This window comes from Pyrgilauda ruficollis, unplaced genomic scaffold (assembly GCF_017590135.1).
Source record: "Pyrgilauda ruficollis isolate IOZ18807 unplaced genomic scaffold, ASM1759013v1 scaffold12, whole genome shotgun sequence".
In the NCBI taxonomy this organism is placed as follows: Eukaryota; Metazoa; Chordata; class Aves; order Passeriformes; family Passeridae; genus Pyrgilauda; species Pyrgilauda ruficollis.
In genome coordinates this window covers 12,233,125-12,294,072 of record NW_024510321.1, presented here as the reverse complement: position 1 = coordinate 12,294,072, position 60,948 = coordinate 12,233,125, and the positions used below count along the sequence as shown (strand labels likewise).

Genomic DNA, 60,948 nt, shown 5'->3' with positions numbered 1-60,948 from the left:
GAGATGCAGTAGCATTTTTTTGCTCACTTTCGAAAGTGATTTTGGACCATTCCATTGCTCATAACAAACTTCAGAGTGAAAGACTTCCCTTCCTTTCTGAGCATCCCTTAGTGGTTGTCTGCAACTAAAGAGGTCTGAGTTGATCGTTCCCTAGCAGACACAGAGATCTATTCAAAAGGGAGGGCTGTGACTGAGCCACCTTTTGTTAACAGGGCACACTAGGAAATATTTTACAGTATAGATCCTGCTGAACAGTTTTACAGATGCAATTTCTCCCTCCTGAGATCTTTGCTTTTACAGTAACTACTGCAGACTTAAATCATGACCTCCTTTCTGCTTTTTATATATGTATATATTTATATATCAAAGCTATACATCTAGAGAAATCTTTTTCTGTGGAAATTATCCAGAAGTTGATTGCAGCCTTGCATAACCACACTGCTCCATAAAAAACATCAGTTCAATAGCACTAAGAAAAAGCAGAATCAGCTGTTACAGATACTGGTAAAGGAAAATGAGTCCCTGGAAAGGAAAAGAAGCCTACAAAAGTCTAGGTGGCACAGAAATACTGGAAATGGATTCATCTGTCTCAGTCAGAATGAGGGGTCACCAAATCAGCAGACACAAAGTTTAAAAAAAGAGACGTTCACAAAGCAAGTGAATAACTCACGGTAATTCCTTTCCAACCAAGTTTACATGGATTCTGGAAACAGCTGTCCAAGCACGTGGATAAAAAGAGAGCTTTGACCATCACCATACAGACAACTGACACCACACTCAGGAGAGCCCCAAGCACAGCACAACACACCTGGACAAGATTGTTGCATAACCACATTTGACCACATGCAGAGATAAGAAACGGAATAAATGCACACAGAAGTTCAAAGATTTTTCTCCTCTTTATTTAAACACAAATACATTTACAGCATGCAGGTAAGTTAAAACTATATGGCGTCTTCCCCAAACCAATTGTTTTAATGCATCTTAAGTGTACTGAAGTTAAATCAGATTCCACAGGTAGACTTGTCCTCATGTCAAATTTAGAGTTACACACAGTAGTGAGTCAGCATTTAAGTTATGCAAATAATTTAGTTGTTCACCAGAAATAAATATTATTTCACCAAGTTCCTATCCTAAACCATCTTTTAAAAATATGATCTAGAGGAACATAAAAATAAGAACCACTCAAAGACTGCAAGTTGAAACAGCAGTGTTGAACATTCCCTGTATAGACTGAATACTTTCATTTACAAAATACAGTAATTGTCCTGTCTGGCTGACCTATGACAGCCAAACCAGAAAGCAAAGAAAGTTGTGTGTTTTTCTTTTTTTACATTTTAAGAGGCAGTTCTTGGTAAACTTCAAAAAAGGTTTTTAAAAAAAAAAAGTTTAAATATAAAAAGGTGATGTACACTGAGCTACACACTAGATACTATTTAATCTAATTTTTTTAACACAGCAATTTTCAGCACCAAAACCCATGACAATTGCCTACAGGAATGAAACCCCCATTCACAGGCATGAGAAAAAAATCCTGCTTCATTTGAGTGTGTTGTTTTGTTTTTATGATTGCACATTGACAAATGAAGGCCTGAAAACCTGTAGTTAACATTGAGAAAGATAATGGACAGTGCTGATTCCATGATGAGAAATTTAATTAAAAATACTTTGTTGTTTCTTTATTTTTTTCCCTCAATATGCTGCCTTCAACTGTGCTCTAAAACAACTGCAAGTTTGGAGTGTTTGGTGGTCTTAGTGAAGAAAACTGTCTTAAAAGCTGAAAACTCCAAAACAGTGGGATTTCCAACTGATACACTCAACCTTCAAAAATCAAATTACTAAAAATTCAGACTACTGTAGCTATAGAAAAAAAGTGGTTCAAGGTCTAAAATTTGACTATACTCCATCATAATATAAATATTTTGCCTATTTTAAAATATAAAAATTGAAAGTGATTGGCTGTCTGAACAGTCACAGAGTTTCTACTGTTTCCACAATACTGAATACCCAGCAAAAAACTCAAGCCAGAACAAAAAGTTCTATCAACCAGGTCTGAAAAACTCATTGAATTCTTCCAGCAATACTAAGTTTCTTCTTTCTTAAAGACCTGGTAACTAACTAGTTTCTATACAGAAGAAGGCTGTCCTAAAAATTATAGTGGCTAAACCCTAAGAATAAGTTAAGTAAATTATACTACAAAACTTTAATCCCCGGATTCAGCTCAGTGAGAGTACCGGAGCTCAAAACAAACAAACAAAAAATCAAAACCCCACGTTTCATTTTGTTAGCCACTTTACAGGACTTTATTGCAAAGAGAAGAAAAATATTCAACAACTACTACTTTGGACATTTCATATACCTACTTACAAATGAATTACAAATACAATTCAGGGTAGCACTTTATTTTATTGTTATTTTAAACACGTGCCTCTGGCATTTTTGGATACATCAGTTTTAAAAAGTTGTGTCCTTTATTTATGTATCTGAATTAATTGGCCTGTTGCTGAAAAAGGCTTTTTAAATTGAAAATTAAAATTTTAGTCAAAAATTCCAGTACTGTATGTAGTGGAATATAAAGTTACAGTTTAGGTTGGCCTCATTTCACTATTACAAAATAGTGAAAGTGAACTGTCACAGACACAGACAAATGGACAGACAGGCTCATCAGAATGAAGCAGAATGTTTTCACTCCACCAGACTGTACTGTGTGCAGAACCAGGAACAGGACAGATGGGATAATCCATTGCCCAAGTCTTTTTTGTAAACTCAGGTTTACTCTTATGACTGTACAGTATTTAACTGTAGGTCAGCCGGTGGCCGGGCTCTGGCTGAGATAAGTTACAGAGCCTTGTTCTCACCGCACTCTGGCGGTCGGTGGCGCGCGGCGCCTCGAGGCAGCCGTGCCAGCACTTCAGGATCCTCGCCCTGTACAAACACAGTTAGTTCAATGCTCTGTGCAGCATTCCAAAAGAGAACCGTAATGCAGAGTGCCGCCCTCATTCAGTGGGACATGTAGTGTTATGTGAAGTGATAAAAATGAAAGTATACTTAAACACTGTTGCACATTCCCTAAGACAATAAGATGTACACAAATTAAGCTAGAAAATTTGAACTAAGATGTTTCTCAACGTACATTCAGCTTGGCACAGTGCAGACTAAATTTAAGACATGAAAGACAAACTGTGTAATAAGCAGAGCTACACTTTAAGTAACATGTCATTTTTCAAGACGCCAAAATTGCACTCTAGTTGGTTTTTTTTGGGAATCAGTTAGCAGAATTTGTAGAAGGGGGAAGAGCTGTACAGGCCAGGTATAATTTATACAATTTTCAAAAAATAATCCTACAGTCCCCAAAAGGAGAGATTATTGTCATGGAATGACTCCCTCTACACAATATCCAATCCTCCTCCTGCTGCATTTACTTTTCAGCAACTGTAAATGAAAAAAAAAATAATCACAGAGTTAAGACAAAAGGCAAAGTTATTTACATTTACAGTAGACCACATCACTATTTACATGGCCTTTAAGAGCCCAGTTCTTAAACCACTCAGATAAGTGCTAATAAAAATCCCACTTTAAAATAAGAAATCACACAACACACAAAGCATTTAAGCAATGCTGTCTGCTACCAGCGATTTTACAGCACCACAAACTGCAAGCAATTTTGACTGCAATAATGGAGTAAACATTACAGCCAGAAACCACCCAGAGCCCAGCTCCATTTCCCATGACTGCTGCTACTATTCCTGGCTAGTGGCAACTCCTTGGTCATTCAAGGCAAATGTTATTCAAGGCTGAAGTACCCATCAGTTCAACCTCTTATTTACTAAGAGACATTTCTGAACAAAACCAGGTACCTTGACTAGTACTACAGCCCTGTTTTCTCTGAATTGGAGAGAAAGCTTGGAAAAGTCAGTCAGCTAATGAAAATAAACAAATAGAAACAAGATTGACATAAGCTGTTCTGGAGCCCTTCAGAAGAGGAGCACCCAGATTTTGAGCACCCAGATTTCGAGCACCCCACTCCATTTCAGATGTATTTCAAACTGAAGATGCACATAATTAACTAAGGGAATGTCTACAAGATATTTATACACACATTCAAAAGTGAAGATGACAACAGAGAATATAAAGTACAGCATTACTGTTAGGTGAACAACAGATCAACCAACTATAAAGCAGATATTAATTAAAAAGAGAGATGATTCTGTAAAGCAACTTAAACATATTTAATACCATGCAACATGTATTTACTTTGGAGATTAGAGATGTTTTAAAGTAAGTGCACATTTAATTTCAATTACTGTAACTGCATTTTAGCTAGGCTAACATTTTAAGTTTACTGGACAAGGACATGAATTCCTCTGTTAAATTAATTCCAAATCACTGACACATGAAGCAGTGAGCAAACACAGTAAGAAAAGCAAATAAATAACAGGTAAAAATCTGGTAAATTTTATTTCATCACTGAATGTTTTCCTGAAGAAAGATACTAGCAAACTGATACTAGCAAACCAAAAGAATTTAAAATGTCTACTCCTTTCCCAAACACTGGCTACTGTCTTTGACTGGTAACCATCTCCAATTGATTGCTTCCACATTTTGTTCTACTCCTGCAGAACACCATCAGAATTACCATTTTACAGCAAACACGTTTTAGAAGAAAAGCGGCAGCATCTTTAGTCAGGCATACATGATACCATTCCACTGGCTACAAAATTCTGTAAAAAGGAGGAGTTAATCTGACTACTCAAGTGACTTTATGCCACAGAATGAACTGTAATAAACCTATCACAAAGTAGTTTGATCACATATTTTAAAAAATGCTACGAGACGAGCTTACACTTTGTCTTGCCGTCCACCTCCGCGCAGCACAACTGGCTGGCTGTTCTGAGTGAACGCACCTCCACCACGAATTGCACTTGGATGAGTTGGAGAAGCTGCTGGATGCTGGCCAGGGCGGATAGGCTTAGCTGCAAGACAAGAAATGTGACTTACAAATATGCACACAACAATACCTTGGATTATTCAAATTTACTGATATCATTAGCCAAATGTAATAGTCACAATTGAATGCACTTTGCATAAGAAAACAAGTTTAGAGGATGGCATTCTGAGAACATAATAGATTAATGTCAACTACAACAAACCCTGGAAAATAGAAGCTTGCAAAGCTTCTGATAAGGATTATCTTCACAAGAATTATCTGTGCCACCTAATGTATAACCTTCTATGAATCTTTTTTTTTTTTTGCAATAAGAACTCCAATAAGACACAACACTAAGACAGCTTCCTGAGAGTTATCAGTAAGGAATCATACTTGCTGTCCTTCCCACATCCACTTATTGATAAAGTCACTAGTTACTCTCTCTGCAGGTGGTTCTGTGTACCAATACTCCACAGATAACACTGCTTCATCAACCTAACAGCACATAAAAATAAAACTTGCTCTATAGCCAAAGTAAAAATCCAGCAGTTTCAACAGGTTGTTCATAAGCTGCATACACTTAATAAACTGTATTTTCAATCAGTTTTGCACTTAGCTCTTAACAGAACACATATAATGTATGCATAGGACTTCACAAAGTTCTGTAGTATTAAAGAGAAGCACTTAAAATTTCAGCAGGCAAAAAAGAATCTACAGGCAGCAGCTGCAGCAGAGAAACACTTCTCAATTACTGCCTTATAGGAACCTGATCTCCAGGAAGACATGACTAGACATTGCCATCTAGACATTTAATCACAAGAGGCTGTATACCTCAGGTGAGCTCACTAGAGAATTGCTTGCTTTCTTGGAGACCGCTTGAGAGAAAATTAAAGACACAAAAAAAAGCACCTGTCTGCAAGCTGCCACTTCATGTGATCAAAAAATTTAAACAATTTTGCAACAGCTCTTTGCAGACCTGCAGAACATGAGCAAAATTTAACTGCAACACTCATTTTAGTTCACATTAACATTTAAGAGAGCATATTGATGACTGAAGTCCTTCAGTTCTTCAGCTGTAGTGTAATGTGCACAGTGAAGTTCTCCACAGGTCACACATCTTCTCCATCCTCAGCACTCGACAGAGTAACGGCAGGTGGAGGAGCAAAGGAGTATCACTATTTTGCCTCCACCTTCCCACCCATTTTTCTGTTATTTTCCCCTAGAGAGGGCTGTGGATACTGTGTATTTTGGAATAAAGAACTGAAAAGGTAATAAGGATCTTTGGATATTGCGGGTTTCTGTCTGCTCCTCTGCACCTTAAGATCAGGTCAATTTTGTTGTTATTGCTGTTGAAGGTGATGGCTTAATCTTTCTTGTTTCCTTGAAATACCTCTTCAGTCTTAGAAATTGGAATGGAATTGGAATAATCTAAGAGATTAAGACTCACATGCAGTGAGTGTACTGCTTCTTCTAGGAAATGTAACATATTCAGGCTAGAAATCTAGGTTGGTAAGCCTTTTCCAAAGCCAAATAAAATAAATAAAAAGCCAAACAACCATAAAGTACCACCTCCACACACAATCTGTTAACCAAAATATAACTCACAGTAGAACACAGATCACATTGGAATGTGCAGTTTCAAAGAGGGCTGAAAGATGCACATGAACACAAAAACAAAACAAAACAAAGTAGGAAAGATGAAGCTTTAGGGGGCAGGGGATTCTTTACTCACCAATTTGTGCCGAATGTCCTCTTCTGGCCATATTCTTGGATCTTACAGCTTCCTTTATACGATCTACTTCTTGCTGGTAGCGCTTGCGATCACGAGAAGCGTTCTCTTTGGCTTCCTTCAGCGCAGACTCCAAAGCTTTGACTCTTTCAGCTGTAGCTCTAAGTCGCTTCTCCAGTTTAGGAAGTTCGCAGCGCAGATCAGCATTATCACGTACCAGCTACAAAACCAGAATTGAGTATTTTCTTGGTATCTCCCTTCATAGGGAGACCTAACCAAATACCCTCCTCACACCTGAAGAGGCAAAGCAGTAGGCTTACTATATTAACTTTGCTTCAGCTTTTAGTGAATCTATGGAGGTCAGTGCCATTGAGACTGTCATTTGAAAAATCAGTTACTGTGGAAGAACCTGCTACTCAAAAGAGGGACCTCCTCTATCTGAGACAGGCAAGCAGCCCTTGGACTCATATATCCAGTCTAAACATAAACTTGGATCCCTTTCTGTTTAAATGCAGCTATTTTGTTATACACCCACATGTACTTAATACAGCTAATTAATTTATGTTACAAAATAATAGACTAAAGTTTTCCTGTATCAAGAGACACACTTAAGATGTAGAAGTATTCACTTATAAAGGTTATTTTATGACCAACGGACACATTGGTTGCTTCTGTAATAATGGATCTGGAGTAATTTCATTAAAATTTGAAATGAAGTCTCACTGTACCTGCTTGTGAACCTTTGTAAGCTGTTCAAGATTATTCTCAAGGAAGGAAATCTTTTGTTTCTGTGCAGCACTGCCTCCTGTGTCATCTGAGTCGATCTCCGCACTCTGCAGTAACAAAGGCACAGGGAGGGAGACAGGAGGCTGAGTACTAATCTGAACTTGCATATTAAGTTCAAGCCATAAAAATTAAACCAAATAAACATCAGATCCTAATTTAATTCTAAACTGAAATTCATGCAGCATTCTCAGAAACAACAAGTTTAATTACAGCACCACATTACCTTTTTCACTCTAGTAGCCAGATCTTGAACAAACAGCTTCCGAAGATTGTGAAGAGTCTGAAGTTCTTTTGCCTACAGTTAAGGACAAGAAATTAACAAAACAACCCAAACAAACTCTGAAAGAAAAGGACAAATACTGACATTTGCTTTGGAATATATTCTGACTATCTTACCACAGTCTCTTCCAAACCCTTTAAATCTTGCCTCGCTTGCTCCCGTCTGTCCTGCATAACCCTAAAAGAGAATAAATTGTTCCTGAAATATCCTAAAAAATTCAGAAATTTTCTTTTAGAGAACTAGAGTAATTAACACTCTGTGCTACAAATGAAAAAACTCTTTTGGTTGAAGTCTTAAATTAAAGATGTAACCAAGAGATGACACTCAGAAATCTGTATGGCATGGGGGTGGCAGGATTGGAGGAGTTGCAAAAGGAAAAGAGGGATGTACTCTTAATATTGAATACAAACAAGTACATTCAGATGGATAAATTATAAAAGTTTCTAGAATAGTAAAAGACAAGACTCTCAGAGTCCATTTTGGAGTGAATATTTGGGGAGACCTTATTCTACAAATGTTCTTAGCTGTGACCAGCTGATACGGTAAGTATCGTGTGCCAGATTAAAAATTTTCTCTTTGTTTTCTTTAACACCTCACCCTCAACACACTGGCAAAACCAGCATTGTAGACAACAATGTCAGTGTGCAGGAATAGAACCTGATGATTATCAGTGTACAGAGCTGCTGTCTTGCCAGTTAATGTGAAAGCATCTTCTGCACAGGAAATGTTCTTGGTCAGAACTGTAAGTCAGTGCAGTTACCATGACAAAACAGAGGAAAGGAATGTGGACCTTTCTTTTTATGACCTGAGATTAGAATAGAAAGGTCAAGGACTACACAAAAATGAAGTGTTCCTGTTAAGTAGTGAAAAAAAGCTTTTTTTCCTCTTGGAATTTCTCCTCAGTCAGTTTCACTACTAGCTCACAGCTAAATGAGCAAACATTTGATCGAATAAAATATGGTCAATAATGTCACTATCCTATCCATTTTCCAGGTGTCTCTAGATAAACAGGTCCAGGCATCCTCTACAACTTCAAACTGAAAAAATTAAAGTGAATAATCTGCATTGTTCCTGGTCCGTCATTTGCCATGCACATTTATGATATTCAGTGGAAAACAACTGGATTCAAAAAGTCCAGGGGCAGACACAGAATACAATTTTTAGAACTTTGCAAATCCTTTGAAGAGGAATGTTCCTATACAGCAGGTGCTATAAAGTGGTCAGCTAGATGTAGCTGAGCCTACAAACTGAAATAGAAAACAATAATGTTGTATGCATAGCAAATCTCACAAGACAAGAAAATCTACTGTAGTTAATGTAAGTTTTGTAATCATTATGGCAGATAAATAAATCAAAATAAGATGGAATCACAAGACTAGAGTACTGTTAAAATTTTAGTCAGTTAAACAGGACAAACAAACAAAAAAGTAAAAAAAAAAAAAATAGCAAGCATTGCTTCTTGGTTACAGCACAGATAGATCAGTCTGATTACTTCAAATGCCATGATAAAAACACCTGAAAACCACTGTGTGTTTTAAACACAGCCAAAAAGAACTTTTCAAAAAGTACTTTTAAATATAACGTATTTTTAGATTCTGTAAAGATAAATTTGCATGCACCAGGAAGGGGTTACAATTGATACACTTAGATTTCCAGGAGATTAAGGTCAGATTTCTAGAAGCTGAGAACTCTTTCTGAGCTTGACTTGGATACTTACCTGCAAGCAGAATGTAATTCCATTTTTCCACTAACTTTCGAGTCTCTAATTCACTAACACATTGTATTTAGTTAATCAATGAAGCATGCAACTGTTTAATTTTAAGAATAAACCAAATAGAACCACCTAACAAGTTAAATCACATAAGAACCATAAAATGATTAAGGGAACACAAGAACCAGAAAAAGAGTAAGGGGAATTGTTAGAAGACTCTTGCAGTCTTACAGAATGCAATACTTAGCTGCAAATTGAAAAGTTAATTACTCCAATCCATAGCATAATAACAAAAAAACATTTGTGGCCTTCATACCTTTCATAATTTTGTTTCCTATTTTAAGTACTCATGCAGTGCAAAGGTTTTAAAAAAGGTTAAAGAAGGCCTCTTTACAAGCATACTATAAAGTGAGAGGCACTGCATCATGTTATGTCACTAGTTTACAGGGTAAGCCTCCCCACACACATCTGTTTTATGCACCACTTTTATTATCACTCACGTAAGCTCATGAAGTTTTCTGCTTTTCTCCTGATCAGTCGCTTTCAGCTTCTCATGCTCAACTCTCAGACGTTCCTGTTCAAGCATCATCTTCTGGTTTTGGCTGAACACAAAGTAAATATTTTATCAGCTGAAACTCTCAGCCCATTCAGTAACAAAATGGAAGACAGCTCTGGAGGAAACTCTCACCACTTCCTTCCACTGTACTGTGCTTCTGTACTTGCCCAGTCCAGAGACATTTGGCACCACTAAAATAAAGACAGGTACTTACTCTTGAAGCTCAGTGATGAGCTTCTCCTTTGCATCAACTTCATCTCTCAGGCTGCTGATTTGTTTCTGATGTGTCTCACGATGGCTCTGAATTTGTTGCTCCACAGCTTGCTGTTAGAAAAAAACAGACATATTAAATGCTCTGAGTGACCACCAGGCTTCACTCTGGGGGATTTGGGTTGTTAGGGTTTTCTTCTTTTTTAAGCAATGAAATTGCCTTACCTTGACTTCATTTGCAGTTTGAACTTTATTTAAGTGCTCTTTCTCCATCTCATGGACCTTTTCTAGAAGGGATAGTGAATAAAAAACACAATTCAGCCAGGTATCTATGCAATCACATGGATGATGGCATTGATTTCCCCTCCCTTGCCAACACCTTACAATTTGGAAAAAGTGCCCTCCCACCACAAAAATTAATTAAATCATCTCTATCCTATCAATAGATCTCTAATCCTATCAATAACAGTTCTTTCAAGCAGTAAACATGTTTTACCATGGATTAATTCTACATGTTCAGTAGCAAAAAGCCTTTCTATAGCTCTACCTTTCAACCTAAAGAGAACAATTCCCACTTTCTATTTATCACTATGTTGTTAAAATGGGGGTGGTGGGTGGGGTGTAGGGAGGCAAGTCCTACCCTGTGCTCGGAGTTGAACTAATTCTTCATTAAGGGAATCCACAGATTCTTCCAGCTGCCTCTTTTTCTGTTCCACATTCTGAAGATATTCAGTCAGTGACTTGATCTTGGCTTCATGCTTGTGGAATGAAAAGATTCATTTGCTTTGGAACTAGGTACCATGGAATTACATCTGCATAAACGGTTCATACTTATTTTTTACACAACAAGTAACCTCATCTCAAAACAAAAATGGTGCCAGCTAGACTCTTAGAAGAACATGACCACTTAAGTAGATCTGTAATGTAGCCTTTAAGACAATGTCTTTATTCTGGGTTGGAATGAAATACATTTTTGGCTGAGAGAAGAGATGTTTTGAATGTTAAATACTAACAGAGGTAAAAGAGGCCCACTGTATTTAGAAGATTGTCCTGAAATGTGCATCTCCTGATTTTAAAAGAGATGATTATCTGTATGAAAAACAATATACAGAAATATTAAACTGCATATTTAGATTACTGTTTTCAGAAGTGTTGGAAGTCACATTACTTATCTTTTCTAACAATCACATGAAAATGGCCTTTCTCACATTAGAAATAAATTTAATCTGCTATACAAACCTCCTGGAATTTTACTGTGCTATTACCTCTCCCACTTCCAGCCTGGGGCATTAGCAGGCAGAGTGCCCACTAGCCACTGCTTCTATAAGACTTGTATTTGTAAAGAATCCTGTGATGGAGAACACACGGGCTCCAGTTTTTAATACAAGTGCTACAAAAGCATTAGCAGACTATAGATAAATTGCAGGAATTCTGACATCCTGCCATGCAGAATTAGCATCCAACCTGAGGAGAGTACTAAGGAAACAGCTGAGTCTTATGGCTGTTCACTCACAGTGTGCTTTGTTAGGTGCCAAAAAAACCCTGCAACTTTTTTTTCCCCTGAAAGGTTAGTGAATTTAATTTAAAAGAACACTCTGCACTGTAGAGAAATAGTTACCTGTGAGATCCGGAGCTGGCAGGCAGCCAACTCCTTTTCATTTTCTTCCATTTTCTTATTGCTTTCAGCTTGTGTGCCTTCTAACTGTTTGCAACGTTTCACCATTGTTTTCACTTCTGATTTCATTTTGCTAATGTACAGTCTTGCGACAGTGAATTCTTCATCTATCATGCCAGTTCCCTCAGGCTGCTGAAAAGGGTGGAATAGCACATTTAGAAAGCTCACATTACAAAAGTGAAGTAACAGTGCACTGGAGCATCTTAATGCCCAGGACACATCCCCAGCCTCAACTGATAACCACAGAACTTAATGGAAAAAAAAAACACTTACATTTTGGTATTTAAGTTTTCTGATTGATTATTTAGAAGTTTGTACAAAGACAATGAATTGCTTGAAGAACGAAATACCATTCACTATTGATTTCTAATACTGTTTACATTCTTGCCCTATAGCCATCTTCTAGACTTATCTTTTATTTCATATCCTCATGATGTTTTTAATATAAGTATCACCCCGATCATCACTGTAGGTGAATATTAGATTTCCAAGACAATGCTGTCGATTATGACCACTTCATACAGCAGTTTGATAACAGGAATGAAAACACTGCTTCAGAAAAAAATCATACCTGCTCTTCCCTTGTCTATGCATAATCAAATTCTGTCTGGGACCTGATTAAGTCACAATACAAGCAATGGAGAAGATTATGTCCAATTTACTAATACAGATGAAGTTTCCTAGGCAGTAATTTTTACCATACTAAGAAAATGCCCCCAACTATCCAGAATGCATTTGTTTAATACATGGCACTGAAGACAGCAGTGATTAACTCTTACCTTGACATCATTATTTCCTACTGCAATTCCAATCTCTGCAAGATCTTTTAATAAGGAGGCCATCATTTCTGTTGCTCGTTTCTTCTGATGGTTGGTCATTTCTTTAAGTTTTTGAAGCTCTGCATCTATACTGGCTAAAGTGACCTAGAGTAAAAGAAGTTACCCTTAATTAAACAAAACACACTCTTGTTCTCAGAACTAGTGTCATACTATTTACAGAGAACCAGCATTTCTTCTGAAAGAACTAAAAAGTACTGGGGACAGAGACCTTCAAGTCACAAAATCTTAAAATTCTGCAGCAAAATTAGTGTTAACACTGTTAAACAGCCTTTAGAGTTACATACAATTAAATATTTCAGGGAATCACATTTATAGAAAAAAGACAGCAAGTCCACCACTTTCCGCCCTATTTTGGTAAATTAAAACAATTTCATCCCTATCTGCAGAGCTTTTAACTCTTCCCTAGTTGCAAATCAAAAAATGAGAATACTCTTCCAGTACTGACATTTCATAAGCACAACAGTTATTCTTGAGTACTTTTTCAGCTGGTTTGAGCTGCTGTGGTTGTAGTGGCTGCAGCTCAGCAGCTCGCATGCTCATGAGTCGGCTATTTGCTGTCCAGTTTTAAAAAAACACCAGAAGTTTTACAGCAGGAAAGTTTCAGGCAGAGATGCCAAAGGATGGTTACTGCATGGGTTAGCAGTGCCAGATTGGGATGTCTTGATTTTATGACACCTCTGAACAGTTGCTTTCTTGCAGATTGAGTTATTCATGACACTCAGGGGATGTTAGTTATAATATCTAGAATCAGTATCTATAACTAAAAACTACATCAATAAAGCAAACAAAAAAAAAAATCAAAAAACAAACCATACACTTCAGAATCACACAGACACACAGTGCAAGCCTACTCCAACAGACTTTAAATGTTGCTCATAAGACTCTGACTTTCATAATCCTCTGACTTTCGGCCAATCTTCAAGTAAGTGGCCAGTGAAGACTACAGAGTTCAGAATACTCAGAAGTTTAAAGAGAAGGTTCATGATCTTCTGAACTTCAATTACATCACTAGTGTTCTACCAAGTCAAATCTTACTAACTGAAAATTGGAAGAGACAGCCACTACCAGACTCAGACCCTCTTATCATCTCATTATCGAGAACAGAGAACAGAAAAGAGTGAGACTTGTGCCATTAATATTGTCTACAATGCTGGCAAACATGCTGATCCTTTCCAGTACTTAGAATTTTAGGACAGTAGGTAGAGTATTAACTGCTTAAAACTCATTGGCTGGCAAATAACTGGCTACCAAAACTGTCAGTTCAGAAACTTTGCAGGGATGTAAGGAGGTGCACAGTAGCTTGTGAGACTGATGCTGCATCTGTATTTTAACAAGGGTTATCTTGTGGAATACGTCCCCAACTACTCCTTTCAGAAAGTAAACCAAACTGTGTATTTTTGAAGGCATCAAGGTAAGTTCTCACATTCCAAACACACAGCAGGCAAATACACATTCCTTTCAAGAAAAACTGTAGCATGCTCACTGCAACTTCAAGGTTGGAAAGAGAAGACTCTTAAGTCAGGATTTTCCCAACTGCACCAGAAAGACAAACAAAACCAGCATGTAATGAAAGTGTTAAGTTTTGACACCTAGGACATTTCTGAACACCGTTCAGGTAGTAAATGCCACAGGCACTAAAAAGATAAACACTATCATGGTCAATAATCACCATACATTTTTTCTTAAGTTTACAGGTTTTAGATAACCATTCCCTGCAAAAACTAAGTACGTTTTAGACTTAGGATCTCATTTTCTCTTGTGAAACACTTTCAAATGACTAAGAAATATAGGTAAGGCAAGAAAGTCACACTGAAGATTGTCAGTAATTTCTTATCCTAATTTCATACCGATTTTTGATTGAGTTCATCACTAAGCAGTTCATATTCCTTTGCCTTATCTTCTACTTCCTGAGACTTCTGATCATAGTTGACAGCTAATTCTTCAAGGGCTTGTAGCACCTCTTTCACTTCCTCTTTAGAAGCATCATTTTCAGCCTGAAGGCGATTCAACTCTGCTTGCAGGTTGTCTTGGTCCCGTCTGGTTGACGCCAGAAGCTGCAACATTGACAGAGGTTTAAGAAAAATACAATAATAAATAATCATGAAGAAAATTCCACACATACCTTGATTTTTATTAATGCTTTTAGCTGCTACAGTAGCTTATATCTACATTCCTAGTGACTAGCTTCATGCATAAGGATACCAAGAACAGAATACAATGAACAACTAAATTAATAATCTATATTCACAGTTCTTTAAGTTTTTAAATATCCTAAAAATGGAAGTGATTACAAATGAAGACGTATAGGAGTAGCAACTAGAAATGCCCATGGAATACTGCAAGTCCTCAAAAAAGGCACTGAACGCTACTCATGAGTCTGAAATTATCAATAATCTAGGGACTAAACTTCCAACATTTTAACACTGTTAGCTGCTGAAGAATAACTAGACAAAGGGTACAAGTCCCAAAAAAGCAGATATATTTATTTAAATTAGATTCAACAATAGCTCCAACTTTCCTAGTCCTGGGCCCATTTCCTTCTAAATATGCACACAAATATTACTTTTTTAACATTTGTGCTATAGAGAAATAATTTCACTAGCATTTTGGCTAAACGAAATTTTCACTATTAACAGGAATTTCCCCTCATTAATTTATATCCCTGGCAACATATGCATACAAATAATTGGAATATTCTAGCAAGTATGGTGTGAATTAACACATAGATACTTCCTTTTTCATTATGGGATAATACATTTCCCTCCTCTCTCTGTGCAGCAACTGACCAGAAGTAAACCTTAAAACAGATTTCTTACATTCAATCAAGTTACCTTACGTTTTGACAATCTGCTAACTCTGCATATGGAAGACAACTGTGGCTGTCTTTGCATAAAATACTTCAGTTCTTTCAATCTTCATGGATACTTAAGATCCAAGTAAAGCTAGTTTAAGTTTGGCCATCAGCACAGTATGGGTGGGAGGAATGAACAGGCAGAACATTTAGATAAGGCATAGAAGAGAACTACTGTGCAGCAGTAAGCTGTCATTCTACTCCTTGGTCAGAAACTGTGACCTATTCCAAATCCCACCAACTTCTTTCATGGAAAGACAATGAAAATAAAATATAGATGCAAGAGCAAAACTCACCTCTTCCTGATCCAACATTTGTGTCTTCAGTTTTTCTACTAGTTGACTCTGCTGATTAATTTCTTCATCCTGCATTTGAAATAAGACTATGTTCATTAAACTGACAAATACCACTGAGAAAAAAATAATCTACAAGACAGCAGACCAGTTAGGTATCTAACTTTTCTCTACTCCAAGATAATTACACAACAAGGCAATAAAAGTAAAAAACAATTATTTTCACTGGTTGATTCATTAGGCTCTTAACCTGGCATGTATGTGTTATACACCATGCTTCAGAGACAAAAGTCTTGTGCTTTTGCAAGTCTTCTCCAAGTTGTTCTAACTTCCAAGGAACAATTAATTGTAAATTAAAATATTTTTTCTATTCAAATACAGTACTATTGCTTAAATTTGATTTTATTTATTTCAAATAAAATATCCAAAACATGAAAAGAAAAAAAAAATTGTCTTCAAGTTACTCATTTTCCCACATTCATTGTTTTCCAACTAACAAACAATACTCCCTTGCACCAGATAAGGGAACTTCAATTTCTCTTAATCAGAATTAAGAGGAAGCACTCTCAGCAAATACTTAAACAAGCTGAGCTAACAAATGAATACTGGCAAATTAAACACAGAATCACAGAATAAGTTGAGTTGGAAGGGACCCATCAGGATCATCATGCCCAACTATCATCCCTGTGCAGGACACCCTGAGAATCACACCCTGTGCCCAAGAGCATTGTCCAAAGGCTTCTGGAACTCTGCCAGGTTTGGTGCTGTGACCACTTCCCTGGACAGCCTGTTCCTGTGCTCAGCCTCCCTCTGGATGAAGGACCTTTTCTAATATCCAACCTAAATGTCCCCTGACACAACTTCAGGCCATTCCCTTGGGTCACAAGAGTGGCTTCTCCTCCTCAGAATGCTGAAGACATATTATACAATAATACAGTTCAAGAGATATTTTCGAGAGATCTTACATTAAGCAAGAATGGCATACCTTGTCATCCAGCTGTTTGTAAAGTTTGGCAATTTCTTCCTCACATTTCCTTCTCTCAGCATCAGTGAAATTGCCAGTTACTCCAATTGTGGTAGCTGGTTTATCATTAATAACAGTAATATCCTTGTCCACTGCAAAAGCTTCTAAGTTGGCCTTCTCCTTGTCAAACTGTTCATCAACTGGTACCGTCTCCCCTTAAAAGTAAACTTTATTTTAGTACAATTAGCCATGACATATTTCCCACAAAATTATCCTTGAGAATTATTACATATTTACTACTAACAGTTTTACACAGTTAATAAGCAATTGAATTCAGCTGATTACTTGGTAAAAAAAAAAAAAAAAAGACCACTAGATCATCCAAACTATTTCCTGCTTACCACAAAACACAGCAGAGTAACTGGATGAAATATGATGAGATCCAAATTATACATCAAACCTTATCTTCTAGAAAGTCACCTAACTGTCCCAGAAGACATAAAACTCTCTCACTTGGCACTGTTTTACTAGGTAGCCACATTTACTTTTACATTGCTCTGCTTCTAACTTAAATCTTTTCAGTTACAATTTTATCCTTTTATGTTCATAAAGATTTTTCTGATGAGAACACTTCACAGAGAAGAAAACAGAACTTGTCAAGGCACTTCTCTGGTAAATTAAACTAAATTCCTCAGTGCTTTATTCAAAACATTTTATGCAGTCCTTGGAAGGTATAGGCTCTTTCTGACACTCCAGTATCTCATGTTAAGTATAGCTCTTTCAGAACTGCCATTTCAGGTGTGGCCTCATACCAGCTCTACGAAACAATAAAAAAAAACCCAACAAAAACAAAAACAACAAAAAACCCCTACATCCTACCAAACGTATTTCAGCAAACCCATTTTTTTCAGATTTGTATTAGGATCTGGTGCAGTGGTCAGATTGCAAAATCATCTTGTACAGCTGCTGAACTCCAGAGTATATCTGTATGACCTGTGTTCTCCTTCTCTGAATTTATGGGTTCACTATTAACTTGCATTTTGCCAGCAACTTGAACTGATAAGAAGTTAATCATTCAGGAAGAATTAACACGCACATATTTGGTACTGTCAGCAGCTTTGGGGTTTGGGTGGGCTTTTTGCCCATTCACATGTTTGAGTTTTAAATGAGGGCAAGATCTTGTGATATTGTTTTGAATCAGAAAACCAAACCAGAGGAAACATTTTACTTAGTTTCTGCACTTACAAATAATATGCTTTTTGTCCCCCATAATAATTTTTTTACAATGTAAGTAAATCTAGTCCTGCTAGAAAACCAAGTGTTGAACAATCTAACAGGAACACACTTTCAGACATTTCTGTCATAACATGATTATTAGAAGTTATTTCAGTTGCAATAAAGTGAAAAAAAGCTGACTTACTACTACAGCTTTAACATCCTTATTACTGCCTTGCATAGTGCTCTTAGCTATTTCTGGTAGCCTGAAGATTAACTCAGTGTGTGCTGTCTTGCCTAAAGTTTGCAGAATAATAACAAAACTGCTTCTCACCGTTCCTCCATCTGTTGAGCTCATTTTCCAGCCACTGTATGGTGTTACGCAGAGTCTTGTTTTTCTCTTTTTCCTTCTCATACTTTTTCTTCCATTGTTCTGCAGTGAGCTCCACATTGACACAGACTGTGTTCTTAATAGTCTTTGCTCTACACAGAGAAAACAAAAAGCTCTGAAATTTTATTTTTAAAGAAAGGAATTAAAGGTTACTAAATAACATGTTCACATATCACTAGTGAAAACAAACATTTCCATCTCTTCCAAAACCTTACTTCTATTCCCTATCAAGTTACTATTCTTTTAATTGGATTAATAAAATTGTTGAAAGACAGAACAACACAACTTTTGGAAAGCTGAGAAATCTCAAGCTGATTGAGTTGGAAAAATTAAACTGCATATCTTCATTTGAAAGAACTGAGGTCAGGACAGTTGTACACAGTTTTGAACAAATGATAGTATTCCACATCTAGCAAACACTGTCCTGTCCAGTGGAGAGGACACTTCTAGCATGCAAACCATCTGGCTTATCTAAGAAACAGCTCATTTCAACCAAAAGCCCAGTTACTAGATCTCCACTAACCAAAAAGGTGTTACAAGCTACTTAGGTAATGGCAGGTGTGAGTCTCTACATTCAGATGAATTCCATTAAAATTAGTTTTGGAGACAAAACTACAGGCAGTGACAACATTTTCATTAAGTAATGTATGGTTTTCACCATAGTGCCATACCTCACTTATCTCAGTATCCTGTTTGGTCTTCTACTACTGAATATCCCACTCCAAAATTCAGAACAGGAAAAAAGCTTAACAGCAGTTAAACATCTCCCTAGCCCTGCATTGACTCCTATAAGTACTCTTCTGCAAAATCTTAGGGAGACATTACTACTAAAAAGATATGATTTTCTACTATATTATACGAGTATTACATAGCTTCCAGTTACTGCAGCTGGGGGCTTCAGCATAAATTTGATATCCCCAGGAAGTTGAATTATTATATTATACTGGACTAACTGTAGTGGCTGAGACAGGAGTGCACTCTGGTAACTCCTGAAAACATCAGGAGGACAAGGCAGTGAAACTACATAGCTGCAGCTGGAAGGTACCTTCCAATAGCTCATTCACTAAATAAAAGGAAAAGACTTCCTAATTTCTAAAAGGAAACCCAAAACCTCCACTGCTGCAGAATGCAGTCATTACTCCACTCTCACTGACTATCCACATTCTGCCAGATTTCTGATCTGGTCTATTTTCCATAATACAAAACTTCTCAGAGAAGACCAGTAGGAAACTATCTTGTTGGACTGAAGTGGCAGAGGTACACTAACATCAAAGACCAGATGGACTAGCAAAACACTGACTGGTTTTGTAAGGTGCTCCACTAAATGGTGTGATTCAATCTAGTGGTCAGGAACTGGAGTATAACAAAGCAGCAACAGTAATACAATGGCAAAGAAAAGGGTTTTGTAAGGTGCTCCACTAAATGGTGTGATTCAATCTAGTGGTCAGGATAACAAAGCAGCAATAGTAATACAATGGCAAAGAAAAACTACCTAACTAAAGTACTTAATTGGAAATGAGTATGTATAAATTCAGTTACAAATGACACAGGAATTTACAAGTATCATTTCAAAGTTTACTGGAGTGTTAGATACAGACCAGAGAACAGGCTCTCCTGGCAAATAAAGGATTCAACTTACCAGGGGAGAGCTCCTTCCTACCTTCTTCCTACCTACTTTAGGGAGGGCAGGGGACAGGGAAGTACTTACAGCCCTTCAAGATTATACATTAAACCACAATTTGATCCAAATGATATGCTTCTCCTGAAAATACAGTCTTCAGGATCCTGGCTGGTTTAAGGATTTATATACATTATGAGACAAGACAGATCACAACACTTAGGCACGTATACACTCAAGAATTACAGAAAGAAAGTAAACATTCTAATTAACTTGGTTCAGAAATCTTAACAACAAGAGCAACTTACTTATTTCTCATTCTGCATTTATTCCTATTAAGTCATGTACTCACCTTTGGCCGAACAGAAGAGTAGATTTAGTTTCAGATTCATTGTAAGAAGATGGAGAACAGCAAATAACAATAGTGGTTCTGCAATTACCCCCTAGTGAATCTTGAAGGATTCTGGTCATTTTGCTATCACGATATGGAACATATGTCTACCAAGGAAGAGGTTAAATGATCAGTCATGGGTTTTCAGACACATTTAATTTGCTGAAATATGAATTACACTTTTGCTAGGTATGACCTCATTAGAAAGACATTAAATTCTACTTTAATTCATTAACCCTAAGACTGAAGATGCATGGGATGACAAAATTGTATTTCTATGTTTGGTAACCTTTAGAGCACAAGGAAACTTTCAGTATGATGCTCAGGTTCCTCAGCATTAAATGTAAGTTACTAATCTTTACTGTCAATACAGTACAAGAGTAATGGCCATGCACCGGCTCATGTCACTGAGATTGGTAAGAATTTCTGCACAGTATGTTCAGAGATGCAAACTTTTAACCTTTAAGTAAAAAAAGACAGAAGAGAACACTTACACTGCTTTCAGCCAGGGCTGAGATGACATTTCCAAGAGCAGACAAAGACTTGTTGATGTTCTTGGCCTCATCCAGCACAGCACCTTCTGCTCCAGTTTTACTAACCTACACAATATTGCAGGACATTACTAACGAGACGCTGAGGGAATGCATCTTCAAAAAATATCTTCAAAATTTAAGAGAAAACTTATCTAATTTCCCCACTTATAAGTCAGTCCCCCCGACTTTATAAGGTACATGTAAGCCAACTCTTAGTCAGACTTTCCCCAATTCACTATCAATTACTCATTCAAAACTCAGTGTCTAAAGACATTTCTCATATTTTTAACTGAAGTGAATGTTCTCCCTGCAAAGTACACATTTTTGTAGCAGATAAATGTACATTTAATAACTTCTATCAAATAACTTCAAAAGTTTTTTAAAGTCTGTAAAAAAGATTAATTCCTTAAAAGTAAATAAACATTATGAACAGTCTGTCCAGAGATCACCTTAAAATCAAACTACCTCTTCCCTTTAAAAACCCTAACAAAACAAACCATAAAACCCAAACCACATTCCACTAGTAGCCATGGAAAATACAGCATAAAATCTTCACAAGCATAAATCTGTGAGAACAGATTTTAGAGGCATACATAATCTGACCTACATGAGTGCTCTAGGAACTTAAGTAGGTAGCAGAAACATGAAAAAATCTGACCTGATGCCATTCTATCTACCCTCCATCTTTTCCCTCCAGGGCTGAATTTGACTTACAGTTCCATAACCCGCCCTTTATTATTTCCACCAAGCTGTGACCATGACTACAGTGAAAGAATTCTATTTTCCTGTGTATGAACTGATACAAGGCATTAGAAAACTCCATGTATTTCAAAGGGACTGAGGAAATGCACCAAAGTAAAATTTGAAACAAACACTGAAAAGAACTACAGAGAAAGGAGACCTGCAACCCAGCCCTCTTCTTTAAAGGAAAAAGACTCTAACTAAAGAAACACATTTCAGAATAAATATAGGATCAGAGACAACAATAAGGTCATAGAACAATGATGTAAGGAAACACAACAGCAAGCAGAAACATCTGAAAAAACTGGAGGCAAAGACAGGGATAAACCCAGAAGCAAAGATGAAAAGATCAGAAATCCAGCTTTTAGAAGACTAATTACAGGATATGTTTCCTTCCCTGCTTTAAGCTACTGACACAGGAAAGCAAACATTACACATGTTAATCAGATTTTCACATTAAGAAACTTGGTATCACTACATAAGAAAATCCATATATTTCACAGCTGTAAAACTTTATTCCTGTACCTGGCTAACCCACACATCTGTAACACTTTTTTTTTTTTTCCTCAGATACTGAAACTGAACTTTACCCTCTTTCCACACCCTAGTCCAGACTTACAAACCCTCCCTCGCAGAAATGTCGATCAGCTTAAAGTGTTTAACAGCCAAGTCAGCCTAGGATTAAGAAACAATGTTTCAATATCAACACACCTCAGAGATGACAACTGAACCATCAGTATTACACTAATGTAAAATACTTGACTGTAAAGAAAAAATACAGTTTCAGAGCAGAAAGAGAAACTTATAATTACCTTCTCACTACCTGCCAAGTCCACAAGGTAAAGTTTTCCACTTAGTTTCTGTTCTGTTTGAGTATTCTCTTGTTTTACATTAATAAGAAAAATACTATGACTTCGGGAGCTGTGTTCATTCATATCTATAATTCAAAATAAAACATCAAAAAGATTTGTACAACCAGTCTCACTTAAAACAACACCTTCCCACAGTGCAGCAAGAGATCCAAATCTAAGCTGTATAGTGTAATCTCCCAATGACAGCAGACCTAGAGGCAGAACAACTAATGGTATCATCTAATTGGGTAAGAAAGATCCAGTTTTCCCTTGGGCGCCTATTAATATCACATAAGTTCACTCATTAGGTTTGCTAGCTTGTCAAACATGGATTTCACACATCAATTTACTTTATTAGAACAGAAAGTATATGTAGGTCTTGATAGGAGAGTCCTTTGTAGACTTCCAGTGTACCCCATTTTATCCTTCTCTGAAAATTTTAACCGGTCACAGCCTTTCATTCCTGTCTTGTACTACCCCCTCTGCTATAAACATTAAGAGAAAACAAGACTTGTTGAATTTAAAGTATTATTTTAATCCAGCAACAAAATTTAATCTGAATGAGAACATCTGGCCATTTCTTCTTCCTTTTAAGTATAAATCTCTCACAGTTCTAAAAGTACCAGCTTACTGATGTAAAAGAAGCACAGAACACAAAATAACATTCTACCTAATTTTCTTAGTGCAGTCCCCACTTGAACCTTTTTACTTAGGAGCAATGAAGCAAAACCACAAGATTGAAACATTCCTTAAAAGGTACATATTTTTATTTTTGATCCTTAACCTAAGAAATGAGAAGAAAACACTTATATTTTCTTAATGACTGTATAATCTCTCTTCCTGAACAAAGAACTAAACACAGGAAGATTGTGAAACATCCTCAAATTGGCTCTGAGACTTCTGACAGTCACCTCAGTTGCTAAGAGATCAAGTCTTACTTTGCATGCACCTACCTCTTCCCTTGTCTTCTCTAACCCCTCTGTCATTTCCAAATCCTGCTTTTTGTGGGAATTTGGAGACCTATGGCACAGCTTCTTGCAACTCAGTTTCATGGTACACCCAAAAATCTTGGGATGCTGTTTAAATCTGCAGCAGGTCTGAATTCTGATCAGCTGCTCTTAGAATATGCAACAGAATGATCAAACTGTGGACGAGCCACACTTAGAGATTTCTAGGTTAATTGAAACAAATTCCACAAACTGGGATTTTGCACTATTCCTAAAGCAGAACTACACCTTTTTCTCCAGTGATGCATAGCTCCTCACTGATGACTTACTTTCTCCTTTCAATCCCAGTCTAAGCAACATGATCTAACCAGAAATGAACTGAAAATACTTGTTTCTGAAAAACATACTGAAACTGTTTATGCCAGACCCCTTCAAACACCCGAATTATTTAGCTCACTATCTGTGCCTCCTCTACTTTTTTAAGGCATACCAGAAGCAAATAGATAAATCACTGAAAGGAAACAGAAGATGATACTTACTTGTAACTGCTACATGTCGGTTTGATTTTCCTTCATCTATAGTATCCATAACTTCTTCTGGACTACATACAAAACGCTCTGTGCAACCCTTTGGAAAAAAAAAAGGGGGGGGGAGTTTGTGAAAAATGACACCACATAAACAAGGCACAAGTAAATGGGGAACACTAGAAGCATGCAAGATGAAAATACATCAGACTGATGCTCACCTTTACATAGGGAACTCTATTTTTGTCCTCATGAACAGAAAGATTGGTCTTTGAAACTGGAAGAGAAAACATTCCAAAGCTAAGGCAAAAGTGAATGAAAGCACTGCGTACAATGCATGCCCGACTCATCAATGTTACCTCTTAGCAACACCTGACAAAAACTTGTAAGAAAGCACCACTACTGCAGCTTTAGTAATACCATACAGATGAGCTCCGTGCTTTCCCATTATGATGTACCTTTATCATGCAAAGTTATTAGCATAATGAATACCCAAGTAACATAAGAGGCTTTTTAATGTGTCCCTTCAGAATAACTTATTTTTTATGTTCAATACAAATAAAAGTCTTACCATCCAAAAGGTCCCTTATTTTATCCAAGTATATTTCAAAATATGACACCTAGAAGTAAGAAGAGGAAAAGAGATACATCAGAAGGCAAAAATGCTTTGCTTCTTGATCACAAGGATTCAGCATGATTACTATGACCTCCCACATAACACTACATCTAGCTCAAGTTCTTAAAGATGAATTAAAATGTATCTTTAAGAAGAAACTGTTTTGATCACAAGTTTTAATCACTATCAGCACTGTCACAGGTTATCATCATAGTTTCCATCAATGTTGAATGGAACAAAATGAAAGTTTTAACATAATTCTTCTTTAGGAAAAATCAGTTGCTTCAGTAATAACTCAGGTTATCAGGTTTCCAAGTTACAGGCATTGAAACAGATATAGAATATCCATTTACACACAGACTACCTTGGAGTTTTAATACAGATTAAAGTAAAAATGAAGAAAAGTTTACCTTAATATGAAACTCAAGATTCTCATCCATGGAGTAAATATAATTAAAAATATCTTGCACTATTCTTGGAATAATGCCCATTCCATCTGGGTCATGAAGTTTCCCCTTAACAGAAAAAGACAGAATGTCACAAAAAATTCATACTCAATCCAGCATTACAAACAGTACTCAAACACAAAACATCCAGTTCAGTTTAACAGACAAAATGCAGACATATATGATGCACTTACTCCATGAAGTAAAGTAAGCCCCACAGTTCCCCAAAGTGAAAAGTTCCACAGCTCCCCAAAAGTGAAAAGAACAGCCTCAGAACTCTCCCAAACTACAACAAGTAGTTGTAGTAATATCAATATACTATTGATATTATTCCCGTGTTTCTCATCCTGCTACTGAGCATGAAAAAAACCTCACACTATTTGCCATTCTCAGTCTTAAAAAAAAGGGGTATCAAAATGTTGCAAGCAGAAAACAAGCTGACATCTCATTTCTACAAAGCAAAGACTATTGTGACAAAAAGACATGACAGTGACAGTAAGAGAAAAATATTTTAACATTTCTTACTTCCATAGTGTGTGTCTTTCCAGATGATGTTTGCCCATAAGCAAATATTGTACCATTGTATCCCTCAAGTACATCTAAAGGGAAAGAGTATTTTCATTAGTGTTAATTTCCTTCTTCTAAAGATGAGTTGAATTAAATAGAATGCAAGCAAGCAAGTCCTAAAATGCCCAGCAAGTTAAATCACTCAACGTCTGGGAACCTTGTGCTAGAGTTAGGGGGAGGGAGGGTGCTCCTCCCTACATTTTTAAATGCATTTTGTCATTATTGACAGTGTCTTAGAAGTTGGCTGATTAGAAGCACCTGTTTCTTCAACCAGAAAAATCAGGACTTCAAATTTAGGAACAAAAAGGAAATCTATACAATTGCCAGGCTGAACAGATGGTCTTGATATCTCAGAAGAAACCAAACAGGAGAACACCATCATATTTTCTGCCTTCAGTAAAGTTTAATTGTCCAATTCTGAAGAGAATTAGCAACGCTCTAAGTGTCAAGCATCTTACTCTTAGGCCATAAGCTTCTGTTTCAAATGATGAATGAACCAAGCAAAGTTTTAGACTGAGGGGTGAGAGGCTGGTGGGTTGGCTGGTTTATGTGCAAGTTGCTCTAGAATCACATCCTGCAAGCAAACTTTTATTTTCCAAAAACAAGCACGAGGAGATACTCCAAATGGGGAGGTCTTTGCCACTCCACCATACCCGTAAATCCATCTGTCTCACCCCTAGAGCTCATTTCTACTTGATGCAGCACAGTTGAGAAATGCCACAAAGAGCTCAGAGTCTTACATGGAGAAAAGGGGCAGCGTTACAATTCTTAGCAAAATTCAGTTTTCAAGGAGCAACCTTCTGATCTGAGCCTGATTATTATTTAACTCATTAAAGGGTTAAATACTTGCAGTAGCATGAATTTCCCACAGCAATTTACTTCTCTAATGATGAAAAACACAGTATTTTTACCCAATATTCTGTTGGTATTAACTAACAGTTGGTTTTTCAGGGATTTCTGACAAGGCTTTGTAAAGCTGTTTTGAAAGTTGGGTCATTAGAATTTATTGATGCCCTCAAGAAATCAATCAATTTTATTTTCAGGGAACTAGCCAATTGCTTACTACAAAAACTTACTGTGGCATATCCTTCTCTGTGACAAGACTTGATTTTCTGAAGGTACTAGGCTAAATCTGAGAATTCAGTTTTGCACAGCAATAACTCATATTTCACAATTTTCATTTCCTCTTCCATTCCTCCGAACGAACTTCTGTATGATGTTTCTCGCCAGTAAATTTGGGGGGCATGGGGAGGGTAGGTGTCACATCTCAAACTTATTAGTAACAGTCATTATGTTTAATTTCTGACAAATTATTTTAAATTATAATTGCAGAGAACTGTAAAAAAACGCCTAAAACGTAACAGGTAAATGTTACCAAATGTTGCAATCAACTGAAACAGCAGATTGAGCACTGACATAATTTATTAGCTCAACTACAGGATGACTGTATGGTGCTACAATCCATGTTGGCGCTTATTAAACATTCCAGAGATAAAAGGCAGCAATAGAAGTATTAGTTTTCAACACTGAAATCCACAGGAATATGAGATTTTCTTCCAGTAAATTTGCTCTTCTACCTTACCTTTGACAATCTTTTTAGCACAGTCATTGTATACTTGTTCTTGTGATGTGTTTGACTGGAATACACGGTCAAATATATATGGCTTGGACTGTAAAAAAACAAAACAAAAGAATTATCAAAAAATGCTGGAAGTGGAACTGGAAGGTGTTTATTAACAGTTTAGAAGTACTCCACACTGTCTCAGCCTAATCTTCTATTTTAAGCACTTGAAGACTGTAGAGCGGAAATCAGCTTAAACAGTGCTGCCTAAAGCTTCACACGCTTGCTTACAAGGAAGGCCTTGAAATAAATGTATTTGGTTTCAAAGTGTTATCTACACAGTTCTGCAAAACTGCTCTGCCACATGACCTCAAGTTACTTGATTTACAAGGTAAGCCAATGCCTGGTCTGTACATCTAAAAAACCTTTATTCTCACCTACCCTGGTAGTAGATTTACTCTGGTAAACTCAGATTATTAAAAACATACCCCATGACACAGAGTATCTGTCTTGCCACTATTTCTTGAAAAAAATCAAACCAAAAAGAAATATTCAACACGAACTATTGTGCCATATAAGACATCCTTAAAGTAAAGCTCCCCAGGCAAAAGAAAAGGCAATGCTGGGCAAGGGAACCTTCCACAAGACTCATTTTGGAAAACACTACATGAGGAAGATCTGACAGAATTTTGAGAAGATCATTGGATATTGCTTTGTTTTAGAGAAGAGATTCTCATAACAGTTCTAAGCAGCTGACAATCCATTAGGATATAAAAGATTACGTTCATCTTACAAAGCTCAAATTTTTGTCGCACTTTCAGAGCTTGATTTTGTAGGTAGCCAAGCAGATGGGTGAAGTTTACAAAACACCTAGGTCAGTTAACACTGTTAAGACTCCCTGCAACTGTTAAGTGTGCCATTCTGCCCAAATTTAATTCACTATCATCCTCCCACAAGGATATTCTGGAATTGCCTCTCCAGCAAAGAAACAAGTATGGCTTCTATCTTTTACCCACACACATCTGCCTTCCCTGGCCTGGCCTTCCATTTGTCTTTTAATAATATCTAGCAGCGTACCAAACAAAGCTTTTTTAGACTAAACACATTTATCTGAGGCCTTGGAATCAGGTGGATGAGCACTCTCTTGGAAAAATAATTACAGTGTTCACTGTACAAATATGTTCAAGAAACCACAAGACTCAGTAGACAGAAACTGTCCCTAAGGGGCTGAAGTTTGTCAGAACACTTGTTTCACGGCAGGGAAAACACCACACTTCTCCATTACTCATTTCAGCTTCAAAGACACCTCAAGTCTCTATGTTCTGCAGGTAGAATTGAGGCTGTTAGATACACCAGGAGGGAGACAACTAACAAATTAAGTAACCCTGAGGTAAGAAAATGAAGACTGAGAACACATCATACCAAAAGGCAAAGATCCTATAGAAAAGATGACACCATCTTTCTCACTAGCAGCTGTAGTTTCAAAAAGCCTCCAATTTCACAGGTATCAATCAGCTATACTACACACTGCAAGTCAGCTACACCACAAAACATTCATCAGCTCTGTTTCATGCTCCAGTGCATATTTATATGCACTGAAATAATTCCATTGTGGAACAGAAAATCAAGCTGCAAGGCCTTTATTTGGGCAGTATCGCCTTTAATTGACCTTGTTTATTTATACAGTAAAAGCTGCTAAACACATGACCAATTTCAATTTCCCTCAAGTTAACAATTGATATCTATATACAAAACTTAATAATTTTGGCTAAGAGAATCCTCACAAGGGGTCCTGTTGTCATTTCTCCATCCCTTACATGTGGAAAGTGGAATATTTGCTCACACATCCTTATCTTTTTATCACACCTATGAAAATCCATATTAGAGGCATGTCCCTGCTCCATCATCACTGAGTCAGTATCTAATCAAGTAAGTTTAGACAAGCAGGTTCCAAGATAATTATGTTTTAAGAATGCAAATTACTCCCACTCAGTATGGTTTCACATCCTTGACATCCACAATGCTATGTCTTATCACTTCTCTTTACAGTCTACTTTCTGCAGCAAACAAAGCTAAAACAGTATTACACGGATTACCATGCCCTAGAAAGTCTCCTCATTACCTTTAGAGATTAATCAAGAAAGATTAAAGTGTCAGATATTTTTTGTGCACCAGATGCCTTTTCTTCCCCAAGCAGTAAACAATCAGATCTAATGATGAACTGAAGACACAAAAGGCCCAAGCAGCACTACTGCATGGTCCCTGACAGGGGTAGTAGCAGTGTCACTAACACAGTACAAGGCTGCTTTGACACAGAAACTGGTGCTCAAATTCTGTTAAAAAAATTAATACATATGGCCTTATAAGCAAGACATAAAATACCAAGCAAACAAGCAGAACTCCTAACTTCCTCTCTCAGAATCTTTTCATTCCTTGCCTAGCATTTCTTTTGTCTGTAGCCAACCACAAGACAACTGCAGCTCCCGCAGCTGCCTTGCACTTAAAGGGATGTGGTCTCACAGCAAAACTTCCCAAGGGCTCTCACAGCCTTCAGAAAGGTGCAGCTGCCAATGTGATTTAGCACTAGTTAAACTGAACCTTAATAAAGGGATGATGCTGAAGTACAGTTCCACAGCTAACTTAAAGACTAGTTACCCATTATATGAAAGGATGCTCAGCCAATCTAAATTATACAAAATCTGGAGTACATGTGAGTTTCTGTGGAAAAGTATTGTATCAAAATATCCAATGAGGATTACAGAAAAATCTGCAGTCACAACTACACTGAAAACTTACATCAAAAGTCCAAGAAATACTAAAGGCTATCTCCATATATGTAATTTAAAAAAATCCCTTATTACTATTGCAACTTTCCATAAAGTACAGAATTGGTTATTCATAAGATCACCTGAGTTCACCTTACTTCTTATGCACTGATATCTGAAGCAAAGTCAGCAGTAAAAAATTCGCTTGAAAAATCAGTAGCATATTTTTCTACCACAACACATGCAGAAGCTCTTTAATGTTTTTTTGCTAGAATGGACAGTTCAAACAGTGCTACAATACCTACCCACGCTTAGCCTATTCTTGGTGAAAGGTTAAAGTAGTACATAATGGGCTTTGCCTTTAAAATCTGCATCTATATTAAAGAATGTTCTTCCCATCAGCACAAAATATGTTAAAAGATCTATCCAAAATGGAATAATTTCTGGAAAGTATGATGTCAGATACCTGACTCACTTCTTCCTATTACTAAGCTAAGGTATTGCTGCTTTGACACACCTAATCAAGCCCAACACCGTCAATGGATGAAAAGGCACAGCTACAAATTAATATTTTAATTTCAGGATAAAGAAAGAGGATTTTCTTCTTGTCTTAGCTGCATGCACACAGAAGTGCAGCTGTTACAGAACAGTGAGTCTCAGCTTTCTGTCCCCTTTTTCTTATTTCTGTGGAAATACTGCAACTCAAGCATTAACTTTTACAGCAGTTATTTTTTGCTATAGAATTACTAAAATATGTGATTTAAAACACTGACTAGAAACTCAATTTCCAGAATGGAAACAGAATATTTTTGAATAAATGTTTCAGCCAAACTTTTTACTTTAGTAGAAAGGTTCTTCTAAGGAGAAAAGCAAGTACTGCTGTTTATAAAAATGGTCACTGAATATCAGGACAAAAAAAAAAAAAAAAACCAGCAAATATGAGCAAGGTGTTTCTACACAACTGGCACTGCAGCCAGGGAAAAGAGCTCTGCTTTTACAGATTCCTGCAAACCAGAATATTTCCTTTCTGTTAAATCATCATACCACTGTCACCTGAAAAGCACCTTTGTTTCTCAATATTTAATGGAATAAAGTAAGAAAAAAAAATAGAGGGTAACACTGGAATAATAGTATTATTTCAGCTACAGATTGCAATTCCTGATTCATATTTATAGTTCCACTGTAGACCCGATGCCTTTTTCTTGTCTCTAATGGAACACTGTTTTCTTTCTGCATTAGCAAATAATAACAATAAAGTTATTTTAAAGAATGCATTTAATTTCTTAAATCTATACAGTCCAGTACACCCTTCAGCATTTTGCTTTTGAAAAACCTACTACTAAAAGCTGCAGTAGTAGAAGTGACCTTCTCTACCAGATTCTAACAACCTTCTAACCTAGCCTTGTCTCGTTTACAATCCAACACTGGTTTAAAAGATAATGAAAATAAAGCCAAATGTCTCAAGCTCTTTCCAGGATCACAGGGGTACATCTTAAACAAACATGAAAGCAGAGACAGTAGCCATGATTCTTTTCTGAAAGCCATACAAATAAGGAATAGGCCATGATCGGTACCAAAAGCCATTTGGACACTGAGGCATACTGCCCATTGCTGACACACCCATAAGGCCTCACCACTGCAGCCCCTGGGTAGTGCTGCTTTTGCTTCAGGCTTCAGCTCCAAACCCCAGAGTGTCACCGCATTCAGCAATGTATCTTTTGGGTAGCGCTAAGATGAACAAGACTAGATACAGAAAGGTTTTTAAAGAAGATCTATAGATACATTATGCAGAACTATAAAGCTACTCAGTTGCAAGCAGTTTTATATTTGATAAAACAAAGGAGATAAACCCATATCAAGCTGCTCTTCCTCCCTGTTCTATCTTACTCAAAAGCCTGAAATCCACTAGCAAATTGCTGTCAATTTTCACATACAGGTGCATTTCTAATGTTTATCATAAAAGTCATATAACAAGTAATCCTATCATCTATTTTAACAAAATCCTTATACTTAATTAACAGGAGAAGCCATTAGGAAAAAATAATTAATAGAATAGTAAGATGGAACGAAGCTGCCTGCAATTAAAAAATTAAAAACCCTTTACTAGTTAAAAAGTTTCATTCTGTGGAAAGAAAATACTTTGTTTCAGAGTCTGCTCTTTAAAGCAGACCAACACCCTATGTCCCCTCAAAGTGCTGTTACACACTAGCTACAGTTAAAACTATTATTTTATCTAACAGAGATCAAAATGACTCACTCGTCCAGAAAGACAAGGATGACACTAACTTCATAGGAGCTAGGAAAAGAACAGAAGACAGCTAGCTCAGAGATGACAGGGGAGTCAAGGAAGGAGGAGGGTTTGTTATAGTCACCGATTTCCCTCCCCACCCTCCTCCAGAGGAGTCAAATCTGCAGCCTGAGATCAGCTCTGCTTCCGCTGCCTCCCAGTGTTCACCTCCCATCGACCATTAGAGGCAACTCCCAAGCGTTATTACAGCAGCCTCCACTGCTCCAGCCCCGAGCCAGGCACCCACGGGAGGTGCGAGTCCTTCAGGCAGCTGAGGGAAGCAGCTATAAAAAAACAAAAGTAGCTCAATTACTGCTCAACAGGCAGCAACAAGGACAGAAACCAAAGAGCTGAGGTAACCAAACACTCCTTCCAAAGAGGAAGCCTTTCAGCCACTGTTTCATGAGCATTGCTTCTGTTATCCTCCCCTGGGCAATTCTGCAACACACAGAAACAAGTGGTGCCTGGCTACAGGCTCAGGTTAGACAGTGCTAAATTTGTAAAAAATCAGTCAAGCTATTAAAAATAAAACTACCAAACACAAGTTACTGTCAACAGTTTTAGAGATTCAAGTCATAATTTTGAGGATACCAGTCTTGTAGCCACCATTACAAAGACAAAATCAGAGCATCAAACCTTTATTCAAATTTTGTGAAACAAGACACAAATACTGCCACTGCTACCTAATTTAATAATTTTGGGAGCATTTTTCCCCAGGTCAGACATAGCAAGTCCTGGATCCAGGACAACTGGGAAATATGTTGTGATTTTTACCAAGGTGAAATAACCAAGGTACAGTTGGCAACAGTAAACATCAATCCTGAGCAGAAAGCCCCACATGATCCCTCAGAAGCACACCATCAAATTGTTCTACTCAGATACAGAACCACCTCAGCACAATCTACATTTTAGATAATTTTAAAGTGCACCTAAAGAATATTTTAAAAAGATAAGCTTTCATTTTTACCAGGGCTACTGAAAGAAAATTTATTTTTTAAGTCAGAACACATGAAGGTTTCTATACTAAACTGTGGATCATAAACAGACTATGCAGTGTCACAATGAATGGGTATTTACTGATTAAAGTGAGATTATCCACTTTAGTTAAATTTTCTGTTTTCCAGGACTGGTTCCTTACTCTGAGTTTACCTGTACAACCTCAGGAAGAAGTGATGTACTCCAAGATAGTAACTTGCCAGCTGAAATGAGCCCAAATTACCTCATTGCACAAGCATGCTATTGTTCTTGTCACTCCAGACTCGTGGAATTCCATATTTTATTGACAAGTTCAGCCAAATATTAACAGACTAAAGCACTAGTATTTAGTAGCTCCTTTTACAAAAAAGCATGTTATTAAATTGCCTCCTGCAACTTCAGATACTGTGCAAAAAAGCTATTATTGGCAGCCTCAAAAAACAAAACAAACCCCCAAAATTTTTAGACAGATAACTAGCCTCTAAGTTACTTTCAGCAAGAACCAGAAGTCTCTCAGGAAATATGTTTACATGAAAACACAAATTAAGAGTTAACAAAACAAAACAAACACTGGGGATAAAGTGTGTTCGTACAACACTGACCAAACCAGGCAACAAACTACCATACTTTATTTTTATATTCCAGCTCCACTTTGTAGCTAGCTATGATCCACTGAAGAAAAAGGAAAGGATTATCTTTTCCCCTGCAACATCCATATTGTTTTTAACAGGCCTCATAACTTGCAAGGAGACTCCACTTAAAATACATTTACGAACATGTAGTAAGGCAAATGGTCTGTTTATTCTGATTTAACAACAACAGAAAAGAAGCTGTCAGCTGAAGACTGATGTACAGATCTTGAGCACTAATTCTCTGGAACCTGCACTGTCGTTCCGCGTTTCCAAAACTCTCCTATAAGCAGACAGTAATGGGGGGCAGCTCCCACGCGTGCATTCAGCAGTCACACACGGCCCGGGGAGCGCCCGGCCGGCGGACACTGCGGGACTCGCCCTGACTCCGCACCTCGGCACTCGGCCGGAGCCTTTGTCAAATGTCTCCTGCCCTGCCCTCACAGCCCCACACCTCTCTGCCCTCACGGCCTCCCATACCCAGAGCAACCCACCCCGCCCGCAGCTGTCCCTGCCCCCTTTCCCCTTTTCCTCGGTCTCCAAGGAGGCCGCTCCCCTTCCCGAGGCGTCCCCGCCCGCGGGCGCTCCCGAGCCCTCCCGCCTCACAGCGCGCCCATCCCCGCGGCCTCTGACCCCGCCGACCCCTGACACCCCCTCCCTCCCTCCGTCCGTCCCTCCCTCCCCCGCGGCGCTTCCCGCCTCTCCCGCCCGGGGCGGCCCCTCACCGCGATGACGACGGTGTCTTCGCCCTGGAACTTAGCGATGTACTTGTCGCCTCGGGCCACTTCGGACTCGTTGAGGGGCCTGAAGCGACACATCACTTTGATGTTACACTCCGCCGGGTCCGCCATCTTAGGCCACCGCCGCCTCCGGGGCGCTCAGCTCCGCCGCCGCCAGCTGCCGCCGCCGCACCGCCCGCGCCGGGGGTCTCGCAAGCCGCCGTGGCCGGGAAACCCGCGCCCGCCCCGGCAGGAGGGAAAAGGGAAGGGCTCCTTCCTGGCCGCCGCCGCCTCCCGCTCTCACTTCCTCCCCAACATGGCACCGGCCATGGCGGCTGCGGCCGCGGCTCCCGCTCCGCCCCGCCGGTGGGGCGGGTGGGTGACGTCACCCACCGCAGCGCCCGGCCTGCCCCCAGCCCCGCCCCGTGCGCAGGCGCGGCACCGCCCTCAGGCGGGCGGGGCGGTGCCCGCGGGGCCGCCGGGGGCGCTGGCAGGGGCGGGGCTGCCTCAGGCGGGTGGGGCTGCCATGGCACCGCCCGCGGCCGTCGCTCGCGTCATGAGGCCATAAACTCATGGAATAGTAGAATTATAGATTTATAGAATCATGGAATCATCAGGGTTGGAAGAGACCCTTAAGATCATCAAGACCAACCGTCAACCCAGCAGTGCCCCTGTGACCCCTACACCCCCAAACCATATCACCCAGTGCCAGATCCAGATGCCTCTTAAACCCCCCCAGGGATGGTGACTCCACCACATTCCTGGGCAACCTGGCATCATCCACACAGAATCACAGAATCAGGCTGGAAAAGCCCTGAGGCGATCAAGTACAACATATGACCAAACATCATCATGTCAACTAAATGCCAGATCCAGCGTTTCCTTAAACACATCCAAGGACAGCCACCATAGCCTCTCTGAGCAGCCCACTCCAATGTCTGTGAAGAAATTCTTTCTACTGTCCAACCTGAACCTCCTTGGGGCCATCTTAAGGCTAAGTCCCCTTGCCCTGTCGCTGGTTGCCTGTGAGAAGAGGCTGACCTCACCTGGCTACAGCCTCCTTTCAGGCAGTTATAGAGTGAAAAAGTCACCCCTGAGCCTCCTTTTCTCCAGGCCAACCACCTCCAGCTCCCTCAGGTTATCGGTTGAGGGCTGCAGAGATGAGGCCTTGCTGGCCACACTGGTGAGGAGCATTGGGCATCAACCCGCGCTGCCACCTCAGCTCCTCTGGCAGCGGGTGTCGGACAGGTGACATGGCCATGTCGGGCACCGATCCGTGCTGCCACCTCAGCTCCTCTGGCAGCGGGTGTCAGACAGGTGACATGGCCATGTTGGGCACTGATCTGCACTGCCACCTCAGTTCTGCTGACAGCTGGTGTCGGACAGATGACATGGCCATGTCACCAAGGTTTCCAATACGGAAACTGTGTGATGAGGGCAATCCATTTGCTCAATGTGGCATCGGTGGTGTGGTGGGTAGAGGGAACCTCACATTTAAACATCTACCCCAGCACTGGCATGGCAGTGCTGGGGACAGCACTGTATGTGTGACAAAACTGAGGGGCCGAGTGTGAAGTAAAGGCTTAAAGCAGGTGGTTGAGATAGGAACCTATAATACTTGGGACTTTTAGTTTGTTTACATTTTTTTTTCCTCTGCTAGCTAAAAGGGGGGAGATCCACATCCGTGAGGTGGTCACATGAAGAAGCCAGTGTGCCCTCATTGCCTGCGTGTGTCCTGGAGCTGGAATCCAGCGAGTGGGATCAGAAAACACACAGCCCACAGCTCGTGGTGTCACCTCCAGGATGGAGACTGTCAAGACCTCTTAATCTCAAATGAAAAAAAAACCAAAAAACAAACTAACATCTGGACAGCAATTTTTTAAAACTTAATTTATTGCAAGTTTTGTTTATGTGTTTATTACAGGGGCTCTAAATCTAGTTGACCAAAACTTAGTAACTGTATCTAGACAAAAACATCAGGTAAACCATTCTGATAGAGAGCCCCAAGAGTTTCACACTTTTACAACTGTGCCTCTTACATCCAGGCGTGAACTTTCAGATTGGAACAAAGCACAAACTCACAGCTTGGCTGAGTTCAGCCAGTTTCCTGACAGAAATCATGATTTGTACTGGTAATTTTTCAAATAGTCTTGAAGATAATTTAAAAAACCTCAGAAAAAATAATAGGGAGCCTTTATCTTAAGTTAGTGTATTTTAGTAGGCCAGAATGACTCAGAAGAGCAGTATGCTTCCCTTAAAAGTACTCATTTTTCATTATAAAAAAGGGAGGAAGTAGTGTGAATTTTAATAGGGACTATCTGTAATCAGGCATCCCCCACTTTTAAGACTTCTCAGTTTAGGGATTTCAGTGATGTGTTTTTTACTTAGGATAGGTGTGCAAGGCAAACACTTCAAAAGTGCTCCACTTGACAGAAAAATGGCCTAATAATCTAGCTGCAGTTATAGGTTCTTTTCACAGAGTAACACAAAAAATATTTCTGTGCCTAGTTTATCTTATGAGGTAAGCTAAATCTTCTAAACCGAGTTCGTGTTGTAACAAGTTTATTTTTCCACTGTGATTAAAAATGCAGCAGGACTGTGCTGTCTTGTGCAGGGCAGCAGCAATGACGTGTCCACACCTCTGAGCACATGTGGAAATAGTTGTCTGGAAAAGCCAAGGTAGAGGCTCAGTCTGTGGAAGGTCCAGTGCTAGTCCACAACATCTAGCATATGAGATATACACAGACATCTGTCTACAGTTTTCAATAAAATGTTGTAAACATAATTGTTACTAGGTTTTACATGTCAGAAAACCTGTTTTAGTTGGTTGCTATTTTAGAAATTATTACATTGTATCTCAAGCAGCAAGATATATTAATACTTCTATCTCAAGATGTATTAATACTTCTATCTCATCTATTTCTGGGGTTATTCACAAGCTTATGGCTAGCAATGTTCTTATGCAGCTGCAGGATTTGGATCCTCAAAGATTTCCTGTGACAGAAGGTTATTACTTTTATGAAAGGAGTGTAAATTATTTACTACTTTTTCAATTAATTTATTTTTGTACGTAAGGAAAAAGAAATATTAGCTGCATAATAAACAACTTTGTGATTATTATTCACAGAAGTACATGTTTCAACTGCTGAACATCCTTTACCCTAATGTATTGAAGAAACTTCTTGTTATTCATAAGCAGAGGGGATGTATTTTTAGCTGCATTTATTGATGTGTAGTGCCCAATGTAAGAACATCTCAGTCAAAGAAGAAACCTCATAATTACATGATTGTCAAGAAAATAGGTGCTTGGCCTTGCTTGCCTGTTGAATGTTTGACAGAGCAGACACTCCAGAAAGACAAAACAGACACATGAGTAGATAATTACTCATTTTAACTATGTTGAAACAAAAGATGTCAGCATGTGTGAACTCTGTAGTAGGAACTGGCCACTCTGAAGCTGTTGGTTCTGTGTGAGCCCACAGGAGAAGTGGCTGGGATGGAGTCCCATCCCAGCTGTGGGAGCCCTTGGTAAAAGAGCTCTGCTGAACCACACGTGTGCTCTCAGGTTCCTGTCAGGAACTCTGTCATGAAGTTTCTCTTCTCTGATCTGTTGTTCAAAATAGCAACAGCTCCTTGGCATGACCTACTTAAAGGCTGACACAACAAAGCCGTGTGCTCAAAGAGGGCACTGTGTTATCTCTGCTGGCGCCAAGCACTGTCAGAAGAGCAGCCTTGAGGACTTGTGTTTAAAGATGTGGTTTCATGAGAACATGGCAGAGACCAAGCATCCTGGAAAGTTTCCCATTTTGTGGCAATAACAGAATGTGCTTTCTTTGCCAATTGAGAGTATATTTGCTGTCTTCTATATTGTTATGTAATGTCTGTAGCATACATTTTTTGACACTTAGCTTAAGAGACTCTGTTTAAAAGTAATATATTATAATGAGAAAAAACTACATCTCTGTTGTCATAAAAAGTGAATTGTTCTGTTTGGTGTTTAAGCCTAGTATGCCCAGTGTAGCTGACAATAAGTTTGGTAACGTTTCTTAGTAAAGACCAATGTCTTTTATTAAAGCAATTTATATAAAGAAATTCTGTTGTTAGTTCAGAGACCATGTTTCTTTCCATTTATGAACTGTGCAATAAATCCCTACAAATTCTTTTGTGACTTATGGCTCTTTTAGATCTTCAGTCTTTCCCAGCAATAAAAACATGTTAAGCAAAGGAAATTGGCAAACCTAAGCCTTACAGAGAAGTTATATGTGGATAATGATGTAATTAACCATCAAAATTGTTCCAGCAGAGCAAAAGTGATCCTGATTTGTTTTTAAAATAAAATTACATATTTGAATAAATCTTTAAACCAGGTGTTTGTGGAGAAGCAAATTAAAGCTGCTTCCTCCTGCCCTTTGAAGTATTAAATTCTGAGATTCATCGGTTGACAGCACTTGTTGACATTCAGTGTGCCTAATGCAAACACAAGTACTCTTCTTATTTTAATTTGCAGTGTGCTGGGAAAATATATTACATGACTTCTGAGAATTTGAGGTGCATTCCAGGCCAAATTTATTCCAGATTCGCAAGTCAGTTTGCAGGACAAAAGAGTGATTAATCTGCCAGATACAGTGCACCTCAAACAAAATCCTTGGTTGCTTGTAGCACACTCTGTAAATAAAGGCTATTAAGATGACTTACAAAGTCTAGCAACATTGCCTGACGCTGGAACAGTATAATTAAAATTAACCAAATGTTATGGTTCAAACAGCTTGTGCAAATATATTTTAAATAATATAAATATATTTTAGGTCTCTTTACCAAGAGATTGTGTCTGGTCAACTCAGCTTGAAGAACTCACTAACTGGTTTATTGAGATTGGAAGGTTGGTGGATGAAGTCCAATGGCCTAAGAAACTGTTGGAGTCCAACTAGATCATTTTAAGCTCTTATCTGGCTGCAAAACACTAAAGCTTCTTTTCATTCCAGCAAACAATATGATACGGAATGTATCTCCTGTTCAAATCAAGTTTTGGATTTTTTGTGGACTAGGAGGATGAAATGTGTGTTGAGAGTGTTTCTGCTGAAACATAGTATCTTCTTCTTGGAAAAAATGTAATTAATTAAAAAAACAGTTTTATTTCACTTTTTAGCTGGAAATGCATAAAACCTGAAAACCCTCTAATTTGTTCCTAATCAGCAAGATCATATTTAATATTCTGATAGCAATAGACTGATTAAAAGCAAAAGCAAGCTCTGGGAATAATGTCACATTTTAGATGTTTATTTCTGCTAATTTGTGCAAATTCATGCAAAAAAATCTGTCTGCTCACTACCTAAAGCATTGATTCCAATTCCCTTTGAAGAAGAAACACACTTTTGGACCTTGTTTAGATTCTTAACCATTAAAAGCATCCAGCATATGTTGTCTGAAACATCCTGTCATAAATCTCTATTCTCTGTTGCTTTTCATTGTTTATAACCCTTACTAAACTGACCACTGGATTGTATCTTAGCTTGCTGGGTGCCTGCTTGAAGCAAGTTTTTTGTAGTTTTGCAAAAATGGATAATTTATTTATTTTAAAAAAATTAAATTAGAAATGCTTTGTTTTCCATTGTTGCAAAAGGAAAGCTTAGAATCCTTTAATGTGGGAATCATAATAGAGAACCTAAAGACTGAAATTTGGTAGGGAGACTTTTGTAGGGCTCTAATTTTGATTGTCAAAAACCAAGGCTGACTTTGGGGTAAAAACCTCATATGAACATATTCTTTAGAGTCCTGCAGAATCTTTTATTGGAATTAAACCCCCAGCCCATGCTTGCTGCAGTCTGTTCTTGTGTGTGAATCACTGAACAAATGATCTCGCTCCATGTCTCAGCAATGGGGGTTTAGCAGATTTTGCTTTTCAGTCTGTTTGATCTGAGAGCCAGAGCTGAAGGCAAGGAGCAGGACTGTCTTGAATTTACAGAAGGAAACGAGAAAAGTAGATGGAAAAGGAGAGGCAAAGCAGAAGTTTGGGAATACAGAAGAACCATGCAAAAAAGCCTGTGATACCTGCAGGAGCTCTGTCAGCGTCAGGAATGGGATTTACGGTCCCTCATTTTCTACCGTGAGCAAAGAAACATGGAACAAGCAAGTGAAGCTTGGCTCACTCAGAGGGACACCATCCTACAGCTGCCATAGGCTTTGTTAGTGGGAGAAGCAGGGGCAAGGTGTGGTCATGAGAGTGTCTGTGTGGTTTATTGAGCTACTCCAGAAAAGAGCACTGCAGAACAAAATTCATGCCAGTACTATAATATAGCAATGTATAGAAATAGAGTGAAATTTCCAAGCTTTTTAAAGACAAAAAAATTATACACTGAGCAAGCTCTGCAAAAATTAGCATCCAAAGGGTTCAAAACAGCACAAAATTATTTTTGGCTGTTCCACCTGTAAAGATCTGGTATTGATAGGAGTGCTGGTCTCACAATAACATGATTTCAAACCACTGGTGCTATGAACATCATTGCTTTGCATCTCAGGTTGCATACAAAAATGGCAAGAAATCCCACTGAGATGATCATTCTGTTACATACTTGCCTGGTGGGGAAACTACCATTTCACAGGAAGCAGCCTTACCTGAAATGTGAAATGAAAGTTGGCCTTAACTATGTAACACCAGTGTAGTCTGAATGCTACACTTTTCTTTGACTCCATTTTGGATTTGCTCCTCTTTTTCCCCCCTATTTGTTCTCAGGTTTTTTTTCTCCTTCTCTTCACTCCAGCATTTTTCTTCTGAAGGAGCATATCCTGATAACCTTGCCTGGAAGCAGCAAAATTGTGGATAAAAGGTCCACATTTTAAAACAAAACTTTGCTTATTCCTTCAAAATGAAGCCTTGCTTTTTTTCTCAGCTTTTAAATGGCACACAAAAATATAGGGAGCACAAGTTACATTGTGAACTTTAAAGGATGTTCAATCTTTGGATCTACTCTTGATTGTAAAGTGCCAGTCCCAGCTCCTCATTGGTATGGTCTATGGATAACCTTACTTTATTAATGTAAGTGCTTTTATGTGCCAAAAAACCCCTGCCACTCTAATATGACTTGGGTTAGGTCATAGCTAATTTACAGTCCTTCAGACCCCAAACTTGGAGAAAGAAGAGTACAAAAAGTAGGTTGAATGATAGGAAATGTCAAGCTATGTATTTTATGACCAGAAATCTATATGACATGTATTATCTATCAAAATACATCAGTCATATATCCTGTGTAGTTCCAAGCATATCAGAGTCTGTCCAGTGGTGTTATATAGCTGCTATAAGGGTGTCAGAAATTATATGCTGTGTCCCGTCCTGAGTGTGGAAAAAAGTCCCCCAAGTCCCCTAGATCTTTTTTTTTTTTTTTTTTTTTTTTTTTTTTTTTTTGGGAAAGCTTTCATCTTGAGATTGTGCAGGTAATTCAGCAAGACCTTATTTTCAGTGATTGAGAAAGGCTTTTGATGGAGTTTAAGGAGTCTTCTCTGACACTTTTTCCTCCACTGTCATTAAGGATATTTTATTGGGCACTTGCAAGAAAAAAATCTAAATTTTCGTATATTCATTCATGTGGTTTTTGAATTTGAATTTAGAAGTATCAAATGAATAAAAAGCCCCTAAATGTAGCCCCATCTCTTATTATGTTTCTTTAAAATCTAAAGCTTAAAAGACAGTAATATTTGAGAAGGTCTTTTGGTTTCTTAGAGAAGGACCTAAAAAGCTTGAACAGAGGTCCCATCTTGCTTTCTTCTTGATTCTTAATTCTTGCAGCTAACCAGCCAAGCTTGTCATGCTTCTATTAGCCAGTGAAAATTAAAGTCAGAATCAGTTTAAGATAAATGGGGTTTTCCTCCCACTGATATTATTCTGAAAAATTATACCTGGCTAGATCTTTTTGTCCAATTCATGCATCAACAAACATCAAACATCAGAGGCTGTGACTGTTGAAGTAAAGTGTGTTTTTCATAGTCATTATGCACAAACACACATGCACACACACACAAAATGACTGTAAAATCCAAATTTATTTTGTAGGGCTAATTCTGTTTTAAAAATGACTGTACACAGCTTTTTACTCAGCAAGTTTGAAATATGCTTATGCTCAAATTCATGTCTAAAATCTCTTAGCAAGATTATATTTTGTGAATCTCTACTTTAAAGCTTTGCAGAAATGATGTTGGAAGAGAAGAATCTAGCCTCTTTTCTAGTTCTTTTATCAACAGAAATGTCTCAATTCTGACATTTATCATTAGTGACAGTACATAAGCAGAACAGAGTTGACTTTCAGAATTCAGTTTAAAACTGCCAGGCTGAAAGTGCTTTTTCTGGTTGCATGCTGAAGAAACTTCTCTAATAATGGTAAACACACTGTTCACAAGGTTTGAGAGGGTGGGACAACTGCACCTCAAAAATCAGCCTTTCCTGTGAAGCTCCTGCTGACCTCATGCAGACTTACTGTCCTGACTTCCACTGCTCCCATAAATGGATGTGCTGGCCTAGGTGGAGGGAGTGAGGGGGTGCGGGGAGTGTGTGCTTGCATGCCCATGTATGTGTCAGAGTGCAATTCATACTGTTTTCTCCATCTCACTCACATTTTTTATCAAGCTAGTTTACCATGCCTGTCCACAGGAAAGAATAGAGAGGTTACACCAGATTTTCAAGCTGTTTAGTAAAAATCTCCCTTTTTTTTCTTTCTTCTCTGGATGATTGCCAGCTCTTACAACATGGATTTAGTATGTGGGAAAGCAGCAGTTCTTAGTGGTTATTCTGGAGCTTTTGTACTAAAGTGCTGATTTAGCACACTAAGGAGTGGCTGAGTAAAGAAAAGAAAATCAGGTAAGGGATGAGACAGGTACTAATCACTTTTTTTGGCAACATCTAAAGAGCTTTTGTCCTCCTAAGTAAACTTCTGTCTCCTCCCTATTTCATTCATGAAGGTGGTCACTTTTCAGCTTTAGTACAGCTCCACCCTGGTCTATCCAGCCCTGTAATGGTTTTCTGTGATACATTTGTTGCTTTCCCAATGTTCATCAGGCATCTCAAACAATTTAAAGAAGTATAGCTGCTAATGAAGCCTTCCCCCACATATTTAATTCTCTCTTTCTCAAGTACCTTCACAACATTTAAGATCATTTGTTTTGTGTTTCATGATCTGTATGAGTTTGCTGCTCTTTTTTTAATCTGTCCTTGCCTCTGCTCATGATTTCCTGTTCTCTTTTCTTTGATGTTGAGCATAGGGTACAGTTTGTCTCCTGGAGTTGCAGCAATGATTTCTACTGCATCACCCTAGCTATTAAATCACCTGGAAGAATGACTTCTGTCATGATGCCTACCAAAATGGTGAATAATATGGGCAAAGACAAAAGAACAATGAGAACAATTTATGAAACCCCTTTATTTCTGATATTAAGAAAACATGGATTCATCTTAAAAGCCATTAATCCTTTTGACTGTGGTACTCTGAGTTCTTCTTTTTCCATAGACATCAACGACCTTGTTGTTTTCCTAATTGTTTGTAGAAAATTTTAAGGCATTGCCAGAAATACAGAGAAAAAAATGGAACAGTGAAACTGAAATTGCTTTTGTGATTCCCACGCCTCTTGAATAATTGTTTTCTGATTTGTCCATATGCATCTCTTTCAGAAACAATAGTATCATCATTCCTGGCAAAGAATACTTCCTTCCTTGGTTACAGCTCTGAAGAGAGAGCTTGTACTTGGATAGAAAAATAAGGAAATGGATTCCTCAGTTGGTGTAGTCTTCATTCTTGGAGCCCCCCAAAAGCATTAGACTTGTCACCAGCTAAAAATTAAGAATTCATAATAAAGTTTTCAGTAAGGTTTATGTCTGTTAAAATGGAAAACAGCGCCCCTTGCAATAGCTGGAATTTACATAGCAGAGTACGATTAAAACTAAAATTCTCTTTGTGCCCTCTGCTCTGGCCAAGCATTTAGCAGGCAGCACACAAGGGTGAGAGATCACTGCCTTCCTCTGAATCCAGTTCGGTGATGTGGGATTAAAGGTTTACCTTGCAGAGTGTGTGAGGGTTAGGATGTAAGAAGAGGGTTGGGAGCTTAGAGTAAGGCAGCTGAAGCTTTAGCATGCAGTTCATTGGTCACTGCAATTTGGCAGATCAGCCTGTAGAAGATTGTAAAGGACACTGTAGGTTTGAAGCCTTGTGTGTCGTTTAGTTCCCTTTCCCTCACCCACCAGCCTTCCACGGCTCTACAGAATGGTTACTGCACGTGGACCTCATAATCAGTGAGGTACTTTTGGAATAACTTGGAAAATAATTTTATACATAGACTTGAAAATTCTCCAGAATATTTTCTAATGTGAAAATGTATTTGAAACTAATTTAGCAATGTCAAAATTGTAGTGTGAACCATCAGTTGTCCTTGTATGCTGTGGCCCTGTTTACATTGTACCTGATGCTTGTCAGAGTTAGCAGCCCTGGAACAACTACCTTTACGCATAGCAGAGTCCTTTTCCAAATGGTTTCCTTGGAATAGGCCCTTCTATGTTTCTGTTACAGAATTCCATCTCTGTTTACCTGTTAATTCCAAGCCTTGTCAACATAATCTCTCTTTCTATTTACAAGTCAATAATATTGGGGTTTTCCATTTTCAACAGTTAAACTCCTCCTGTTTTCAGAGATATCATTAACCACTTTAACAATATGCTGAAGTAATTTTAGTGCAAAAAAATTCCATTTCTATTGTTACAGGTATTTGTCATTATTGAAAAGAAAATAATTTGTATTTATTTACTTTGTAAATATACTATCATTATTTTATGTGTGATATTAAAATCATATATACATTGCTCACTGTTAATAAAATTGATGCTCAAGTAACCAGAGCAGATATAATTCCCCAAATTCATTCAAAAATGGAAGAGGAAGGAATACCTCTGTAATCCTGTCACTGTTTCTGAAAATTCTCCCTCTTTAACTATATCATCATCTCATGGGTCACAGTGGCTTATGTGGGTACCCAGTATGTCTTGAAAAAAATTATGCTTGTATGTGTTCTGCATTTAATCTAGGACTTATGAATTCAGTTGTAGCAGTGTTTTATGCATGAATTGATTATCTGGAGCAGCTGTCCTTTCTGTGTAAGGATTACAGATCACACCGATTACAGATACATCAGCCTTACTTCCGTTGCATGAAGGTACAGCCTGGTCTACAGAAAACAGCAGTGGTCACTATTATTTTAGATATATAATTAGCAGAATGAAGTAAGAGTTAACACAGAAATTTGTGCTGTTTAAATTAAAAAAATGCATCACATTCCTGCTCTATTCCGCAAGGCTAGCTTTCCCTGGGAAAAGGTAGACAACAATGGTACATTGTTATAAGAAACTCAAAGTGTTTTAAGATGGAGGTTGATAAGTTTATGGATGGGGATCCCAAAACGAGATAAGGATGACTGTGGAGTTAGAATTAAAGCTTGAGATCACTGCTCTTTTGTATCAATTTATTAGTAGGGCTGATAACCAAATGTTTGTTAGAGAGGAGGTTCTGTGTGTTTGCAATGCTTTAGCCTCCCATTTCAGGACTTCTGTTTTCAGCTCTGGCAGTCAAGTGGGTCCTGGGCTGAGTGCTCAGTGAGAGGCACTGCTGTTGTTTCTGTTAGGAGCTCTTGAAGCATCTTAGGACCTTTTGGTCAATTTGCTTCCAATTCTTGCTGCTGTAAGGGTGTTTGGAAATGACCACTCCTGCTTTCTTCTCATGGTACCCCGGATGTACAGCTTTACTCCTTTTTCTTTGTGTGTCAGGCCCACAGGAAATCAGGAATAGCCTGCAAGCTGAGGTATGGGGTTGTTCATGGAGTTGTATGGATCTTTTAAGACTAAATATCTGTTGCAGTAGTTCTTGGGCTGCCTGGGACATCATTCAGTGACCCAAGTAGTCTTTTCCAATCCTCTATTACTATGTTCTAGACTGTGCTGGGACCTGAACCCAGTGAAGAACAAGCTTGGAAGCTTGGAAGGCTGTTGGTTGTGCCTCCCACTTGCTTAGGGCTCTTTTTCTTGGCCAAATTAAAGATTTCTCCAGAAATCCCTACTGAGCATTTTGTAGATGTTGAATGTCACAAGAGCTGGTTTTGGCTTTGAGTGCAAAGTACATTTTTTCTTTCTCTTCTTTGTATCTAGGTGTAGGTAGTGGCACAGCTCTTTCCCAGAGAGACAGGCATTTCCTTTCTTGTACTTCCCAGCTCAACAGCATGACTTGTCTTTAAAGAAGTCAAGTCCTGGCATGTTGGTCACATCACATTAGAAATAACTAAAAAGTCCAACGTGATATAAGTCTTCATTAAGATCACTGAAGGTTTCATGAGATCTACAGGACTGTAGAGGAAACCCTTTCAGAAAATCTCGTATGTATTAATGAAAGTGCTCACACCAGTGTGTTCTGATGTGTAGAAGATTTTTACTTTAAAGAGTATTTCTGCTCTGAGAAAAAAAATCATATAAACCTGACAGATTTTCACTTAGCAAATCCATTTCTTTGTCCTGTAAGGATATCATCTGCACACACAAGCAACAAAAGTAATTTCGCTTTGTTTTTTGTTCCTGCTAGACAGGGTAATTATGTCTTAGGTAATAAGCTGAATTCTGTTCCTTTTTATACATGGCAAACAGAATTTACTGCATTGCTAGCAAGGATATTTATGTAACTTAATGAGAACACAGAAAAAGGAGCAAAGGTTTGGTTTGCTTCAGACAGGCTTCCCATGAGATTACCAATATTTATTGCTTTGATCTTTCCTCAAGGTTCAACATTAAAAGAGGCAAAACCATATAAACAAGACCTTAAAGTCACTGTCAACTGATTAATTGATTATTATTTTTTTTTAGATTAGTTTGCTCCTGCAAAGAATAAACAGCCAAAATAGTAATCTTTTATCTGTGGAAACACTGTTCTTCTGACAATAACTTTTTCTTGAAGAAATAGCAAGGGAAAACAGATTGTTTAAGGAAATATCATATACCACAGTATATAGGAACCTTGGTATTCATGTTCTGTATTCTGGTTGGTGTCCAGGAAAGTCTCTTCAGCATTCTGACCAAGGAAAGCTGAAGTTCTGTCTGCCAGAGACATCTTATGTTCTCTTTTTTTTTGACCTTGCCTTTGGCAGGAGGATTTCTAGGGTGTTTAACAGAGCAGTTAAAACCTAGAGCAGATTTCACCTAACCTGTTTAAACATCCATAAGCTAGCACATAGTCTAGTGCTCCTAGTCTCCTCTTGTAGTCTATGAACAAATTTAAATAGCCTAGAAGTGATTTGTGTCACTGCAAGGTAGAAAAATTATCTTCTGGAGCGGCCCATGTACCTTCTATTTACAGTGTAAGAGCCCAAGTAATCCAAATTAGCTTTGGATATCCAAGTCCTAGAGGCCTAAAGCTTGGATAGGATGAAGACTGAGCTGGACCCCTAAGTGTGGTAATTTTAGTCAGGTGCTTAAGTTGACCCACCGAACCCTTAAATGTAAATTTGGACCTACCTTAAGTAGACTTCCAGAAAACTGCAGTAAGATATGCAGCAATGTGCAATATATTGATAACAGCAACACATCAGGCTCAGAACATTTCTAATCACATGAGAGTCTCGATGTGCTGCACACATCTAGTACACTCCTCAGAGCAGTTTTTTCCAAAGCAGAGGCTGTGTTTGGCACTCACTTGAAGGAAAGCATTCAAATGACGTAGAGTTGGATTGGATCTCTGTATCTTGCAAAGATCAAATAGAATCCATTAAAACATTATTGATTCAAACTTTGTGCTGAAGTGCTGTCTGTGAGAGCTCTGCCATTAGCCCTTTGAAAGGGCTGATTAGACTCTGGCATGAGTTATGAGCAGAGAGAAGCCACCAAATGGTATTAGTGTGCATAGTGAGAGGCACTGGGCATTAGCAGGGGGCAGGACAGATCCTCTGCAGTGCTTGCTTCCAGCCTCAGCTATTCCATGATTCTGGGATAACTGCATTTTTGGCATTCATGTACATCCCTTCTTCCCCTGCCTGAGTTCTCAATTGCTTTGCCCACCCTATTACTACATTTTCTCTACAAAAAAAACAAATCAAATCAAACCAAACCAAACCAAACCAAACCAAACCAAACCAAACCAAACCAAAAAAAAAAAAAAAAAAAACCACAAAAAAAAATCAAACCAAAAAAACCACCTGAAATTAGATTTTAAAATATTTTTTTTAAAACCTTCTACTTTTACACCAAAGACACAAATTTGCCAGGTGCCTGTGGTATATCTGCAAGGAAAGTAAGGAGCAATCAGGTTCAAAATGGAATCCTTTAAAGATTGGCTAGCCAGCCTGCCAGTAATGTGCTTTCCCCACCAGGTAGGAGCAGAAACATCAATATCAATGAATGCATGTCAGATTGAGTGGAAACAAGCCCTAAGGACAGAATACTGTGGTGAAGTTATCTACCCACACAGCATTAAAAAAAAAATTGATCTGCCAGTGTATCATAAGTATTTAATTGACACTTTCAATGACCAAAATCAGACATTCCGCTGGCAGAGCACAGCATGCACTCTTCCTTTTAGTTTATATGCTGTTATTATCAAAGTGATCAGCTTTTTTGGAAGGGATAATAAAGATAATTTCATTAAAAATAAGCTACCACATATTATGTTAGAGGGTATTTTTGCTCTTTTCTTTGTCTTTAAATACACAGTTCATTTTCATAAAATTTAGCTTATAAAATGGCCCTTACTATAATTTAAAGTATTTCCATAATTTAGAACCAAATAATAAAATTCTTAGTGTATACAATCAAAATTAAATTTAAATAGAAGGGCAATATCAATATTTTTTAAATTTCTGCAGTCTTTTCAAGTTCATTTTTCCCAGTAAGAGGATGTTTTCTCTGCTGAGTTAAAAGTGAAAATAATGAATTCCACATCATTCAAGATACAGGATTTGAAGGTAGAAAATTGTTTAGTATTCTAATTCCAGACTCCCTATGCAAAAACTCACAGTCTGATTCATCTAAATGAATGGTCTTCCTTCAAACCATCTCCACAATTTTTTTGTCCAATTTTAAGGCTGCAGCAATGCTTTTGATTTGCTAAAGAATCAAAGAAAGTTGATGAATAATCTATGAATAAGATAAAAGAATTATTTTGATTGGGTGGGTATCCTTTCTATTTTTTTCTGCTTTGGCATATGGTGTTTTTAATGAGTCAAACTGATGATTGATTAATAAGTATCATCTCTTAACATTATGTGCATATGATGACACTGCCAAAATTCAAACTCCTTGACTGCATTATACTAACTTGCATTTTCAAATAATGTTAATGGAGCTCTGTGTCACAGACATAATCAATCAGAGGACAGATGATTTGCCTTCCAACTGCGCAAATGAATGTGATTGATGTGTGTCAGAGATGCTTTGTTATTTCTGAGGGTGCCACAATAAAATACTCTTTTTAAGAGAATGCTTAATTATTTTGTCAGAAGAACAAATGTATCACTAAGAAAACTTGGAACATTTGCTCTATCAAGCCAAGTAATTTCAAGTCACAAACATCAGTCTGTACAGCTGACTGTGTTATATTGTTTTGGCAATATGCTGATTGCCAGGTGTCTGACAATCTACCATGGACAATTCTGCACAAACTGCCATGAGTCAGTGAAGGAAATAATTTCATTCAATTTGGAAAGTACAAACTGTTTTGTTTTAATTTCTTAGGGCATGTATTTTAGCTTCTCAAGGTGAAATGATGATTGTCATCTCTGATATTGCAATTCAGGCTGGGAATGTAACAGAAAGAATGTGTAGACTCAGCCAAACTCAGAATCATTCTGTGTGCCCTGCATCCACTCTGGTTTTCAATAGCAAACCCAACAGCTGTCTTTTTACTTTAGCTACTGGCTACCTTGGGATGCAGATAAAGAAACCTTTCAATATCAAAATGTTAATTAATAGAATAAGTCTACCTTCAGGTCAACTGAGATACTTTGCAGATGCATTTTCCTCTTCCCTTGTATGTCTGTATAAAGTTTGTAAAGCAATACAAGGCCCATCAGTATTGAGACTGCTTGGGTATTCACCCAATCTTCATGAAAAAAGCATTTCCAGTGCCTTTACAAGGCAAGAACTGCTATTTGCAGAGGCATTAATGAGCTTTTCCAGCACTTTTCTCCCTTGCATGCCATTTCTCTGCCTGGGTTACAAGTGCAAAGACAAATTCCCAGTGGCACAACTGGCAAAGGATCAAACACAGAGCCACACTGCTGATCTCTAGTTCAAGATGCAGATCAACTTATTTTAATCCATTTGTTGAGGTGTCACACTTTTGCTGATGAAGGCTTTCTTAAATTTAACGTTTCTCAGTGATTTTCTGCTAGGTGAGATAATACCCAAACCCATAAGCTTTTCAAAAAGTGCTGCAAAGAGTTCTGCTTTATTTGACCTGCAAACACAAGCCATTAGGCTAGAGCTGGTTTGGGGTTTTTTACATCATGTTTTATTTCATTTTTCTGCCTATTACTTTGCAGAGCAAAATATCTGTATTACTAAAACAAGTGATGAATCAAAAGCAGATCACATATTGCCTGTAAGTATTTAGCAGGCATAGCAGGTCCACTTCATGTGAAATATACATGGCAGTTTTTTATTCTGATTTATTTAATTTACATTATTTCAAGTTTTTTATCAAAAGAGCGGCGTTGAACAGGAAACAGTTTTCCTTTTTATAAGGCCAGGATTAGTTTCACCATACAGTAACTGAAACAAAAAATTGCACTTGTTTGAGGAGCTTCTTTCATGGTTAAACAGTACAAAAAAAAGCACTTCTAAATTTCTAAATGCCCAGGTGTTTTGCAATGGGAGGCACAATTTATGCTTCTAACAAAAGGTTTGGGTCGATTCTCCCATTGGCAGCAGCTGCCAGGTATTTGCTTGGTGTTCTGCAAGGAGCCGTGGGCCAGTTCCCATCACAGAGGTGTCCCCAGAACCCAGACTGCTGCTTTTGTCACACATGGCAGCAGCCTGGGCAGCAGCAAGTGAAGCCTGAACACAAGAGTGACATAAATTTCTCATCCTACCTGTGGTCAAGCTAGATTTGAGATACATTAGAAGTGGGTGAAATGCTTCTGCTGCTCCTCCCTTCATTCAGGCAGCTGCAGCTGCGAATGCAGTGCGGGCAGGGAGCCTAAGACACTGTTACTAAATTTCCCCAGGTCTCAGTTTGGGCACAGTGGGACTGAAAGGAATGTCATTGATCCCAATGCCCCAGAGAACAGCACAGCTCCAGCCTAAGGAATGGAGATTTGCAATTGTCCTCTGAAAACCATGTTCTCCTCCTGACCACAGCCCATGGCCCAGTGCATTACCATCTTGCATGGGAGTTTTTGCCTGAGAAGCAGAACAGAGCACTAGAAATTCCCTTTTTTCTTCTTCATTTTCTTTTCCCTTGTTCTGTCTTCATCCCAATTCAGATGAATTCACATTCAGAGAATTCACTAGCATAGAAAAAGAAGTGTTGCTATCCTGCTGTTCTGGACTAGATCAAAGTAATTTGAGGAACTAGTAGGAACTAGAATTAATTTCTAATTGAAAGAAGAAAACAGTTCCTGCTTCCTTGGTGACAGGAATATTCCTGCCCTGTAATGCTGAAAAGGATCTCAAGGAAGATGCATCTTTGGGTACATTATGGAAGCCATGAGGATGTTTGACTTTGCTGACAGCAGAGTCACGAGAAAAAAGAAATAAAAATATCCTCAGTGGCCTGTGTGGTAATTATAAACACATGCAAAGTAGGGTTCTCATTGCTATCAGTCCTCCTCCTGCCAACTGACCCATCTGGGCATCAGCAAGGTCCTTCATGTGATTTCTGTTTGAAGTGCTGAGGTATTTTCTGACTATTGACAATGGTCTCTTTGTATGTTGAGCAGACCAGGGTACACTCACAGTCAGTCAGCTGACAGAGAAATTATTTTAAAGTTTTTTCCTGGGCTAAAAGTTGGAGAAAAAGTTATTGTTAAAACTTTTAGAAATTAATTACCTTTTTCCCATTTGAGATAAAAAAGGAAAGAAAAATTAATCATAAAATCAGTAAGAGACATTTGAAGTTAAATAGATATATTCTAATCCCTGCAAAATATCCTGAAGTATGGCTTAATTCAGGAAAATAAGGATAATTCCTTAGGCAGTATCATGTGCTTTTCCTGTTTCTGTTAGAAACAGACACTTCATTTCTTTTCTCTAGTGAATGTAGTCTGATTTTTTCCTCTAGAAGGGCACAGGGACTATGAGTTCAAATGGAATAAAGAGGACAAAAAGTGTTTTAGCACCGCTCACCTCTCGTAGGGGTTAACAGAATGGTATAAGGACTCTCACTGACCTGAACTGTCTTTTCACAGACTCCAAAGGGGTTTTAGCAATGAAGTCTGGGAGTTCAATAATCCTGCATCATCCCTGGCCAAGGAGAGGGAGAATGTGCAGGGTGAGGCAGGGAGACCCACCAAGCCCTCCTGCTGGACCCACATCTATCCTGAGGCTGTTCAGCCAAAGTCAGCTGGGAGCAAATGCCCTCAGCATGCCTCCATCCCCACCCCGAGAGGAATCCTGCCCTTGGCACCACACGACCAGGAGCAGGGAGAGCTCTCCTCCACTCGCTCTGCAGCCTGCTCTGGTGACAGCCAAGGCAGAGGTCAGTCTATGGAATGCAGATTTTGGAAACTGAGCAGCAGTAATTCAGCATTTTACTGAAATAGGCCAGCAAATAGACCTTTCTAAAGCATGTTTTTTTCATTTTAAATTTTAAAATTTTTCTTAGTGCCTGGTCAGCAGTAGATTTCATCTCTTCAGAAATCAGGAAGTCTTTTTGACTTCAATTAATGCTTTGAGGAACTAAGCTAGTAAGCATTTCAGCAATTATTTTACCTTCATAGGGACATAAATATATGTTAGAAACATGTGCTTTGCTAAAATGGTCTTGGAGCAGTTTCTGCATGCCTCTGTCCCCCCTTGGATCACTCTTGCCATTCTTTCTGTGCTGGCATTCCAAAGCTGCTGATTCACAGCCTACATCTGGTCCTGTAGCATTCTTGCCAACTCAAAGCCTGATGGATTATTTGGACACTCAACTTGCTTAAGTCATTCTCCTTCTGTCACTGATTTGTTTGACATCCCATGTGTTATAAATACATTTCTGCAGGGCCTTTCCTCACTATATTTGATTAGCCTATTAGATTTATCAGAAATGAAGTATTTTCTTTTTTTCTTTCTTTCATTCTTTCTTGCTTTGGCTCGGTTCTGCTGTTGAGGATGAGAAGAGAGCTGCTGATTCTTGTACAGAGGCTTGCTGCCTTCAGAAAGGCACGGGGTAGGTGAGGATATCTGCTTAGGAAGAGTGACTAGAGCAAGGACTGGGATCCAGCTCTGTGAGCTGCCACTGGAGAAAGCAAAAGCAGAATTTTCCAGATGTGTTACTGTGGAGAGTCACCTGGGATTTTTGAAATTTAACATTATGATATTTTTAGACTGACATATACCCCATTTGCTTAGTGTTGAATTGTGTCTGTGTTAATTAATTTAAAATTTCTCCTGAGTTCTTTGGTCATGTAATACAAATTGGACATCAAAGATAGTATGTGAGATCAGACAGCAGCTGATTTCTGCCTATCTTGTGGCTGTAAAGAGATTGGGAACAGTGGAACAGTGACTGTGCTCATTACAGGCATGTTAGGAGGGGTGCCTTGCTTGGAATTCCTGTTCTAAAACACATGAAAATTTACATGACTTGCCATCCTATGGAGTTCATCTCCACTACATCAAAAGTGGCCAAGGTCCCATCCTGTTGAAATAAATTAAAATTTGCAAGTCATTTCAATCTATTTTCAAGGATTACTTCCAATGAAATACAACCCTTGCCTTAACCAAGGTTGTTTTTTCCTGTTCAGCAATTTCAGTGGGAGTTCCTCATTGAAAAAGCTGCTTAGGGCATGAGTGGCTTTTTCAGAGTGAGGGTCCCTCCACTGAAATGTTTGATATGGGGAGTATCTGTGAGGCCCTCTTTGTCAATGCACTTCACAGCTTCACTATGCAGAAATAATTTCCAAGGGTGGGATGTGAATTTAACATCCTTGGCCCTTCAGTCTTTTCCTGTCAAATACCACACGTGTGCTCTGCCATCAGTGGCAGGGGCAATGTACACTGGGAACAGGACAGACAACTCCTAAGCCACTAAAAACTTTGTACAGTGCTTTCAGTGAGAGCTGGCTGTTGTTCAAAAGCCACAACCTGTGGCTGTCTCTCAAGAAACTTGCCTATAAACTGGCACCATTACAGACTTGTGACAGTAGTCATGTTTATCGTGTGTGGATGGAGACAGGATAGACATTGCCTGTAGTGATCCTTGTCCAGAGCACAAATAAGCAAAGTAAGACTTGACAGTTCTGTGTTCCTGCAGTTGGGTGTTCCCCGCTGCCTCCAGTCCACAGCAAGATTTGCAACATCAGGTTTTTGTCATTCAATCCATCATTCCTGCAGTCTGGCCATTGTGTGGGAATTTTCACTTTCAGGAACTTTCTTTGCTAAGAAGCATGATTCCAGTCTTTGTAAAAACTGCTGAATGTACACCCCACTGGCTCAGAGTCAAAAGGCCCAATGTGTGTGGATTTTATTTGTTTTCAACCAAATTTTTCATAATTTTTTTACTTGCTTAAGTTCAGCCTAAGGACATAGTAGTACATGTCTCCCAAAATGTAAGGTGATGATTCTAAGTTAACTAAAGCAGGAGGCAAATTTAGAGACCCTTGGTCTGGCTCCTGTAATCTTTGCTCCTCTGTGCTGCCTTGCCTCCTCTCTCTGCTTTTCTCTCCCCTGAGCACTTGCCCTCAGGACCTTGACTGCTCTGTGTCTCACCCCACAGCACAGAGCAGCTGCTGTGCCAGGACAAATCTGCCTCTGAGAAGCAGTGGGGTCCTGGCCAGCCAAGCCAGGGCCAGCTCAGGAACTCGCCCTGCATTGCAGACAGCAGCTGAATTTCCATGCACAGCCTTTCCCTACCTGCAGGCTGAGCTCAGGTTTTCAACTTCCTTCTACACATTGTCCCAGAGCAGGATGCCACGGGAAGCATTATGATTTTCATTGTAGGAATCATCCTGGAGGTTTTCAGTCTCAATTATTTAAAGCCATTGTGACTTATGGCCAAAAATAAAGCCTCTATTAGCAGATGGAGCTGAGCTGATGTCACAACGATCCCATTTGCCATATCCTGAATAAAAGCCTTCTAGATGAAACTAAAAAAAAGGTACTTGTGATGCTTCACCAGTACTGAAAACAAGCCAATTTAGTGCTGGCTGTGACTGGTGAGACAGCTCCTGTCTTTGAAGTGTCCTGATATCCCTTGTGATATTCCCTGCACAGGGAATGGTGACACAGGAAGGCATGCTGCACATCCTTGATGATGGCCAATCCTTTTCCTCTCACAGAGGGACAGCTGCTGTCAGACAGTGCAGCTCCACTGACAGCCAGTGCAAAGTCAATCTCCTGGCAGAAAGTCAGACTTCTGTTCTGGGTACTCTTTCCCCTAATCTCTGTGCTTTCCTGACTAGAATTCCCTTTGGTGTACTTTCACTGAATCTTTCTCAAGGCTGAGAGCTGGCCAAAAAGCCACATTCACAGCGAGTTGATAGAAATTTGCACCAGGAAATGTAGTGGGAAGGACAGAGAACAGCAAAATGTATCCAAAATGACTATCAAAGAGAGGCATACAAGCCAAACTAGGTTAGAGGGATGAGACTTCTGGCTGCCAAGCACGTAATTACTAGAAATTTTCTGATAGTTATGGTGTGGGTGTTTTGAAGATATTTGAGGAAATAATACCTAAATGGAGGTAGATGCTAAGTCACTGCAGGAGCGTATCGTAATGACCATATGAGAAAGGCCACTGAGCCCAGTGGCATGGATGTAATTCGTTCCCAGGCACTGTGCCAACCCAAGGCCTAATCTCTGCCAAATTATTTTGGGCCAGGTTTCTGTGGTTGCTGCTGAATCTGTCTTTTTCCATCCTACAGTAAGAGGCTGTTTAACCCCAGCAGACACATGGAACTGAACTAGCAATTTATTTCAGGGAACAGGCTTAATGTTCCTGACAAGATGGAAAGTCACCAGCTGGGTTATCTTCTGCATCTCATTCAATCAAACATTTTCATTATAATGTCTATTAGACCAAGCATAAATGAAAGGTAAATTTTCCCAGTATGCATAAAACTCCATAGCAACTGAAAGGAAGGCCAGATATCACATAATTTTTTCTATTGGAACAGTCAGTATCTAAAAAGGCACAAAGCCTTGACAGGTTTCCATACTTTAGTGAGTGCAATTTTAATGGTGTTTTTATATGAGTAATCTCATCACTGAAAGTTGTTTGTTCAGCTGATCTGGCAGAGCTGGATGTATTATAGGAAGATAGATTATGAGATGTCTCCCTGAGACTTCCAGGTGAAATGTAGAATCCTCTTAAAAAAGGCAATGTATGAAGACATTCAACACCTTCAACCAAATTGTTCTTGCTGCTGAGAGTTCTTTCAGGTCTGCCCTGGGATCATCACAGGTAACAGTGTGAGGTGCCAAGTGTCAGCAAGATTTCTCCTGTTCTTGCTGTAATTTCAGCATTGTATTTTATGCAAAGTTGGTCCTAAAACCAAATAAGTTATTTGGTTTTCTGGTATGTCAAAATTCAGCAGAGATTTTGTGCATGTTATCTTCCTTGCTGCTTTGCCTTGTTGCTTGCCTCTTTCTGCGGATCTTTGCTGAATCTACCTCTTCTCTATAGAGTGTTCCATATAATTATCTTGTCACCCTGATTTACAGGGAATGAAAGAAAGTAGTAAATCCCTAAGAAATAATGTTTGTCATCGCTTGACTTGCTCTGAGGGAAGGTTTTTTTGAGACCATCAGCAAGAAGATAATTACATAGCTGGATTCAGTGTATCATCTAACCCATCTTTTTGGTGCCTTTACTTACATAAAACAATTCTTGTTTCCTACACCTGCCTGATGCAAAGGTACAGGATTACTTCAGTACTGCTAAATCTGGGGTGGGAAATGAAAATGTAGATTCCCAGTGAAAGGGAGCTGGTACGTCTGTGTTGGCTCTGTTCAAAGCAGAATCTTCAGTGCAGAGCACTGAAGCACATTTACATTACTTTTTCAAGGCTGAGATTATATCACCAAACCTGATATGTCTGATTACAGAGGTCCAAATTACTCGCAGTTGTGGCGTTTGGTTTAATGATTATGGTGATCCATGTCTGGCAGGACCTGACTTGAGACAAACTGCACTTTTTTGCTACCAAAGAGCTGAAAGATGTCCTTTGATGAGCTCTGGCCTGTGCTGCAGGCAGACAAATGCCCTCAGGGCAAGCCCCTGTTATCCTCCTGCAATGCCTTTGAATCTTCTGAGGTCTCCAAACCAGACAAGTTTATCACTGTTGTCCGTATTAAGAGAAACAACAAGGTAAAGCAGAAGGCCAAGAGACCACCAGGGGCAGTGGCCAAATCTAAAGGAACGGCAGGAGCAAAGTCAGCGGCTGGTGAGCAGCTCGGGAGGGCAGGTCTGTGAGCCATGGCCAGAGGGAAACAAGGACGAGCAGCTGGAAATATGAGACATAAAAAAGGCTGAGAGTGGGTTTGGCTGATGGCATCTGGCTGCTGTGTGCACCAGGCAGGCGTCCCTCCCCAGCACCGGGACAAACCGGGACAAACCGGGACAAACCGAGCCGCTCCTCCCGGCTGCCAAGGGCTGCGCTCCAGCAGGAAGCGCCGGCGCCAAGGAAACTGCAAAGGAGGCGGCTAATTTTCATTCTCCAGGTTTGTTCAGTGTTTACCCACATCCATCTCCTCTTCCCGGGCAATGTTCTCCCCCCAGCCTCTTCCCACCCCCCAGAGAGTGACAGAAGCCTCTGCGGGAAGCGCCCTGCCCCTGGCCAGCCGTGACCCCAAGGGACAGCGACTGTCCCGGCCACCGGGGCTGGGCTGTGCACACACACACTAACGTGCAGGAGGATTTGCTGCTCACAGCTCTTTCAAACAAGGAGGATAGTTATGGAAATGAAGCATGGAATAGATGATTTCTTGGTGGACACACTCTGTTACCCCTCCTGAGCCTTGCTTTCCAAGATAAAAATGATACTGATTATCTCAGGAGCACAAGCAAAATGTTAAATCACCCAGAACGCAGAAGGTTTTTCTTCTGAAATTCTTCATTTTGATCATACTGCTGACAAAATACTAAAACACACCACAGGTTCCAACTCTGGGTGGCATTCTCCTGGGCTAAAGCAGCAGCTATTGCCCTATGCTTTGAGCTTTAAATCAGGCATTTTTTGAAACTGAGAGTTTCAAAAGCCTGTTCTCCTGATGACATCAATGAACCACAAACTACTAATTAAACAAGCTCTGAGCTCCCGGCAGATGCCAAACTTCAGATTTATCTGTGCTATACTATCTCTGTCCAGATTTTTGATGTGGCTGGTTTCCTTTGTCTGTGCACAAGCACGCTTTGACAGAAAGGTTTATCACACTGAGCCATGCAATTATAAACAGAATGAAAACTTTCAAGCCGTATGAAATACTTATCTCAAATATGCACATATCTCAAAACTAATATTGCTCTTAAGATGATGCCATCTTTGTTCTTAGAGAATACTATTGAACATGGAAGTGCATTTATTCAGGGGATTTGATCCCATTTTATCCATAGCCTCAATTATGTAATCAAACACATTAAACAAATTCTCTCTTTTTTCTACTTGAATTCTTTGATGATAAAAGCTGTTTTATCCCAGAAACTTATTAAACCAGAAGGCCAATTTGGAAAGCATGATTTCTAACACACTATCAAGAAACTGGACCATGATAGTTTATGTTCAAAGCTGGGATTTGGCTGGCTGTTGGTGTCTGTAGAAAGTGGTAACCTAGTGAACCAGTTTTTACTGCCAAAAAGCCATGATCCTGGTCCTTTTGTGTGAATGCCATCATTTCAGGGTTTTATGGAGACTAAACACTTTCTTGGGCAGCAAATTTTCTTCTGTCTGCTGGACCTTGTGTTCATGTCCTGCACAGCATTAATTTTACCTAAGAATAATCGTTCACTTCCAGTCAGAGCCAGACTGTTAAGATTTTAGATCACACATCCAGTGAAATTCACTTTAAAATCTTGCCAAAATTATTTACAACCACAGTTTCAAAGGTCTGCTCCTCAGATACATCAGTGCTAGCACTCACATTTGAAGTTCCAGTAAAAGCCACATTGCACTGGAGAAGACAGGAAATTGGCTTTGGGGACAGTGGCCAGAGTGGTTTGGATTCAGTGGTGGAGAAATTCTCTTTTGCCTCCAAGAAGTTTTGATTTCTCTGCACCCCCTGCAGCCTGAACCTGAGCTCCCTGCGCCCCTGAGTTAATCCTTCCTTCTCTTTCTGGTGGTACCAGGACTGCTCCCTACTCAGCTGGAACTTATCCACTGGGACCCTGGGAATGTGGCATTTCCTAACACAGTGTGTTTATGTTGTAAGGGGTTTAAGGGAGAATAAAAGGAACTCTGAGTTTTTCAGTGGGTTCTATGGTCACCCACTGAAGAGACCTTCTCAGCTTCCCCTCAAATGAAAACAAACCCTGCAGCCAGGTCAGTATGTCACTGTCAGATGCATAACTGATATAACCTTCATCCATAAGTAAAGTAAGCAAAGCATACTTGCTGTTAAAATAGCTTAGAAATTATTATATCTTTGGTGTTGTACACATTCCTTTTTGTAATTAAATAACTGAAAAATATATTTAATATTAATATTACATTTAAACTTTTTTTATTATTATTTCTATAACTTGTACAGAAATATCTAGTTTCTGGGTAGATTCAACTTCACCAAATTAATGTAATAACTGTGGATTTCTAGAAGAGCAATATATGCCCCACTAAGCCTGAAATACTAAATATTGTCTTCCCAATCTGACAGTTAAAATATATATTATTTTCTGAATGCTTTTTCAGTTATCTTTCACTTTAGCAGTCAAAATAATTAGTTTTGGAAATTATTTTTGGAGACATACAGACTCGTACTGAATTATGCCTTGTCTCAATGAACATTTATGTTGCTGATTAAGGGTAGCTACAAGGACATGAGCTTCGAGTCCATAATTTCAGTAGTGGACTGTACCTGCAGTAGTGAATGCATTAATTTACTTTCACTAAGATTCTGTTTCTCATGCTCTGTACTGAGACCAATTATTCAACTCTGATTCCAGCACAACACAGCAAGAGATGAGGCAAATTAAAAGCAGTGATGGAGCAATTTT

General features: G+C 38.9%; 1 protein-coding gene across 2 annotated transcripts; it reads right to left on the bottom strand.

The window, feature by feature from the left end:
* Positions 1-886: 886 nt before the first annotated feature.
* KIF5B (kinesin family member 5B) lies at positions 887-34,956 on the bottom strand. 2 transcript variants are annotated; one of them, XM_041486928.1, is made up of 26 exons: positions 34,604-34,956; positions 27,244-27,331; positions 25,620-25,693; positions 25,059-25,163; positions 24,604-24,652; positions 24,254-24,309; positions 24,048-24,135; positions 22,523-22,647; positions 20,931-21,035; positions 20,398-20,543; positions 18,371-18,519; positions 16,843-17,036; positions 15,861-15,929; positions 14,561-14,767; positions 12,654-12,797; positions 11,818-12,006; positions 10,840-10,957; positions 10,425-10,486; positions 10,204-10,313; positions 9,934-10,035; positions 7,839-7,899; positions 7,666-7,737; positions 7,385-7,489; positions 6,660-6,876; positions 4,844-4,973; positions 887-3,432 (listed from the first exon to the last, which is right to left on the bottom strand). In XM_041486928.1, exons 1-26 carry the CDS (start codon positions 34,727-34,729, stop codon positions 3,426-3,428), a joined length of 2,898 nt encoding a protein of 965 aa, XP_041342862.1. In that variant the 5' UTR covers positions 34,730-34,956; the 3' UTR covers positions 887-3,425. The 2 variants fall into 2 exon arrangements, with proteins under 2 accessions (XP_041342862.1, XP_041342872.1); XM_041486938.1 differs by having other exon boundaries at positions 11,818-12,003.
* Positions 34,957-60,948: the final 25,992 nt, after the last annotated feature.

Excerpts from the sequence above, each read along its gene's own strand:
- KIF5B (XM_041486928.1), bottom strand. The coding sequence starts at position 34,729 with ATGGCGGACCCGGCGGAGTGTAACATCAAAGTGATGTGTCGCTTCAGG. Across the intron at positions 17,037-18,370 it reads GCTCAACAGATGGAGGAACG|GGGAGACGGTACCAGTTGAT; the intron begins GTGAGAAGCAGT and ends TTTACTTTTAAG. Across the intron at positions 12,007-12,653 it reads TAGGAAATAATGATGTCAAG|CAGCCTGAGGGAACTGGCAT; the intron begins GTAAGAGTTAAT and ends CACCCTTTTCAG.